Genomic DNA, 60,948 nt, shown 5'->3' with positions numbered 1-60,948 from the left:
GGAAGAAATACAACCTAAGTGATTATTGACAGTTTTATGAGGTGGTCACTCAATCGTATTTTGCTGTTGAATTTGTTAACAATAGTCCATGATTAAATAGAATTTACTCTGTAATAATTGTACACATTTAACATTTATCGATTATATGTTATAGAGGCGTGGTAATTTGGTTGATTATAGGGCATTTTAACTCAAAAGTCCAAGAACCTTTGATAAGTACACTTAACAAAGGTTTATAAAATAAGATGAGAATAAGGTTATCAAGAACAATACATGCCCGGATTGTAAATTAAAATAACTCATATTCGAAGATGTACAGTTATTATTCCGTCTACTGGGTCTTGATAGTCTTAGCGAAATTACAACAAATCTAAATTCAGCATTTTCTTACCCTAATTCACAGATAAATAAGATTTTCTTGCTAACACATTTGGTTGGAACAGTTATTGTTGCTCACATAAATCAACGTAAAATGCGATTATAAACACAAAATCGTTGGCTATAAGTAAGATAGGCAACAAAAGGCCTGATCACTATTATTCGGATGTCTTACAGATATTATAGGCTATTTAATAAGCTATATTACGCATGCAAAATAGACTCCAAACAAAAGCATCTTATATCCTGAAGTTCTTTTCTGAAAAATGTCACAGTACTGATCATATGTTTGATGCAACTTTGGTTGGACACGTATCGGTGTAAATCATCCTTGCAAACTTGTAGGCCCTGTCTCCATTACGTTTTGTAGACTATATTCAAAGAAAAGTCCTAAGCGCAGAAAAATATAATGCACTGGCAAGAAAAACTTTCTTGACCACTTTGGTAAAAGGTCACCAAATGTATTAATACGATTGACCTTAGACAAATCCTCCACATTTTTGAGATACTGAAAAAAACGTTTTATAGAATTTGACAGGTGCCGACGACATATGCAACTGAAATGAAACTCAAAAGACTTCAATGTGCATAACTGCCCCTTCGGTCTGGAAAGGTGGTAGCCTAACATATAGGTTACCACAATTCAAACACTCGTTTAGTAAATGAAAAGTGTTTTTTATTTATTTGTTTAATCATTTTAGTCTTTCCGTAAAAGCGGTAAGATAAAGTTTATCGCAGTGCTTTTTCTGTCGCGTCTGGTACGAACGAAGGCTGTGAGCGGCTCCGTCCACCGATGCACTGTGTGACTCGGTGGTGCGGTGCTGTCCATGCCTTGCTGGTGATCCGATAGTTGTGAAAAGCCACCACTAGTCGCCCCCAGTGCTCTTGCAGTCTCCAATTTTCCTTTCTCACTGTAGACTTAACGTCACGTCCGCACTTGAACTTGAATTTTATCCCATTGTACGGAGGCAGCCCTAGCCACAGAGAGACAGAGAGCTCGGGGGAAGCAGGACTCCGCCATCTTCACACAGAGCAAGAGTGAAAAGGGGAGAAAAAGCGTGTAGGGTCTTGATTTATTGGAAAAGGAGGTGGTAGTCTATGTGCCCGCTCTCCACAGAGCCGTACAAGGGGCGAGAGCACTCCGAGTTGAGGACACTGAGAAAGTAGCCTACCTGGCATCGCATGCCCGTGCACTCTTGAGAAGTGCCCATCACTTTTCTACCCAAGTACCGTGGACAGAATTGGATACATATTTTGTACAATTTTCCGACCAATTCTTGATTTTTTTGCCCCTTTTGAAGAAACGAAATAATTGTGGTCCAGAAGCTGAGCCGCTGACTGGACGCAGAGACAGCCTACCCACGCGCGCACTGACCACCGCATTCTGATTCTTCTTTCTTAGAAGGTGGAGGGGACACTCGCCTGGGTTTGATCCTACCTGTCACTCACAGCAAAGCGTGAAACATCAAGGATATTTTTTCCCACCTTCTGTTTTTCATTCCCTTTTGGGGGGACTCGGACAGATCTCTCTCTTCTTACACCTTTGCCAAATGGTGTGAGTTGTGTAGAGACGCAGTGCAAAGCGAAAGGTGTAGCCGGGTTATCCGTGGTCTCAACACACGGCAAAAGCGCTCTCACAGTGGACCGAAGAGGAGAAGCGCAAAAGACACTTAGACATCTCCGACCCACGGACCCCTAGCCATCCAGCACGACGCTTGTTCAACCCACCACGGCCGGCGGTGCGAGCGCAGGAGCAACGTCTCTTTTGTGGAGGTCCCGGGACAAGTTTAGGGACGCAATAGGAGGGAATCGAGCCGATTCTTTACAGTGCAGGTCTCCGGGCGATGCCACTGTAAATGCCAGGGCAATGTCCCGTCGTAAGCAGGGGAACCCGCAGCACGTGTCACAGAGAGAATTAATAGCACGTAAGTACCTGACTTTCAATCTCAATCAAACTGAAAAATATCTTATGTGCCATTTACATTAAGTTCCAAGCGATTTCTGGACCTTTTCTGTCTTAAACAGTAGATCAACATTAGTGTTTTATCAGTGCGTAAAATCAACTAAGAAGAAACAGTTTTGAACCAAGTTTCATTGGATGATAAAGAAAACCGGTGACTGTGTAATTTTTTGTAATTCAAGATGAGTTTAGACGTTTAACGTGAACTGTAGATTCTACAATTTAAATACAAATGCATATATATATATATATATATATATATATATATACATTTATACAATACATTTTTATTACTTTGAGATGCTTACCATTCATAAAAACTTGATAAAAAAGTAGCCAATTGGTTGAACATGAAATGTTCATTTTGACAAGGGTAGCAATATACATGCAGGGAAGCAACAAACAAAATGTAATTCAAGCATAGTTTGACATAATGTAATATCTAAACAAGTATCTGAAGTGTCGATTTGGAGGTGCTGTTTAGGCCACGCAGGTCGGCTACCTTTGTGAGTGCAGACAAACTCTGTATGTATGAGAGCAAGTGAATAATCCTTATATTTCATATTTACAGTTTGACTTTAATTTCTGATTCAGACAAGGAGGATGACTTGATACGGATGACTAATTGTATCCACTTAATCTTAAAGAACATGCACTCGAATATACTATCTTGAACGTGAAGACAAATTTCCATCAAAATGATTCTCAAAAATTTAATAAGATGATTACAACAATGAGACATATGATGGCAAGATTCTATTTCTTTTAGGGTGTTGTGTTTCAGAAGCTCAATAGCCTACTCTCAATGCATTTTGCCAAATCAATTAAAAACGATTTTCTCTCAAACTACTACATTTGCAACTAATGTGCTTTGAATGAACACTATACCGTAACCTACGTCTTGGAGCTGTGGTTTGAAAATACTCAAAGACTACAAACTTACATTACTCAGACAATTTAAATATATAAATATGATAGTTCCCCCTCCCCCTGCTTCTGCACTAGTCAGATATTCTCGCGCCATCTAGGTAAGTCAACGCATGCCACCAACCTTATTGTCTGAGATTGAACGTCTTTACATCCGAAGGGAATTTCCATTACGGCTATGTTTTCAGTTTAGCTAATTTAAACATTTCAACTTAATCAATAGATACAGCCACAGCCTATGGCGTTAAAATAAATGTATATTTGTAGAGAACAATATATAGGTTAAGATATAGGTAATATATATCTTAATCATGTACACAAAGACAATAACCATTTATTGTTTTTTGAAGTGAACTTTGCAATGTTGAGACATGTTTCGTTGTCACACCTTGCCTGCTCGAAGAGTCAGGCATAGCCTAAATACCGACATACAGACTACTTTGAATTGGAAGCGTTGAGTTCTGTAAACGTTTTGTAGTCTGTCTACGTGTCGTTTAATGTAACGACGGTGCTCTTTGACCTAAATTGGAACTGAAGTACTTGTATGTGTAAAAGGTGGACATTCAGCTGACAAGGGAAACATTGGGTTGCACGTGAAGTGCCTGATCCGTAATAGCTCTTATCCAGTCCCCCGACGAGCCGTACCGGGTAAATCAGAGAGTAGAGAGGTGGCATGAAAGGCGGACGTGAGAAAACAACGCAAACGGAGGCCTGCGTTTATCTTATGCATCAATGTCAATAATTAAACACATTCCTTTATTACATTTTTCTCCGTTTTTACTGCAACTCAAAATTGTACAGATAATTTTAAAGGGCATATTTCCCCCAAATATGTGACAAATAAAGCCTCCTCTTGCAAAGCTTGAATAGACCTAACCGAATTTAAAATACGTTTAAAGGATTTAAAAAATGTGAATGGAGCAATTCGCTGAAGTCATATTTTTCCTCCTGTGTGCCTTTAGTCCTGTTGCCTAAATCCAACTTAACTCATAACAGAGCCCGCTGATGTCATTTGTTTCAAATGTGTTTTGTGTTGTTCTGGGTTAAGATGTGTACTCTGCACATTCTCTCACACACCACTTTTACTTTTTATGGGCTTGTGTGTGCATGTGTGGAGGCGCTGTCAGTCTGTGTGCACGCTTAGCTGTGTGTGTATGTCTGCAGTGTGTGTGTGTGTGTGCTTGTCAACTAGCACAGTGTCTACTTCAAAGTCAGCATACCTACTACATCTTCTGGATAACATTTGTCTATTGAGCCAATCAGCCAGCTAGTCAGTCAGTCAGTCAGTCAGTCAGTCAGTCAGTCATTAAGTCAGTCAGTCAGTCAGTCAGTCAGTCAGTCAGTCAGCTACTATTAATCTAAGAACTGACATAATACCCTCAACCGTGCAGTCCCAAACAGTATCCTCTCTCCATTGTTGTCCTTGGCATTCAAATTAATTCAAATAACAGCTCTGTCATCGCCTATGGAAGGGGCGAATATGGCCAACTATTGCTGACTTGAACTCTGCAGGAGACTTTCCACTGAGATGGCTGTGGCAAATGTAAAGCAAGTGTAAGACGTCTCCAGTTTAAGGTAGATGTTCTACGCTGTGCAGTAATACACCTGTATCCACACATGTATGCATGTATGTGGAGTATGTACATACAGTATAAACAAGTATAGAGTGTCACACGCACGCACGCACACTCTCACACACACTGCAGGGCATGGAAATCTCCCGCCTCCCTGTCAAAGAGAAGGCAGTTTGTGGTAGGAACGAGAGGCTGTGAGTGCATTGCTAATGAATGAAAATGCAAGCTAAACACACACACGCGCACACATACTCGTGTCAAAACAACAAAGACGTTCATGTGTGTACACATTTGATACAGATGACTCTTTGCATGAGTGTGTATTTGCGCGCCTCAACATGCCTTCATGCAACACATCCAGATCTGGGTAAGGGAATGCAGGCAGTGAGCTGTCTGTGTACTATCAAGTATTAATATTCAGCAGGTCCAACCAGTCGAAAAGTGAAGACAGACAGACAATGAGAAGTACGACCCTTGAAAATTGCATCTTTTAAATGTGGAATATATACAATGGTTTTGGAATTCTAAGTGTATGTGCACGCACACATGTACACACACATACACATATCTGTATGAAAATGAACACATCCGTACACAGCATTACCATGATTTGTTTTGTTATATTGTGCCCTTAGAGTATATTAGAAGCAGTTTATTACGTGTCTAATACACTTTTAAGACTAATTTGAAGGTAAAATTGAGAACTTTATACTTTCAATTATATGGTAATAGTGAATGATTTAAAGTGTTTGTTGAGTTTTCCAAAATACGCTCTTGGGGCAGATTTGATTGGTTAGGTCTCTGGAAAAGTGAATTATAAATATAGCACCAGTGAAGAAATGTTTTATCTCCTCTGTCATTTCCACTATTTGTATCAGGGGGAGGTCTTGGGAATGTAGTAAATGTGTGGGCTTAAGCGTGTGTGTGTGTTAAGATGTGTGTGTGTGTGTTAAGACGTGTGTGTGTTAAGACGTGTGTGTGTGTGTGAGCGCAAGGCATAATCAACATGTCATCTGTGGTATGTAGTGTGAGCTAAGTATTGCTTTTCCTTTTGGATTCTCCTCTGTGTCAAAGCCAGTTTTAGGTTCAGTTCTATGTGTCCATTTGTGTGGAAGTGTGTGTTTTGGCACAAAGGAACTAAAGTTCTACACCACCAGTGCTACATTATCAAATATATATTTTCTTTCAGCCCAACAAATGTTGTTGTTACTTATCGTGGCACCTCCACTACTACTTGAAAATTTGAATCAGAATATCCAACTTTTTTGTGGATCATTTAAATATTTCTGATATCGCTCTATATTTCTTTACAAACCATTTTAAAGTTGTTGTTTTTTCAACAAAAAACAGGACAATTGCAGACCAGTGATTTATAGACAGAAGAGAAAAATATGTTGAGAGGCTCCGTTCAGCTGGTGACATTTTTCAAACACACGCACACACACACGCGCGCACACACACACACACACACACAGAAATGCACACACCCACGCTCACAAGTGCACATAAACACACAACCCCCTGTTGTCTTACAGCACCACACACACACACACACACAAACACACATACATACATGCATACACACACTTTAAACACATGTTACACCGAGCGAGTGAGAGAGACGTGTGTAAATTGCAGCAGGCCACTTGAGATGCACGTTTCCTCTTTGCCTTGTCAAATAGGGGGACACCCTGCTGTGCACCGTCTTTGTTAGGCAGAGAGAAAGAGAGAGAGAGAGAGAGAGAGAGGAGAGCGGGGGGAAAGTGCAGAAGAAAGAGACAGAAGGAGAAAGACAGAGTGGGGTGGAGGGGGGACCTTGAGATGCAAAGCAGAGGAATGGCGTACACTTGGACGTGCGATTGAAGTGTCACCGTCGGTGTGTGTATGTTGCCCTGCGTAAATGAAACACCTGCATGGGGTACAACACTGTGTCGTCCTCTTCAAAAATCATCCCCCCCTTGAAAAGAGAACTGAATACTTTATATTGCTCAATCGGACCTTTTTAAAGGCCCCTTCACAAACAGTACTATATGATCACACTGTATAAAAACTCAGTTATTTATTCAAGTACCTGGTAAGAATACCAGAAAAAAAGTTTTCAAATTCAACCAATTAAAGCAAAACTGGGACAAGGAATGTCTCTATGTTTCTATTTGAAAGAAATCATCTCCCTGGTATTGGGTAACATTAGGTGTGTTATTTACCTTATAGCCCGATATCGTTTCTGTGTGTGTGTGTGTGTGTGAGACAGAAACACAAAAAGTATCTTGCAAGTGGGTGAATAATTTAGTGTTAGACAAAGGCTTCAGAAAAGCATGCCTAAACTCATTCTTCTGATGAAGAGGACGTCTGCTTGTTTGACCGCTTTTCCTGCCCCTAATACCATCTAAGAGCAGCTCTCTCTCTCTCTCTCTCTCTCTCTCTCTCTCTCTCTCTCTCTCTCTCTCTCTCTCTCTCTCTCTCTCTCTCTCTCTCTCTCTCTCTCTCTCTCTTCCTCTTTCCCCCTTCCCTTCCTTCTTTCTCCACAGCTTGCATACCAGAGTGGAGGTTTGCTTAGTTTAGGGATGGTGAGCTGTCTGTCTGTCGTCATTGAACCTCTTAGCTCTGTCCTGATTCTGTGACTTCAGTTGTGACTGATCCTGCTCCCTTTCTCTCTTTCTCTCTCTCTCTCCCCTTCTCTCTTTTTCCCATTCTCTCTCCCCCCTCTCTCTGTCTCTCTCTTTCTGGACCTGCATCCTTCCACTGCTAGGGGGAGCTCTTAGTCTGTCAGTGCTGGTGGCTCATGCAGTTGTAGTGAGAGAGAGACTAGAAAGGCAGCACATTTGATACTGTAAACGTGTATATGTGTGTTTTCTGGTTGTGTGTGTGTGTGCAGCTGAAGCCATGTGTAGTAGTGTTGGTCTGAGAAAGAGAGATGTCCGTCTGTTTGTACGAGTACGTGCGTGTCTGAGAGAGCAGGGGAGGAGGTGTGCATCGGTGTACGTGTGTGTGTGCCTGTTTGTAAGACTGTGGGTGTGCGTGCAATGGATTGGGAAGTAGCTAGAAGTAGTGCAAGGCCTTCTCTGACGACCCTGCGTTGATGTCTTTGATGATATCGACATCAACACACCAACGCGTTTCGACTCCAACTGTCAACGGCTCGACGCTGGCAGCTGGCCTCACAACATCCGCAAACCATCTCTCTTCTGTGTCTCTCCCTCTCTTTCTCTCTCCTTCACGCCCTCGCTCTTTCTCTTAATTGAAAGATTTGGCCTCAACTGATGAAACTTCAAAATTGATTGGCAAATACTGGAAACAGCCCTACTGTAAATTGTGAATGAACAATCTTCGATGTGTTTCCCATTGTACATGTATCATTTTAGAAGTACGAACTTCAGCTCCTCTAATCTCAGCGCCGGGCTCTAGGTTTCCGCTCGATGTCGTCGTCGTGTATTTGCGGATAAAGCAGCGGTAGGTAGATCCTGTTTGACACGGAACACATGGTAATGCGGCGGCACATAAACAGATGCAGGGCTGAAACACAAGGTGAGCTCCCCTCGGTCCCATCGCCTTCCCCAGACGTGGTTCTCTCCCCTGAGCAATCTTACAAAATGTCTGCCCGGTTACTCTGATTAATACACGTGCATATTCTCCCCCCACTCTCCCCCCTAACCCTTCCCCCCCCCCCCCCTCTCTCACGTTCAGATATCCAGCGTCTTTGTTCTCATGGAGAAAAGGAAGAGAGGCACACTCCTCCTGATGTTGAGCGAGGAGCATGTGTGTCTGTGTGAGAGTGTGCGTCTTTGGTTGTGTCTTTAAGGGCATGTAGGAAAAGTGTATGAGGTCTTGTGTGTGTGGCTTATGTGTGTGTTTGTGTGTTTTTCAGCTTGAGATGTCAGGATGTCTGTAGAGGTTTTACAGTGTGGAATCCACAGCCGGACTGGAATGTGTGTGCGTGTACGTCAATGTGTGTGCGTGTGCAAATATATGTGTGTGCGAGGACATACTTAGCGCATACTAAAAGCCTTTATTTCGATGCATGTAAAATAGGTCAAATCTCCTTTTCTAATCTCTCATTTATACTGTGTGTGTTTATTTCTACCTCTTCTAATATCCATGCATTTCTGCCTCTGAATCTCACATTTCTAATCTGTAGCCTTGGGTCAGTGTAACCAACTCTTCTCTCTTTCCCACACACACACACACACACACACGCACACACGCACACACACACACACACACACACACACACACACACACACACACACACACACACACACACACACACACACACACACACACACCATCCACACATCCACTAATGTTCCCCTGGTGAGCCAGCTCTGATAGAGTGTTAGCCCTGCTTACACTGTCTCCCTGTAGACAACACTGTGTTAATCTCATTTTACCTTTCTCTCCTTCCCTCTCAGCTTCTTTCTTTCTCGTGTCTCTCCTTCCCCTTCTCTCTTCTTTCCCCTCTCTCTCCTTCCCCCTCTCTGTCCTTCTCTCTCTCTCCCTTCTCCTTCCCTCACTTTCACTTTCTCTGCCAACCTTTCCCGGTTATCTCTCGACCTCTCCATGTTTGCACCCTCCCTATATTAAATTACACCCTTACTAGACTTGGTCGGTTGAGAAGTTTGTCTTTCTAACTACAGAGCTAACTGCCTTGTTACAGTAACCCTACTATTTACGCTTTAGGCTTGGTGTTTCCAAATCTCTCTCCTCTCTCTCTCTCTCTCTCTCTCTCTCTCTCTCTCTCTCTCTCTCTCTCTCTCTCTCTCTCTCTCTCTCTCTCTCTCTCTCTCTCTCTCTCTCTCTCTATCTCTCTCTCTCTCTCTCTCTCTCTCTCTCTCTCTCTCTCTCTCTCTCTCTCTCTCTCTCTCTCTCTGGAGCCTGGCCACGGTGCCTCGTCCGGGCCGCGGTAACATCTCTCTGGGCCTGTTTGTTTGTTGTGTGCTGGATGAATTGGAGGGTTTGTCCAATGCCTTCTGTCTCTCCCGGGCTCGCGTATGGACCCTGTCACAGTCTCCTATCGCTGTCTCAGAATTGGCAGAGACGGAATGGGGCAGGGTGTGTGTGTCTGCTGGTTTGAATTAGTGTGTGCGTTTTAGTTGGGCTGTGCATGAAGATGTACTACGTATGTTTGTATGCCGACTAACAGGCTTGTTTGGCGAGACCAAGATTGACAGTGGGTGAATATTAGACTGGGGTTAGATACTTGGCTTTGGCCCTCTGAGTCATTTGAATTGTGCGCCAGACAGGTGTGTCTGTCATATGTCTTGTGTGTTTGTGCTGTATCTGTCTCCAATCTCACACGCCAACAGCCTAGCCGTTTGACGCCACCACGAGCAGTGAAACAATAAACCTACTTGTAAACTGTTGCCTTTATAGTTTGATTAGGACTTTTCTCTTGGTTTTATTCAATTCCAGACCGCCTTCCTCTTTACAAATGTACTACTATGAATGGCTTTAATTAGCAGAGACTACATTTTAGATCTGGCCAGAAGCTTTCATGATTTCAATGGCGAAATCTACAGTTTGAGTTATTAATAAATAAAGAAAACAATATGAAATCAGTATATAGAAAGCAAAATACGTGTCTTTTCAAATAAACGACCTTCACATCCTATCAAAAGCTTAACGGGAGAGAGAAAAGTCAAAAAGCAGTTGGAGTTTAACCGTTATCAGCTCTGTGTTGGTACACTGGCTTTCTTATCTGTGCATGTTGCCGCATGGCAAATTTGAGTGGTTTCGCTTAGTTAATGGTGTTTGTAGCAAAAGGGGGAAATCGTACTACATAAATGGCGTGACGTGTATTCTGAAACATCGCGTTGACATTCCGCTCCGCACCGAAAGATGACCGTGGCGAAAAGTTAGCTGAGAATATCGCTACTATTGCTGGAGGTGTTAGTTACATAACCAACTGGAACTAAACTCTGCAGGCATTTTTGGGCATCCTTGCCTGACTTCATTTACAATTGTCCAAATACCTGTCAGTAGCAATTGTGTTCCTCCTTTAGGATCTCAAAGTGTATCATGGGAGTTTCTCAGAGCCAAGAAAATGGCAGGTTAACAATGCAGCAACAGCATCTTTCCATGCCCTCGCCAAAATACCTTCTTTTGCCAATGTATCATTTTTAAACACATCCTATTATTACTGTACATATGTCGATTTTTTGTTCTTACGTTACCACCGGAAATCGCATGATCTTTCTGAGTCACTTCAACACCTTATTAGGTAAGTTAAATGAGGTCTTAGTTTCGGGCTTTCTTTATCCTTGCATCTGTTATTTGCATAGATGAAGACTTGCAAGGCCACCTTGTGCAACTGACAAATTATGCGTGACAGTGATACATACCAAAATTATAATTGGAAAATACCTTGTCACTTCGGTCTTAACATCCTACAAGACCCAGGAACTTCAATACTGTAGGTTACCATTACAGCCTACACCCTGGGTAGACCTTTACTCAATGTCTCCTGAGCTGAACTATCAAGACAGCTTTCTAATGTCTGCAGCTCCCTGTCCAGCCCCCCCCCCTCCCTTTTTGGGTGTGTGCTGGACAAAGAAGAATGCCATTTGACATTTTTTCCTGAAATTAGATGTAGTATTTGATGAATGATCAATGGGAATGAGTCGGATTGTTACCTAGGAGACAGTGTTGTTATCGAGGGTGGTACAGAAAGGGTCTTAGAAATGTTTGTTTGTGTATGTATGTATGTATGTGTGTGTGTGTTCACCCACCAATGGCTACCTGTACTGGCTTGTTGAACTTAACAATATTTTTGAAAAGACAAATGGGCAATTTGCCTTCTTCTTAGTTAAGGTGTACGTCCGTTCATGTTTTGAATACTACTGATTTTGTTGACTTACAGCCCCAGTCTAGTCTAGACTAGTCCCATCTCGTCTGATTTAGTTTGGCCTAGAAATGCGTTCTTGGATTGAGCTGTTCTGGCAGGCTTCAGAAGCTCTCTTAAAGAAAATGAGTTAGAGTGAACAACCTATCTCTCAGATTGTCAAACAGAGCCATACTATACTTACATTCAGTGATGTGATAAAATAAGACATCTTTGAGGAAATACATTTTGCATTCGTCAGTATTTCCTCTACTTTGGATTTCACATTAATCTCCCTTAATTAAGATAATAATTAACATATTTTCGGAGCTGTGGAGACATTCTAAGCTGCTTATATTCCATATGGTGAGCCGGCTTGGAATGGTCATCTTTCTAGGTCACACAAAGAGTCTTCTTCCAGTATTGTTTTGAGCGAGTTGTTGTATGCTGATCTCTGTGGCCTGTTCATTTACATACGTGAACCTCTGCAGCCTAATTTGATGCACAGATGGCCCAGTCCTGCCTGCAGGGCTCCTAGGCTCTCTGCCTATCTGTGTGTGGGGGTCGTTAGGATCAGGCCATGGCATACATGTGCACGCACACACACACACACACACACACACACACAGAAACATGAACACATGCAAACACTCACGCAGGCCTACACCCCCCCCCCCCACACACACACACACGTCATGGCATGCAAACACACACAGACTGGCCAGCTGATGTTACCCCCCCCCTTGTCTTATAACCCAACACAGTGGTTACATGTACAAAGCGATGTCCTGCACACGTAGAGCAGATGCCGGCATGATAGACCAACGATGACCGCCCCTCCTCAAACGCCACATGAGATCCTCTCACCTACGTCAAATCATCTGTCGTGGATGAAACACAAACTGCCTCCACACAACGCGACACGATTGTCAGCCGTCTTTTCATTTTCAGTTGCCATTTAAGAAAGCCCTTAAGAAGCAGATGAGAGGAAATGTACTTTCTCCCTTTAACAGCGTTAGCGTCGACAAGCAAATCGAACAGGCAATGCCGACGGTGAGAAAATGAACCTGTGCCAAAAATCAACATGGATGCCAAAGGTGGACTCCTGCATCTGGAGCCTGCCGCTGCAGCTTGACATTACAAATCTGTCTGCATTTATAATTTGGAGCGTGGACAAATGGCAGAAGGGTGGCCAGCTTGGTGGTGATCCATCATCTAAAATTAGTGGAGAGGAGAGCGAGTCCTGGGGGAGATGTAAACAGGGCTACCTGAGCACACTGCCAGGGGCTCCCAGGCTCTCTTGGAGCTCTGTTCTACTGACTCCGACGCTGCCTAGCTTTGCCTCTGATTCTTCTGCCTCCCTGTGTTTCCCCCTGGTCTGGTAATCCTACTTCCAGGACTCCACCCTTCTGTTTCTGACAAGGGGTTTCTCACTCTGTGTTTGTCAAGTATCATCGTCGTGGGGATGACTACAGTATGGCACCAAAACACCCTCTTTCTTCCCTTACTCTCTCTCTCTACCTTGGTGCTCACCCTGCCCCTCCCTCACTCCCTCCCTCTCTTCCTCTACCCGCCTTCTGCCGCTGGTGTGTGTGGATAACATCTTACCCATAGTTCCTGCGATAGCATCACAGTTTATGTTTGGCCTCACGCATCTACAAACAGAACTCTCTGCACGCTTAAACCTGAACCAGAGAGCGGTCGAATACAGTAGGACACATACGCACGCACACCCCCCCCCCCCCCCCACACACACACACACAGCCTGCCACAATCAAACGCATTGACATACACACAGGCTCACTCAGGCGAGCACACACACACACACTCTCATACTCGCTCAGGGCTGCTCAGAACGAGGCTCTAACAGCTGCGGCTGAGGTTAGTGCTCGGTGCAGGGTGGAGACATGCGCTACGGCGAGTCGAGGTCAGGAGGGTCGCAGTACAACACACGCAGGAAATGGCGCCCTGTGAGAAAACTGTCCGTCAGAAAAAAGTAGTTTATTTCATCTCTAACAGTTCAGCGGCGGGGAGGGGTGTGTGTGAGGAAGTAAGTGTGGAGAGAAGCGAGGGTGTGTGTATGTGTACGTGCGTGTGTGTGTGTAAACTGTCAGCTCAAGGGGTAATTGTATGATTTGTGAGAAGGTGTGATTGTGTGTCTGCTCTGGTTGAAGAGGTGGGTGTACTGTACACTGGCCTGTCCCAGGCGGGTTTTCCCTGCCTTTTTTAATGAGTGTGCTTCTCGTTAACCCTCACCTGGCATTTACGCAGTGTGGTGATGGCACCCGGACATTCGAAACGTTATGTTAGAGAAGTGTTCAAATGTGACTTAAAAATGAAGGGTATGGGGGGAGGGGGGGAATGGAGATGTTCAGTGTAATGAGACAAAGAGTGTCTAGAGACAGGAGAACGGAGAGGGGGTTAGAGTGTGTGTGACAAAGAACAACTCTTGAGGTTCTGTGTATGTGGGTGATGGAATCGACCTGCACTTCTGCATAGCTTCATGCTTTGGCGGCCGTGCAAACACCTCTCCTCTTGCAATCCCTCTCATTCATCCTCCCCTCCTCCGCCTCCTGACTGTTCTCTCTGTCTATTTCTCTATCCTCGACCCCTCCCTCCCTCCCTCCTCTTTTCTTTTATTCCTTTCTCTTTTTGTCTTTCTTTTTACTTTGTGTGACTAGATTTTTTCATCTCTTTTCGTTCATTTCTTTTTTTTGTTCCCTCCATCCCTCTGTCTCCAGCTCTAGGCTGCATATTTATAGCGCTGTGACTTTTCTGCTTGCTCCCAGCCCCACACATGCAGATTTATCAAAATGTCCGCCACTCGCCTGAGTGTGTGTGTGTGTGTGAGCAAGAGAGACACACACACACCGAGAAGGCTATGCCAGGTGTGTGGTCGTCGTGGCAATCAGGGGAAACTGAAAATAACTGTCTCCTCAGCAAAACAAGCGAGTCTTTACCCAGGAGTTCTCTGTTCCACTGTGAAGCAAGACCTACTGGATCTTTATACAAGTACAGAACCTGCCTGAAAGATGAGCTCCTTTAGCCCCCACCTTGTAATGTTGAGAGAATTAGTACACAAAGAGGTTATAAGCAGACTCCTATTTAGATATCACCACCTGAAATACACTTTCAGCATGCAACTTTAATAATACTTTCTCTTTTTCCCCTTCCCTCCTGCTCTCTCTCTCTCTCTCTCTCTCTCTCTCTCTCTCTCTCTCTCTCTCTCTCTCTCTCTCTCTCTCTCTCTCTCTCTCTCTCCTCCGTCTCGCAGCAGAGACTGACCATGTGGACGGTGGCGCCATCCTCTCCGAGGCCCTTCCTCTCTCCCACGCTCTCTCCCTTCCACAGGCCCAAGCCCTGGCGCTGGGCCTGCCCCACCCCCTCGACCCCAGCCTGGTGGACGGCCTGCCGGCCGAGCTACGCGGCGACCACGACCTCTTGACCTGCGGACAGTGCCAGACCAACTTCCCGCTGGGCGACATCCTGCTCTTCATTGAGCACAAGAAGAAGCAGTGCCACGGCCTGGCGCCCTCTGGCTGCTACGAGAAGATGACCGACCTCAGAGGGGGAGGGGGCGGTGGAGGGAACGGCAGCCTGGCCTCTGCGCCCAACCATCGCCAGACGCATCACCTGAGCCAGAATCACCATCATCATCCCCACCACCAACGCAACGGCATCGGCGAGCTTCGCAAAGTGGTCGAACCGGTGGAAATCGGAATCCAGGTGACACCGGAGGAGGACGAGGAGGGAAGAGAGAGAGTGGGGAGGAGGACGCCCAGCAAAGGAATTTGCCCGAAGCAAGAGAACCTTCCAGCAGGTAAGGGTCACACGGATACAAACGCTCCATAGAATCAGTATTGGGATTGTCGAATAGGGCGTAGCTTGACACAAACACGTGTCTTGGGGAGAGGGAGGTAGAAGGGTTTTGAAAGTAAATATGATCTGGGATGATTTGGCATTGGTTGTGTCATAGGCTGTCACTTCCTGGTTCTCTCTCTGTAAGTCTTCCGTTCTGTCTGGGCCATACACAGCACTGGGGAAAAATGCAAACGCGTTCTCAGTAACACACAAGGACACAAAATAGAGATGAATCCTTCCCCTCTCCTTGTCTACTCAGCCTATTACATGTGCGCACACACACACACAAACACACAACAACAGCACCTTGCTGACTCCCTCCCTCACACACATGCTCATTTACCTCTCTGGTAGACTGAGAGGGCTTCCTGGAGAGATTGTCATGGTGTACTTTACCCAGAGACGAACAGACAGAGAGGCGAGAGAGGGAGGTGGGAGAGGGTGTGAATACAGAGGGGCCGTTTTTCAGTGGTGTGTGTGTGTGTATGGGTGGGTATGGGGGAGACAGTGAGGGAAGGGAGGGGGGGGGGCATGGTGGCAGAAGGAACTACACATTACCCACTCAGGGCCTCTACCCCCCCCCCCCCCCCCCCCAGGACTGGCTGGTTGAAACAAACTGCTTCAAATGTGACAAAAAGAGAGAGGGAGAGACTCGCCCTGACTTTCAGTGAGAAATCCAGACTAAGCCCAGCTGCTTAAAAAGGTGAAAAGCTCATTAAAATTCAAATAGGCAAAGAAAAAAAGGAGGGGGGGGTGCAGAAAAGGGATTAAAAAGAGTCTAGTTTCCTATTCTGTGGGGTAAAGAGGTAGTTTAGTTTGAGACCAGCTGCAGGCAGGGAAGAAGAGCTTGAGTAGTTATCTTTCAAAACAGCGCCCATCAAGTCCTTCGCATAGAACCCGGAGGGAACTCAGTGAAATGGGGCTCATAAAATAATATTCCGGCATGGACGATCACCAGGGGAGGTGGGAGCAGGAAGAGGCTTACGACACAGTTTTTGTCCTTGTTTTTTGTTCCTAGTCGGGTCTGAAATAGTTATTTATGAAGCTAACTTGCGGCACCAGAGGTCAATTATCCAAAGCTGGCGTTACACTTCAAGAGTTTAAATGTTCCTGATAAAAGGAAGGGATACAATTACCCATCATCCAATCACATATTTGTTACTTTCTTGTTTAGACAGCCATTGGAAGTGACACGCACACTTTCATTGCAGATCAAGTCAGAGACACATTGACATTCACAATACAACATACTTGAATAGTACCAACACATTGCCCACACTACAGTATGTGTAGTGGGGCAGCACTAAGTGTATTACTATCTGTACCTGTTAATGTGTCTTTACATCTTCTGAGTGGACTAGTACATCTACTTCTGAGTGTATTAGCATGTAGCTACTGAGTAGCTAGCTCCTAAGTGTGCTGTTCTGTGGTTTTGCCCAAGCTGTAAACTACTGTTTGGGGGGAGGGGAATTCATCAATATTTTACAACCATGCTACTCTATCTTACACCTCTGAGGCCTGTCCTGACCCATTCTCTTCTGGCCAAGATAGAACTTTCTAACCGCTCTGTGGGAAATGTCATGACAAATATGTTTTTGACTCACAGCAAATACATATTCAGTGTTGTTATTGGAGGATTGTTACAATGTTTGCTCCAAAAAAAGCTTAAGCTTCATAGTGTTTTCATTTGACACTTATTTGACACATATATTCTCAAAGGGGGAAGAAATATAGAAAGGACACAAATAGGCCACTACTTAATGATATGACACAGCTGCTGCAGTATTCAGAAATATGCTCACGCATGTGCACTAATTGATTGGTATTGTTAATTTGAGGTCATATTAATGAGACACATTATGTATATGTGTATGCATTTTGTTTACAAAAAAGCTTTTTTATTAACATAATCTAGATCTTATTGTTTGCACTTTGTGAGAATAACTCGATGTCTGGTATTAGCTGTGGTTAAGTCTGAAAGTGAAATTGCACAATATTTCTTAATAACATACTAAGAAATAATTCTCACATTAAAAGCCAAAACATAATGGCGGTTCAATTGGATGTGTACTGCACCAACAATAAACTATATTACAGTAATAGCATTTTATGTTTTCAAATTAACCCTCAGTATTTTACAATTTTCCACTTAAATTATGTTCCAAAAAGCACAAAATTCTTCTAAAAAAAAAGAATCAAATGTTCTTATTTTTGGTTAAGCTCACATTTTATTTTGAGCATGTTCTCTTGCCACCTCTAGATAAATAATAAAAAAAAGTACATTGAAATATGACTTTGCCTTTGAAAACCATTTTTGGCTGTTTTCTCTGAGTTAAGTTTTCATTAGGTAAATTATTTCATTAGTCTTTAGTGAGATCAAGGAAGACTGAATGGGAAAAACAGAGAAAGAGCGGAAGGGAGAAGTAGAAATAATCTGGTGTCAAGGCAAGGAAATACTGAGAAGGAGGCGTCCTCAGAAAGTGATTAAGAAGCCTGAATGTCAGCTTGTGCACCGGGCTAAAACGCCAGCGCCCGCGTAGCCGACAACGCTCTGTAATTGCCTCCCAGCAGGTTAAAGTATTCTTTTATGCTAAACCTTTCCACTTCCATTTGTTCCCCACATGAAATGGAAAATGGAAAAAAATAAGGTACACACAGACGCACACACACACACAGACACACACAAACAGTACATCCACCAACACACATCAAACTCACACTCTCTCGCACCGAGCCAGTCTTAGAATGATCGGTGCTCTCCAAAGCACTGATCATTTTTCATGAATTTCTCTTTTTTTTTTTTTTCTCCTCAATATATCCATCTGTCAGCCTCTAGTGAGGGAAAAAAAAAATGTGAAAGACTGAGAGAGAGGGAAAGATGTTTTTCAGCGTTCACAAAATCACAAAAAAATCAGATTGGAGGAACAACATTATCACCTTACAGGGCTGAGGGGGCGGTGGCACCTACATTGTTTAGTGTCTCAAATCAAACACCAGTTTTGTCAGTTGCCTCTCTCCATCTGACCCCGGACACGCCGCCCGGGCTGGCAGTCAGAAGTCCACTGATGCTTTGTTCATACGCCAATTCCCACCACATCACTGACTCAGAACCTTCCAGCTGATTGACAAGGGAAGGGGCTGGCCTCAACACTTACTTCCTGTCACATGATAGGTGCCGTTTTTGGAAAAGTGATAAGAATTGTGTTACATATTCTGAAAACCTTTGTTTTACCCAAATGCATTTTGGGGGCTGGGGTGGGGGTGGCTATAAATCAGTAGAATAGACTGACAGGCAGACAGGCAACTTGTTTATCGGACTCAGCTCTCTGTTGTCAGCACATCCACCTTTAAGTCGGCCTTGCCTTCCCGTATCTCCTCTCCTCTTACCAGTGCTGGAGATAAACATCAGACATGGATTTACTGTAGACCACATGGCAGAGAAGGCCTTTCCAACACTCTTTCCTCCTTATACTCTTCTTTTTCTTTCTCCTTCTCTTATTTCTTCAATTTTTCTAGATCACTTGAGGTGGAAGCATACTGTAACTCTTCTCCTTGAAGCTTTTTATATGAAAAAATAATTATAGTTCTTTGATCTATAGGTGTATTGGATAGACTCAGAAAGAGAGTATGTACTGTGCAGAGAAAGTTCATGCCTTTATACCTTCTACCACATACTCTTTCATAGACAAAAACCTTCCCTCCTTCCCTCCCTCTCCCTAAGCATGGCAAGGGAAGTCAACGTTATCTACCCCCGCTATTGAAGAGGAACCACTTGAGATTGGAGTTCAAATGTTTTTCACGTCGCTATCTGGAGCCGTCTTAAGTTTCGGTGAAATGCAATTATGTTTAATAAGCCTTAATTAAATCAAATATTCACTGTATTGCACACACTGAAGTTGTGGGGGATCTAAAACATCTTCCCAGATTTTAGACCAATTAGATTGTCGAGAGATATTCAATCTTGAACCAATCAACATATAAGGAGGAGGAGAAAAGTAATTGTCTTTGGTCATACCTTCATGGACTGAATAACATCAAGAGCATCCTGAAAATGTTTCTGAGTACAGCTTACTAATTGCTAATTGATTGGAGGCCTGTGTGGTTGTCGTAGATAGGAGAGGAAGTGGTTTTCATATGCGTCCATGCTGAGAGAGAGGTTCAGGCTGGGCGGAAGAAATCAACAAGGAGATAGAAAGAGAGAGAGACATAGACAGACATGGAGAGAGAGAAAGAGGGACCCTGCACACAAAGAGCTTTAACAGTTACTGATATGGTGGTTTGCACCTCTTAAACACTTGTCAACCAGGGTTTTAATTTAGATATTTTACGCCAGTCCACTTGAACAGGCCTGGAGAGGATGAGAGAGAAAGAATGAAAAACATACACATATGATCAAAATGGAAACGCAGAAACCCTTTTCGAAGGTGATTGAAAGCACCTTTTTAACATGATGTGTATTGTGTGTCGCTGATGGCCACACGCGTGTGCTTGCGTGTTTTATACTCAGGGCACCGGTTCAGTTGAATAGTTGGAATAATAAAGACAACACAAGGTTGAGCCTCTTTTGATGCAAACAAGTAATTCAATTTTGGAATGTAAAGTAGCGAAGCTCAATGTTGTGGAGGTGAAGGGAGAGCTGAGGAGTCTTGATGCCGCTGAATGAGGAGAGGAAATACCGTCTTCAGGGATCGTGGCTTTGGAATTTGTAGCGTCTTTTGTATTATACAATTGAAATTGCAGAAATTACAATTGAAAGTCCTGTTTGTTTTGTCCTTGATTCTGTCCATTTGATTTCCTGGATGTGACTTGTACCCTTTAGCCTGCTCTTCCTCTCCTAACCCATCGACGCTCTCCTTCTGTTCGTCGCTCCTACTATCTTCCTGTCCCCCTCTTATATCCATCTTTAAGTCTGCCACGGTTTACACTGCTAACAGGTGTGCAACGTGAGAAGAGAAAGAGAGAGAGAGAGAGAGAGAGAGAAAGAGAGAGAGAGAGAGAGGTAGAGCGAGAGAGAGAGAGAGAGAGAGAGAGAGAGAGAGAGAGAGAGAGAGGGGAAGAGTCATATCTGACCTAGGTCTCACCAGAACCCCCTGAATATTTCATGAGACTCACTGCTATATTTATAAAGATATTTACTTCAAACACCACTGCTTCTCTCCCGACTGACTGCCACACTCTGTCTCTGAGGAGCACCTTACAAGGCGTGCAGCGACTACCAGGACACACACGCGCGCTCGCCTTTATACAGATACGCACACATACACATGTGTACCTACGCAGACAGATACACATAGAGACAGACACATACATTGTCACACATTTGTTGGATACACACACACACGCACACACAGGCATGCCAATTTGACTTCCTGTTCAACTCAGCTATCCGCCTCCCTATGTCTGACACTGTGCCCAGAGAATGGTGTTTCGTCAGAATGTCTTCCCCCGTGCCAGCTGTCTGACAGCATGCCAGCGTGCCAGGCTCATGCACTGCTGATGTGAGGGATGTTTTTACCTTATTATTCATGCTTCTTGTTCTTTCTTCCACACAACTCGGTCTCTCTCCCTATCTATCTCGTCCCCCCTATCTCTCTCTCTCTCTCTCTCTCTCTGTCTCGATAATATCAAATGTCCTTTTTGCCTTGAGGATATAGACACACGCACACTCACACTCACACACACCTCTCAGAAGTTAGAGGAAATTGTCATCAAGGAAGCATGTCTCAATCCAGACATTTTACACTTAAACAGGAGAACAGACTCACGCACATAAAAACTCACAGACACACACGCAGATGCACACTAACACATGCACACTCACAGAGACACCTGTACACTTCTTTAATAATCAATAGCACAGGACTGGCAGTAAGATCGTGAAAATAAGTTACAAAAACACTGACCATGTGTTTGTGCATCAAAGATCATCCAAATGCCAAACCTAAAATGCACAAAGGTGTAGCTATGACCAGGGTTATGATATAGCTCGAGTTGGACCATGCCAGCATCAGTTAATATCTGGAGATTGCTATGTGAGGTCTAGTCAATGTCAGTTTGATTGAACATGCTCTCCACCCTTGACTGGTGCTCTTGTTGTTCTGTTGTTCCAATAACACCAGGAGAGGCTGGAACCAAGCGGACGCTTTCTGAAGTGGTAATTGCTCACTTTTGTCTCCTTCCCTCTCCCCCCCCCCCCCCTCATCTCTGTTCATGCGCAAACAAGTATGTGTGCATACACAAACACACTGTTTCAGTTTGCTCTCTGTTCTTATCTCTCTCTCGGCCCTTTTCTCGCTCTCTCCTCCTCCTCTCTTCCTTCTGACTTTTCTAATGCTGTTGGGAATGTTCTGATGAGAGAGGTATTTTTTACTTCTAATGCACATGGATAGGCAAGTGTGTCTGCCTGTGTGTTAGTGTGTGTGTGCAAAGACATGATACATATTTAAGGTATTGAGGAGTTGAACTTCCTAGTTGGAATGCTTGTGGATACAAAAATGTGCAAACAAACATCAAACTAACACATTTTCACGTACAGAGACACACGTCCGGTATTTGCCATTTTTCTTATTGATCTCAATAATTAAGTTGACATTTACCAAGTGAACTGGTAGTTCACAGTAGTTACTTACTCCGTGGACCATGTGTGTGTGTTTGGTATGTGTGTGCATAGAGACTTGCTGCTCTAGCAATTAGATGGCCTTAAAGAGTTCACACCAACGCATGAGACTTATTTGATGACCCCCCCCCCCCCCCTTCTTCATCGACTGCTTCCTAATCTGGGAAAGTGTACCTTTACACCTAGTTTAAGATGGACCCCTCATTCTACCCCCTGGACTGAGTCCAGACACCGGGGAGAAGAAAGCTGAGGAAAAATAGCCTTGGAGGAAACACAGTGAGAAAGACTGGGGAGGGAGAGAGGGAGAGAGAGGAGAGGAAAAGAAAGAGAAACCGTTTTAGTCATTAATACAGCATGCAAAGGGAAAGCTGCATCTTATGTACTTCTTAGCATCTTCAAAATCCTTTTTGCGATTTTTGCCTCGTTGCCTCTTCCCCGAGTTAATCACTTTGCATGCACTCATTTAAATATTAAAATTTTCTTTAATCATCAAAGCCAGCAAGTCTCATGCATATTCATACATTCTCTCTCGCCCCCCTCCCTCCCTCCCTTCCATCTCTCCATCCTCTCGTCTTCCCCTCTGAATCACAGGTTCATTACCTCGCTCCAGAGCCAAACAGCCAAACAGCCATTAGCCTCAGCCAGCTCTCTAATCACACACACGTACACACACATACATACACACTCTTAGCCATCAGCGCTATCCAATGCTAATCCGCCAAACCCCGTAAAACACTGCCATCCCTCAAGTCTAAAATAACTTAACAGACTTGTCATACATTCTCTCCGCTATGCCATAAAAAATAAGGCAAAGAAAAAGAGAGGGGCCGAGAGAGAGAGAGAGAGAGAGAGAGAGGGGGGGGGGGGGGTGAGCCAAGGAGAGAAAAGAGGGAGACAGAGAGTGGGTGAGATGGGTAGGGAGGGAGGAAGAGCAAGAGAGAGAAAGAGGGAGGAAGGGAGGGAGAGGTAGGGCGGAAAGGAGAGGTAAAGAGGTAAAGAGAGAGAGAGAGAGAGTGAGAGAGAGAGAGAGAGGGAGAGAGAGGGAGAGAGAGAGTGAGAGAGAGAGAGAGAGAGAGAGAGAGGGAGAGCAAAACCTGCTCCCTGGCTGGAGCTCTGAATATTTGTCAAGAGGCTTGACGAAGGTTTCATTTGCATAATGACTTTGTAGTTCTGCATTAATAAAATTTGCATATGAAGCCGTGTTAATTACTCCTGATCAGGCTTTTTTGCATTCATGCATGGTAATTTTCGGCGACTTGCGAGAATTGATGTCCTGGCGTCAGTGATGTGATTGGTGGAGGAGGCGTGTGCTTGTGCATATTCGTGCGTTTGTGTGTGTGTGTGTTAGGAAGTAGGGGGGTCAGAAGGATAGCGGGGCTGAAATGAAGAGAGGATGTGGAAGAGAAGGGGGGGGGTGAGCATGGAAGGGTGTTACTGCGAGACAGAGACGCTAGCATATTTGTGTATCTTGCGGCAGGCTTATTTTCCTCCTCTTGTTGCTACTCTGCACATCATTCTCCCAAATCTCCTCTAATTGCTGCTAGAGAGAAAAGCAGAGCTTTTCCGAAGGAATCCCTTCGAACAGAACAATACACAGAAGCCAGACGAAAATACTCTTGCTCTCAGACAGCCGTTTCAAATCTATTGTTTACCTCTTGGTTCTTTGTTTCAAACAAAACCCACTTATTTTTCAGGCCAATATGGTGAGCAGGCCTGATTGTGTATTGTTGTGTATCATATATTGAATGACGCCAACTAAAATGTGTCCTCTTCAAGATATGATTTTATCCACCTATCACCCTGTTTCTAACAATTTGTTCTTAAATGTATATTTTAGCTCTATTGTTTTTTTTTGTTGGTCTCGGGTCAATAGTTACAGCTTAAAGGGATTTAATTTGTTTTGATCTGACCGTCACCAATGAGTGCATTCTGGATAATTTAACTCTCATTCCAGCATCACCGGTGACATCAACGTGTGCTAGATCCTTTGTTTTTTACACTCCTGTGGTAATAGCTCCATAAAAACCACCATCCTTTTATCCAGGCGGTGTTCAGCAAATGTTGATTTTTAAGCGCTTCTTGTTTTATTTTAAGCTTTTCCCTCAAGACGAAACCCATTTAAATGCTCCACAGGGGCTATAAGATTGGTTTGTAGAAGCAGTGCTACATGTCAGACCCCAAAGCTCAGCTGAAAGTTTTTGTTCATTGGCCTTCGGAGCTTGAGCATTTGCTCATGGAATTTTGGCCTTTCACTAGTGGTTTTGGCAGAAGCTTCACACAGCAGTAAGAGCGTGTGTGTGTGTGTGTGTGATCGGACATGTGTGATTCTCCGGGATGCACAAAAGCTAGCAAAACCAAGAGCCTGCTGAAAAAGAATGAAAGGAAACTAGTGTGGAAAAGAGAAGAGCGTGTGTGTGTGTTTTCTTTTTGGAGAGAAGAAACTGGTGGTCTCCTAGCTCATTTGAACGTAACGACAGAATGAAACCCAGAGAGTCTACCAGCGTGGAGAGTCTGGGGCTCGGGCCAAAACAAAGATATTCTAGAGGCAGACAGACGCGCAGCACGGGAGAGCTAGGCAGCGCATCGGCCTGTGCTTGACAGCTCTGGCAGGGCCTTACGAGATGGGCTCAGATTTTAAAAGGTCTTCGCTCAAGTTGCGTTGTCACAGGAGCACAGATAATTGTGCAGAGGGAAACTTAATTTTACAAATTATAGGCCTCGGTAGATAATTTGACACATTGCTTTTATGAAATGGCGATAGATTTTTTAGGCCTTAAAATACATTTTAAAGGTGAGATAAATTGATAAAGGGATGTTTGCTGTGCTCTTTCATTGATGAACAGGTGTTGGTAGAGTGAGACAGAGAAGTAAGAAAACACACAGAGAGCTTTTTGAAGATAACAATAGACACATGCAAACCAATAGAAGGATACATCCGTATACATTTTAAAACGCTAACTGATGTTATTATATCCCAATACCCTCGAGGAAAGGCTGTACCTCTTTGTGTTCCTTTTGTGAATGTCACTGTAGGGTGTGTGTGTGTGTGTGTATATGTATGTGTGCCACTGTGTTAAGATATACACAAGTATGTGTAAACTGAATGTGTGCAAGAAAGAGAAGAATAAGTGACAGGAGTAAATAAACTAGGCCCAGTTGAGGGTACATGACATTCTTGCTGACAGACCCTCTCTCTTTCTTTTTGTTCTCTGAGGTCAGAAGCTGATGACTTTCACAAAAGAAAACCAAGGTGGTTTTCCCTTGCCAATGTTTTGCTAAGAGCAAGACTCTTGCTGCTGAAATCCCCACTACCTCCACAGCCTCAGTGAGACGTAGAATCTCTGTGAAAGTGTTTGGTTGGCCCCCACAGGCGTGCGACCGTAAACACCTGAGTGTTAAAGCTTGGAATAAACCAAGTTTTTAATGTTTTTTTTTATGTTGAGTGCACATTGAGGAGCTGACACCGCGCAAGGTGCTTCGTGGTGCTGTCGATTTTTGGTATTTTCCTTCCACTGCGGGAATAAACTTGACACTAATTTGGATGCAACCGCCAGCGCAAAAATGGTTTGCACATGCTGCTGGCTAGCTCTTTCCCCCTGCACTTAAGAGTCCTCCCCCTTAATTGTTTGGATTGGTGTGCTGACAGAGAGCTTTCGAACTATGTAACTAAGTCCTCCGGAATTACTCTTTTTTTTTTATAGGCACCTTCACAATTCGAATGAAAATTGAAACCAGTCACAGATTCTTTCTCTTTGTTGTTGAAAATAGATTTTCCTCAGAACTAATTTTCTCTCCTCAGCCTGACAGAGCACTCTCTTACTCAGGAGCAGTGAGAGACAGAAGCCATGGCAATGTTCAAGAGTCAAGCCCCTTCCTGTCCTCCTATCTCTCTGCCACGGCTAAGGTGGGGGATTCACCTGACACTGTTTGATTTCACAAGTAGTGTCTCGTCGAAGATTTAAATTTGTAAAGTGGTGGTGGTGGTGATGGGTGGGTGTAAGGTGTACGGGTGGGAGGCACACATGCTCGGGCAGTGATGGGAGAACATACACGAGCACAAGCGCACATGCACGCAGACACACACACTTTCAGGTGGAGCTGTGAGTGGAGGTAATACAGGAGATAAACCCCTCAGGCTTCTGCCTAAGCAGGACTCGGCTGAGGCGAGGGGACACGTTTACGGCGCAAAGCTTCTTTGGACGAGAGAGAAAAAAGAGAGAGAGAGAAAAAAAAGGAAACGTTGTCGGCACGGCATGGCACAATGGACGCCGTTCCTTGCTGCACATCGCTTGGTGGACATGTGACAGGAAGGGATTAGCGTTGGTTCCAGGGCCCCACTCTGATCGGCTGGCTGCCCGCCGCCTCTCCTGGGTCGGAACCACGTTCCCAAACACGCAGCGTTCCCGGGGAATTAGCCCACCTCTCCCAGTTTAAACCCCAGTCCCGGAGTAATGAGGCCACTCCAACCTGGAGTATCTTCCACAATGGGCTGTTGGCGTTTAGTCGTGAAGAAATCACCACTTAACAAAAGCTAATTTCTCACTCTGTTAAACTAGGGGGGATTAGGGGCCCTGTGTCGCAGGAACGCATGTTTGCTGGTGCCTGGTGGATGGAGGGATGGAGGGATGTTAGAAAAGGATTTAAACCTCAATTACAAGGAACCGAGGGGGCTTTTTGTGTCCATGGAGAAGGTGGGGAGGCAAAGGGTTTTTTCTGCGTCTGGTGTACTGTCATTGCAAGGGCTCATTACCCACAGCTCTGTCACTTTTATGTGAGCATGTATGTGTGTACGTGCGTGTGTGCATGTTTGTGTATCTATGTGTGTCCGCATGGTTGTACTTGTGTGTGTCTGTTTGTGTGCCATGTTGATTCCCTTGTTTAAGGGGGCTTAAGTTTGCCCAATTTCACATGCTATCGGCTGTTTGTACACACACACACACACACACACACACACACACACGTGCACACACAGACACACACACACACACACACACACACACACACACACACACACACACACACACACACACACACACACACACACACACACACACACACGCCTGGCCAGTCTCTGTGGTCCCATGAGGCCTGTAGTATCGATATTTATACTCGGTCTCCTCTCTCTCTCTCCCCCCCCCCTCTTGCCTTCTCCCTTGTATGTATAGAGGAAATGCCTGTTTATGGGAGGCCTGTAATCAGACCTTTAGCAGGAATTGCACCCATCTGTTGAGTCGGGGGAATGTGTCCTATTACAGACCATACTGACCTTGTAGGGAGTGGGATTGGTGGCTGGGTCTGGTGGAGGTTAGAGCTAAGACTTTGTTAGGGTACTTTTAACCCTCTTCCTTCCCATGTGCACCATAGAGTCAGCAAGGAGCTGCACATGAAGGCTCACCTTAACCCTCTTTAAGAGACGAAGCTCACATCCATCCAAACCTCCTTCCCCTCGTGTGCCAGCCATGTTGGCTGTGGTCACGCACACAGGTCCCCATGTTTAATGCTCTCTCTTTCGTCCCCGCCACACAGAGCAACTGGACAATGCCACTGACTTCGACGCTTGCATGTCTCCACTTTGGGAGGCAGACAGTGCCATAAAACAAGAGTTGGGATTAGGCGGGGGGGGGGGGGGGGGGGGGTTGGCGAGGAGAGGGGATGGGATGGAGGGCCGGGGGGGGGTTGTCGAGGTTCACACGCAGAAGGCTTCCTCACACCAGAAGCCAGTCGTATCAAAGCTCGCTCTGCCCCAGCAAACAGCCGCAAATTATTCACTTAGAGGGAGAAAACAAACAAACGATGCTGGCTACAGAAGTTTTATTGATTTCTCTGCACAGCATCACAGATTACAAAAAGGGAGGCTGGAGGACAGAAGTTTTTTTTTTAAATCAATAAGAAATGTGTATTCTCCCACTGAGAAAGAATCTCAGTTCTTTTCCCAAGAACCAGAAAAAAATCTGTTTAGCAGGTAACATTTTGTTTGATATTTATGCCGTTGCAATCGTTGTATTTTAATGTGCTCTGTTCCTAGTCTTTGTATCTGTTGGTTGACTAAAATGGCCTGCTTGCAAGGCATACAGTATTTATGTATGCTAGCAGGAGGGTTTTTTACTGGTAAATAATACTGGCACAGAGCCACAAGCTGCCACTCAGTGCTGCCCTACACATCTTTCTGATTAGTAACGCGTACATGCCCACCCCACCCCTCCTCCCCTGCCCTCTTCCTGTCTCCCTCTCTTTCTCTGTCTCTCTCTCTCTTTCCCCTCCCTCTCTCTCCCCCTCTCTCTTTTCCTATCCCTCTATCTCATCCCAGTAGCTCAATCATACCTGAATCCATGGGCTTACCCAAGATGGCAAAATGCAGAGGAAGAGTGTGTGTGAGAGAGGATAAACAGAGAGAGAAAGAGAGAGAGAGAGAGACAGCGAGAGAGAGAGAGAGAGAGAGAGAGAGAGAGAGAGAGAGAGAGAGAGAGAGAGAGAGAGAGAGAGAGAGAGAGAGAGGGAGAGAGAAAGCATGTTACTACAAACTGGCAGTCCTGTTGTCTCAGTGGCAAGGAGTTTGAACACACCTTGCACTAGCTGAAGGTAGTGTGGAGATAAAAGGCATGCCTCCTAGTAAATTGAAGGTTGGGGAGTGTTTTGTATTGTTACATGCCCAACAGCCCCGCACCCCCCTAATTACCCGAGGACTTGTCATATTTTGTCCCAGCCAAATCGTAATATTATATGAGATAACCCCATACTTTTCAGCAGCTACAAACAGCAGCGTGCTTAGGCCACCCATATAGTCCCCACTTCTTGTTTTCGGAGCCAGCCTACAACGTGATTGGTCGAAGTCACCGCCCATCATCCCCCCCAGTGCTCGTCTCCCTGTCGAAGGTCCGCGGCCGCTGTTAGTTGGCAAAAGTGTGCCATGCGTCATGGCCGCCGGCACAGTGCTGGCCATCTGCCTAATTTGAAAGTGAGAGGTACCATGTGAAATCAAATCAGAGTGCGGCCAGTGCACAGGCCAACGGGCCGTCCTAATTGGAGAAAGTTGAATGATTGGGCATTCTGCTCTCTGTTGTGCAAGTCAGCCAGCCTGTCTGAGTACTAGTGCTGGTCTACTGGAGGACATACACACACATGCATATGCAGATATACAATATACATGCTCAAACACATACACACACACACACAAATGACTGCACACACACCTACCACCTGAAAGCCAAGATGAAACACACACATGCCTTCATGCATGATTGTTCATTGGCAAGTTGATGTAGAGACACACATACACACCGCCCAGCACATGCAGCTGTAAATCCCTGACCTAAATGGGCCTAGTTAAAGTTTATGAGGGATGCAGGACAAAAAGGACTGGCTGACCAGGTCAGGGGGTTCTACACACCAGACAGTAGCCCTGCGCTGAAAGCAGGTGTTGAGGCCATCATTACTGTCTATAGACAGTAGGGCTCGCTGCAGATGGAACTGGATACCACTCTGTGGAGAAAGAGAGTCAGAAAGAGAGATAGAGACAGAGAGTGGTCCAGTGCATATGACATATCTATCTTATAGACACACATTTAGTAAAAACACACACACACACACACACACAGACACATACATAATCCCAGGCCCCAACACAGACCACATCACAGAGCTGTTTTATAGTGCCCTGTGTTTTTAAATACCCAGTCTGTTTTATGGTCTCTTCCAGTGTTTCCTTGTTTTTGTAAGGGGGAGTAGGGTGCCAGCTGGGGATCATTAGGGTACTGTATAGACCACGCCCAAAATGGACCTATAATGAATCCAGTGACTCACAGACCTGCCTGCTGAGCTCCACCTCAGCTGCCCTTCTCTGGGGGCCTCACGGACAAGCTCCACCAGGAGGCCCTGGAGGCCTCATCCACGGACCCCCAAAGACAGATTATTCAGAAGCTGGTTAGGCTCATTTGTCAAGTCGATAGGATCGAAATAGACACGTGTCGTCCTGATTCTTGGCTCTACATTTGAGAGGCAGTGTACTCACACAGCCTATTCCGTATCCTATATTTTCTCTCGTTTTCTGTTTATTGGCATCTCTGTTGAGTTGTGTCGCCTTCTCTCTCCCTTTTTCTCTCTTGCCATTCTCGACCTCTCACTTTCGCTTGCTCTTTCTTTCCCTCCCTCCTTGGCCCTCACATGTTTGGCAGGATAACGTGCCGAGGGAACCACTTGCCACCCCTTTTTGTCATTTCACCTTTTCACTTGTTACTCTACACCTTGTGTTTCAAATACGAAGCTGGAGCTCCACACACCTGGGTTAATAGTAGTGGTGTGTAAGGCAAGAGACAAGAGGCGTGTCGCTGCATGTTTCCCGTGTGAGTGAGTGTGTCTGTGTGTCTCACTTTGTGTATATGTGCTGTACTCTACACGAGATTTGGTTTCTGCAGTCCACGTGAAGCACACTTCACCTGTGATAGGTACAGGGAAAGGGAGCAGAATAGCTGGAGGTGCATTGTACTAAATCAGTCCTTTCATTTACTCACTCGAGTGGAGAAGTTAAGTGTGTGTCTGTGCGTTTGTTTGTGTGAAGAGGTTGAAAGTGATACACTGTCCCTTTAAGAGACGAGACCGTATGTTACATATTTGAAGTCCCTCTTCTACTGAGTGTGGGGAAGGGGTGTGCATGTGTGTGTGTGTGTGTGTGTGTGTCTTTATGAATGTGTGTGTGTGTGTGAAAGTATGTGTCACGTGAGTACATCACAATAATAAGTGAGTCAGTAAGTGAGTGAGCGAGTGAATCCTTGTCTCTCACTGACAGTGTGCGTTTGCATGTGCTCATGCGTGCGTATGCATAGATGTGTACGTACAGTATGTCTGTCTGTGTGTGTGTGTGTGTGTACTGAGACTCTGTTCCCCAAGCGAATGAAAACAGATTGGACTGGTTATGGGAGCGAGCCTGGTTCTAGTTAAAGGAGAGACAGCCGTACTGTGTGACTGCCATACCCCCCACCACTGCCCCTCTCTGCTTGGTTTACAGTCTCTGACAGACTTTTTCCACCGCTACACTCCTCTGCTCTGCTTGTTTTTTCACTCTTTAATTTTCTGTTTCTTTTTTCTTTCTTTCTTGTCTTTTTTTGCACCTGGGAAAACGAAGAAGGAAGGTGTGGCAATTCTCGCGCCCTTAATTCTGATTATCATGTTGAACGGTTAGCTTGTAGCGTCTTGGGGATGTGTTTTTGTATGTAAATGCTAGCTTCAATTAGCAGCAGTGCCGCATAATATACTGCACAGGAAAACTCTGAGAAAGATTACGGTTGACCAACAAGAACAGTGCCTGTTAACAAACCTGCCCAAGCTCTGCTTACTCTTCAGACATGATCCATGGCGCAACTAGTATCAACCAGCCCAATATAAAATAAGGAATAAGATATTTCATTTCAAACTCTTGCCATCAATGACTTATTCATCAAATTGAGAGGATATTTGAAGGTTTTTATTTTGTTTAAGATTTGCTCAGAGTCATGTGAATGCAAGCAATGTTAGCCTTGACCAAAAGGAAGCGTTCTGACAGGGTGACAGGCTGGCTGGTTGACTGGTTGGTTTGCCTGGCTGGTCTGTTTGGGGGCTGTGTTTAAAGTAGTGGGAGCTGCTTATGTCTTAAGATGTCTGTGTAATCTTATCCAGACACGGTCTCTCTCTCACATACACATACCATAATAGCAGGCCTGGTAGTTTATTTGGAGGATAGATCTCTCTCTTTGTCTTTCTTTTCCCTCCCTCCCTCCCTCCCTCCCTCCCTCCCTCCCTCCCTCCCTCCCTCCCTCCCTCCCTCCCTCCCTCCCTCCCTCCCTCCCTCCCTCCCTCCCTCCCTCCCTCCCTCCCTCCCTCCCTCCCTCCCTCCCTCCCTCCCTCCCTCCCTGTTTTCTTCCATCCCTGCATTTCAATTGATTGGGCTTTTGATGGGGCTTTATTTTCTAGGTGCTAAAGGATGTTGGTTGATTTGTTCAGAGGAAGAAAGACACAGATAGGAACAGAGAGACAGAGGGGAAAAGAGAGACAAAGAGAGAGTGAGACAGAGAGAGAGATGGCAATTCTCCTTGATTCTGTTTTGTTTTTGATTATAATGTCTGGCGAACCCAGTAGAATCAGGCACAACAGTTTAAACAAGGGCCAATATGGGAGCTGGTGGTTGTGTAATTAGTCCAATCCCTCCCTCCTTTGGAGATTGAGGCATCACCCGAGACTCCGCACAATGACTGGCTCTACAAGAGACTGTCTGGTACGGCCCATTACCTTTTACAGGTGCTTGTTAAAGGGGCAAAGTGGGGTATTCACACTCCCTAGAATGGACAGGGATAGTGAATGGGCCTCTGGTGTTGTGTTGGCTTTTGGTTGTCCCTGATTCATTGGGAAATCTTTGGCCTTGAAGCTATGAAAGGGATTAAAGGGAGGATGGAGACGGGTTTAAAGTCTAGCTTTCAAAGTGTTCTTAGCAAGACTAAACGGGCGGTGAAAGTGACCTTTTCAGTTATGTTTAGTTACTGGGATTTGTAGTCTTTTAGTGTCTTCTGGGACCTCTAGAGCCAAACCTTATAAGGTCTTCTGGAACAGACATGTCCCCTCATCCCTCTAGCCCTCTGTCCTTCCCCCCTCTGCTCCGCTCTCCTCCCCTTCCCCTTCTCCATGCCCTGCTCCAACCCTCATCTGGTCTGGATCTGCTCTCCAGGACCAAAGCAGACCAAGCTTCTCTTCTTTTTCTCTCTCTCTCTCTTCTTTGTCTCTCTCTCTCTCTCTCTCTCTCTCTCTCTCTCTCTCTCTCTCTCTCTCTCTCTCTCTCTCTCTCTCTCTCTCTCTCTCTCTCTCACTCTTACCCACCAGCTCCCTCCCTTCCTCACTTTCTCTTTCTGCCATCTCTGTATAAACACCTGGAGCCTGACCATAACACAACCGACCCAGCTTGGCTCCTTCCTTCCCGATCCCCCTCCTCTCTCCTTCTCTCCGTTCTGCTACCCCTCTTGCCAGAGCACTACAACCAGCTACAGCACCTCAACCCTGATTTACCTTCATGTCCCTTCAACCTGAAAGGGCCCCGCTGCATGAAAGCAAGCTTGCTGCTTTAGGGCTGCCTAATATCTCTCTCTCTCTCTGTCTCTCTGTCTCTCTCTCTCTCTCTCTCTCTCTCTCTCTCTCTCTCTCTCTCTCTCTCTCTCTCTCTCTCTCTCTCTCTCTCTCTCTGTCTCTCTCTCGTTCCCTGTCTCTTTATTGTATTCTCTTCTTCACCCCCTCTTCCCATCCCTTTTCTCTCTCTCTTTGTGTTTTTCATTCTCTCTGTCTGTTATAATTACAAGGTAATAATAATGTCAACCTGTAGGTTGGAGGAGAACCATGATTATTTTTAGCATTGACATAAACCCGCTGTTCCCTCCTTCTTCCTCCCTGCTCTCTTCCTCCTCCTCCTCCTCCTCCTCCCAGTAACTACTGTCCAAATGAGCATGTAGTACACATAGTCTCCCTGTCCTTAAACCTATGTTATCTGTGTGGGTTTAAAGATGTCTAGCAAGATGCTCAGAGGCTAGAAAGTTAAACACACCAAAACAGTCTTCTTGGGTAATTTCAAGATGACTTGGTCGTTGTTTACACTAACATGTGTTGACATTTCTATTGAATCTTACAGATTGATAACTAAAACATGTTTATAAACGGACTGCTTGGCTGCTTACCACAAAAGAAAAGAGGAATGATGAACAAATGAAGGAAAAGAGACATATTTCTTCCTGTGATGTGAAGGATGGCTGTGAGTCAGTCTGCAGTGTAATACATCTTACTCAGTGGAGAGGTCCAGTCTTACATCATAGTCTGGGAAAGCACCTTGTGTGTGTGTGTGTGTGTGTGTGTGTGTGTGTGTGTGTGTGTGTGTGTGTGTGTGGGTACGTGTTGGTTAGAGAGTGCATGTGTGCGTGCTGCATGCTTTTGGTGTGTGTGTTCCAGGAGACTCCTACTAGGCTGACTTGGATTTGGACCGCCTTCCTAAAAGTCTTTGTGTGCATGTCTGTGTGTGTGTGTGTGTGTGGAAGGGGAGGGGGCTGGGGGGTGGTGGTGTGGGCAGCATCCAAATATCTGTTGGACCATGGCGTCCTGAGCAAATCTGGCTTATGGCACGATCTCTTCAGTGGCTTCTTGAGTTATGGCACATTGGTTCAGACACACACACACACGTACACATTCACACACATTCAAACTTACACAACCCTTTACTTACCACATGTATCATGTATCAAGTTCTAATCAAGTCTCACACAAATCAACACAACACAACAGTTAAACAACGCAATCGAAACATAGAAACAGAGACACTCCCTTCACTGTTCAACTCGCCTGGAAGACATTGTGTTTTTCTCTGATCCATGGGTAGCAGGTGTTGACAGGTCTGTGATCACTCTGTGTTTGAGTGTGTCTGTGTGTGTGGGTGTGTGTTGGTAGGGGTCAGGATTACTCCCCCACAGGGCCTCATCCTGTCCCCTCAAACACACACACACACACACACACACACACACACACACACACACACACACACACACACACACACACACACACACACACACACACACACACACACACACTCCCCAGGTGCAGTTGTCCATGGCCAGTGCATGGGATTAGCACACTCTGGCACTCTCCAGCGTAATCCCTCTAATTTGTTAACAGGGACCCAAAACACAGGCTTTCCCCACTCCAGGAAATACCAGTGCCTGTCGCTGAAAATTGGAAACATATTTACACGTTGTATTTGATGTTTGATATTTGTATATCAAATGTGGTGCCTTTTAATTATTATTCCTGCAATTAATGTATTCAATGTATTGTTAGTAAGAAACATAATTGACAGTGTATCAGCAATACTACAAACTGCTTCTATAACTGCAACTCTACCATTTGTGGTTGAATACATTTCCAAATGTGTTAATAATATTTATTTAAATGTTCAATTGAAGTTTCTGCAGTGTGTCCCAGTAAGCAGTTGGATTCCGAGCAGGGGTGACAGGAGGAGGAGAAGTCTTTTCTCTCTTCTCCCATCCTCTCCTCCTCCTCCTCCTCCTCCTCCTCCTCCCTTTCCCATCTGCAATGCCAGGCCTTCGGGGCACTAGGTGTCCAACCAGCACTCCAACAGACCTTCATAAACGTCATGACACCCCTCTTCCTCTCCTCCTCCTTCTCATCCTGTCCTCCTTCCACCTTTTTCTCCACCAGCTCTCTTCCCCTCTTTCCCCCCAGGCTAGGAGTGGAGTGACGGGTCTTTATAGGAGAGAATGGCTTAATTCCTGTGCCAGCTCTGCTGGGGTACTTACTGTCACCCGGACCCAGCTAATGAATTTAATTCATTCTGATTTGGCTAAGCTGCTTGCAGTGTTCCTTTTAAAATTCATAAGATAGAATGCCAGGACCCCAACCCCTCCGCCGCCCCCTCCACCCAGCCCCGCCTCGCCCTTCCACCTTGAGCTTGGTCTTGACATAAGTACATGCGTAGGCTGGAACACACACACACAACTACATCCGCACACACGCACACTCACACACGCACACAAACTGCACATGCACACTTGCCTTCCCTCACGACCCCGTTAATCCTGTCGTCTCCTAATCTCACGTGAGGAGATAAACGTCTCGCAGCGTAATGCAAAGCACCCTGGGATGCCAGGATGTCATTTGTCCATAGAAAGAAAAAAAAAGAATGCGTCTTTGAAAGAGTCTTTGTCACTCAGAGAGAAAGAGAGACTTGACATTGACGAGTACATAAACGCCATGTCAACACCAATGCCCCTGCCCCCTCATTCTCTTTAAAATGAAAAGAATAACATCCGACTTGATGACATGACGTGAGGCACAGTGTGGGCTTATGGAAAGTTTCTTTGATTGGCCGTTGTGCAAAATTAACTTTGGTTACGAGATGAGACCACAACCTTGTGTGGTTTTATTTGACACTAGGTGTTTACAAGCTCTTCCAATACTGGCAATACTGATTCCTACTATCCAGGAATGGACAGTTAAGTTTACAAACATTAAGTAATTCATAACTACATTTCAGAACATATTTTTTTGCCATGTTGGATTCATCTTCAAATTAAGCAGTTGCAGGTGCAATACAGCACAATTAAATCAGTGGATAGTGTTAGATTTTCATTTCCTTACATTTAACTTTTTAATTTAAGTTTCTGTGTGGTCTTTGTTTTTGTAGATACATTAAACGCCCTCATAAAAAAGCCCTTTGAGAATACGAGGCATTTTATACACTCCAGCCACTTAATTCAAAACAAACAAAAACAAAACAATTTAACACTGCCACACAAAATGAACTATAAATGGGATTTGATTAAGGCTAAATGAGAGGAGGGGGGAGAACTCTTTCATAAAGTGAAAGAGAGACTGAGAGAGAGAGATAGAAAGAGGGAAAGAGAGACACTGCCAAAACACAAGGACACATGGACAGACTGATAAATAGCGAGGGGGATGAAAGAGGAGTGGTGTCCAGACCGTGGAGGAGTGTGTGTTGATCCCCTCTGAAAGGAAATCTGTCCACGGTGAGATTTGGCCAGTGAGGGCAACAGAATAGAAACCAGATGTTGTCTCTCTGGCTAGATCAGTGTCCAGTCCGAGTCTGTGTGTGTGCATGTGTGTGTGTGTGTCTGCGTGCGTGTGTGTGTGTGCCAAAGAGGCAGGAACAACAGCTGCTCGGCTGGATTCCTCCGCTTCATTTACACTTAGTAAATCACCCATGATTCCCTGCACAGCCAACGAAAAGGAGATGCTGTCCACCATCGGATGCACCCTCTTACATCTCTCTCTCTCTCTGTATCTCTCTCTCTGCTCTCTCATTCTCTTTATCTCTTACTCTCCTTTCCCTCTCTCTTTCTCTCTATCGCTTTCACTCTTTTACTTTTCTCTCTTTTACTTTCTCTGTCGATCTCGCCCTCTCACCTTGTCCCTCTTACACACTAACATAAATAAATACAGACATGCATACAGACAAATTGTGTTTATTATTAGATCACACAATTATTTTCATACGGCATATGCTTACCAGTCTAGAACGAAAGTCTGTATACCCTGTGTAACCTCAGTTCTCAGCTGGCTTTGTTCAACCAAGAACACACACACACACACACGCACACACACTGATTTGCATGTAATTGTTGCCTCCTGATTTGCTATGATAGTCATAAACAAGGCATTAGCCATGCAAGGTGAGCCATCGGGGGGCTTGGGGAGACCACTGGATCATAGACATGCTAATGAAGCCCCTGGCTTAATAATGCAAGAAATGTCAGGAAACTTTTCACAAGCTGTAGCGGACAGCTCAAAGGCGGCGAACATGCACGCACACACTCACACACACGCCAAAACACGCACACACATCCATGTACACACACATACACACATACTTGTACACACACTTCCTCCTCTCTTCTTCAGCCCCCTGTGCCCTGGGCCCGTGTCATCTTTGTTCTCTATGTAAATGAGCCGTGTGGTGACATTGACTCCTTCCACAGTTGTGGAGGAGGTTGCTAAATCGGACGCCCAGAGAGCACCAGAGAGCACAGCGCTCACTCACGGGGTCTATGTCCCTGAGATACTAAGAACACTCTTGCACTTCCTGTATGTAAATAAAGGACGCTTAGAGTTGTTTTGATTGGCTGCGAGAGGACGTGCCCGGTAGACTCTTAATGATTTCTGCATCAATGTGTGATTACACAAATGGGAATTAAAGTAGGTAAGAGAGAGAGGGAGAGAGAGAGAGAGAGAGAGAGAGAGAGAGAGAGAGAGAGAGAGAGAGAGAGAGAGAGAGAGAGAGCACAAGCAGATAGAGAATGGAGCGAAGAGAGAGATATAGAAACATGGAAAGCAGAGAGAGAGGCGAATGAGTGAGAGTGCTTGGCTAGTGAGTCAGAGAGAGAGACAGAAGAGGAGAGGAGTGGAGGACACTTGAAAGGAATTGAGTTGGAAGGTAAGAGTGAAAATATAATGAACATAATCTTTAGTTCTTAATAATTTAAGCACCCTACTGTGAGAATTCCTGCAGGTTGAAAGAGGGCCAAGGCAAGCTTAGTGAAGCCAGGCTCTAACACAGAGTTAAGTACCAGGTTATATCAGTAAGCCCTGCTTAACAGGATGTCCAGTTTTGAAGTGGGATACAGCTTTCTCCGACCTTTCTTGCCTGCACACACACTTACACCCACTCAAACACGCGCATACATTTATAAATGTAGTTCCCCTACACACAGACACAAAGAAATGTAGGGATCCACAAATGTGTGCATACAAACACACACATTTACAGTGACGATACGATACCATGATGAGAAATGTACTGTTTGTTGCCTTTCTGTCTTTGCCTTGGACTTGATCTTACAATAGTCACACTATTATGACTCATCACCTCCAGCTAATTGTGTCTCCTTCCAACGCAAGTAGTCCCTCTCAAACCGGATCACGAAGCCTTTGCAACAACTAACAGTGAAAATCACTTAGCCTTAAAAAAGCTCAGTTGAATTATGGCTCATTATTTACATTATCATTAGCTGTGTACATTGTCCTTGGTCTCCCTCTCCCATGTACCTTATCAGCCCCATAAAGCGGAACAAATAAAGCCTTGTTGTCTGCCAGTAGCAAGGGTCCCCTCTCTCTGCGCTAGTCTTCTCTATTCCCGGCTATGGCGACGAGGGCCTGGGCGAGAGAAATGAATGTAATAATTTGATGGCCCGACACTCGTGACATTAATCGCCCACTGTCTACCGATTGGCACTTCCCCAGTAATTGTACATGAAGAGCTCCCTCTTTCTCTGTATCTCTCTCTCTTTTCTCTCTCTCCCCCCTCCCTCTCTTTCTGTGTCTGGTTTCTCTCCATCTCTCTCTCTCTCTTGCTCTCTCTTTCCCTCCCTCTCTTTCGAGCTGAAGCCAAGCGGGTGCAACACGGCCCAGCCATAATAGCCATGATTTAATTTAGCTATTTAACCTGTAATTCCAGCAATATTTATTGAGGAGCGAGGGGGAGGAAATTGGGCCATTAGGCGCAGAGGATGAATACATTGAGATGAAAATGAACACTCCTAACTGGTGGTTGACCTTCCGCTTTTTGTAGCCCGTTCTTTCTCTCTTTTTTCTCTCTCTCGTTGCAAATTTTTTTTTATTAGCGCCGGCCACAGTAATTACCGCAAATTGAATCATAGTGAAAACTGAAATCATTGGGTAATGAGCGTTTTTATTCGTCTAGCTGGCTGCAGTCACTGCTGCTCATAAGTGCCACTGGCCAGCGGAGTGTGGCATCCCTGTGTGAGTGCGCGTGTGTGGGTGTGTGTGTGTGTGTGTGTGAAGACAGAGCGTAGAGAGGAGATAGAGAAACGTGCAGCAGCGTTGACTCTAAATTAACAGCCTGTAGCATTTATTTTCCATTCAGTTTAGGAGCAAGGTCAACCTTCTTCTGTGTACATGCAGTCATACCCAACACAAACACCCTCTTGACCAACTAAAATATGGTATTAATTTCTCTTAAATGGCTGGCTGTTGATCTTTCTTTCTTCTCAATGGGGAAACATTTTTGTGTTGATTAACGTTGACTTTGATCACAGTACCCATCCTCCATTTATCTTTATCCTCTCACAATCCTCTTCCAATCTTTAGAATATATACTAAATACTCTTTGACAAGATGAGGGACAGATTTTAGGAGAGATGGAAGACGATGTCTTTTCCCTTGCTTTTTTCTGCTTGCTTGGTGACATATGGCTGGTCCTGTACCACGTGGAAAGATGCAAATTTGCGGGGCGTTTGTGTATGAGGCTGGGTGCTGTGACATGGGCCCTTCTAAAGAGACGCACATCACAGCACCCCAGGGGGCGAGGGAAGAGGAGAACCCAGAATGCCGAGCGACAGGCTGCTCTTCTCTTTTTTCCACCCACTTCTCTCTGTCTTTCTCTCCCTCTCTCTTTACTGTTCTTTAGACTATTGAGAAGCACAGCACAATGGCATTTGTGATGATGGAGACGCAGTGTGTGTTCTGGTGGTATGCATGCATATATTAGACCCTTGTATTATTATTTTTCACCCAAAGTGCAGGGGAGAGTATGTGTGTCCAAAGAGATGTGAGGTGCATGAACTATTGGTGAGGGTTCATTTAGTAGATATGTTGCTGCGTGACAGAAAATGTGAAGTATTATGTGTGTGTGTGTGTACTGTACTCTGTGTGAAATACTCCATAATTATTATAAATATTTCTTATTATTATCTGTGTTTGCAATTTTGAATTAATCAATAACATCCTTTCAATTGCGGCTCTTGAGTCATTCACTGTTTCTTTAATGTCTGTGTTTTATTATTCTGACACAATTTGAAGTATTATCTCAACCTCTGAATATTATCTCTCTCAATTCATTTGAGAAATCACACACACACACACTGACACACACACACATACACACTGACACACACACACACACTGGCACGCACACAGACCCCCTCCCTTAAATATCCAGCTCACCACACACAATCACCGCCACCCCTCCCTCTCTCCCTCACTGTTGTGATCCTCTCTTGTCCGCTCCTCTCCTCTCGCGCGCGCCTCTTTCCCCCTCTCTCTCTCTCTCTCTCTCTCTGCGCTCTGTGAAGCATCCAGCGAGGCTCCGCTGCCAAGGATGTGTGTGAACCGCCGCCAAACAAAACACAGGCGGCGGGCCAGACCAGTGCGGCACGCTTCCACTAATGGAGAGAGAAAGGGCTTCCAGACCCAAACACGGCGAGCGGGCGAGCGAGCGGGCGGGCGGGCGGGCGGCGCTCTCGTATGAAACGTAGGAATTCTTCACGGCGGATAATGGTTTTAATGACAGCCTAAATGAAGTCCCCACAGTAAAAACCAATGTCAGCAAATGAGCACCTCATTAGAAAGATGCTATAGCTTTGCTCCACACTCTTCTTTTTTTTCTTTCTTTTTTTTTTCTTCCTTCTTTTTCCTCTCGTCTGATCGTTTTCCCCCTTTCTTTGCTTCGTTTCCAGTTTAGCACCCAGGCTTTTGTGGCGGCGGTGGTGAAAAACATGACATTTGTTGTTTTTGTGTTTTGGATTTCTATGTTTTAAGAGCTGGTGATTACAATTTGGTTGTGGAATCTTCTCTTTCTTTTTTCTGGTCTTTCTGTCTCTTTTTCTTTCTCTCTGCATCTCCCACACAAACACCTCTAAACCAGTAGAGCTCACAACAACAAATAAATACTAAATTTGTCCAATGAATGAAAAGAATATAGTCTTATTCTTCCCCAGCCTCCTACGCCTAAAATGATATGGCGTAATGATTCCAGAGCTTTTATTTTAATCCCGTAAATGCAGCAGATGACAATGGGAGAGCGGACAGTGTTTCACAATCACAGCGGCAGTTATTTGAAGTGATTTACTCTCAAACACACAGACATCCAATTTGCTTCATTCCCCCTCAGTTTCCAGTGCTTAGGGAAAGGGAATGAGTGAAGCGTGATTGGTTCAATCTATCACAATAGAGGTAGTACTGTGATACCCCTCAGCGTGAGAAAAGATTGGTAAACCACCTGCTTTTTTGATTGGATAACTGTAGCGTTCTGCGGGTTACTTCCTGGAAAGCGAGGACAATGATTGGTCCTGTGCCTCATGTCTCCTTGGCAACGTTTCTAAGATGAGCGAGACTTCAGGGCTGTCGGTGTTTGTTCTATGGTTAAGTGTGTGTGTGTGTTTGTGTGTGTCTCTGTGCACACATAGTGAGCACATGTGGCAGTGCATAGATGTGCATGTGTGTGTGTGTGTGTGTTTGTGTGTGCGTGTCTGATCAAACATCCATGCGTGCACTTGTGTGGATATGTTTTTGTGTGTTCATGTGTGTGTGCTCCATAAAATCCCAGATTGGCATGCAGCGTTTGACATGGCCTGTTTGGAAACCTAAGACGGTTATTAGCCATCATTTCTGCTTAATTGAATGTGGGGCGTTGCGTGGTGGGAGGCGGCGTCCGTGGATGACACACACACAGTGGCGTTCCCCGCTCGCCCCTCAGCGGAGCAGCTGCTTTGCACAGCAAGGGTGTCTGGGAGAAAACAAGATCATTACTCACTCTCCTTCTTTTCTTAAAGAGCGTTGTTCATGGCCCCTCAGTCACTTTTGATTATGCTTAAGGAACTTTCTTTGTGGAGTGAGTTTTTGCCAATTGAATGACTTTGAGGTGGTGGAGTGTGAGTGGTGGAGTGTGAGTGGTGGAGTGTGAGTGGTGGAGTGTGAGTGGTGGCCGTGCTTGAGTGGAAGGGTGGCCTTGTGGGGAGTGCAGAAGCTTGATTTGTACTTATTCTGAGAGAATAGAATGGCAACGGGTCATCTCTGACTGAGGGATGAGGTGTGTGTGTGTGTGAGAGAGAGAGAGACGGAGAGAGAGAGAAAGAAAGCAAGAGTGTATTAATAGAAATGAATAGGGCTTCTTTCAACTTATGTATCGTTATAAAACACACATTCCACACACACACACGTAAGTTCACCCAGCACCTTACCACAGCAGCAGTGGCTGTCCAGGGTTACCCCTTTCTCCCTCTCTCTTTTCTCTCTCTTTCTCTTACTCCCCATCTTTCTCCCCCACACTCTCTCCCTCTCTCTCTTTCTCATTCGCCTCTCTTTTTTTCATATGGAAATGGGAAATAATGGGGTGATTAAATAGAGCTGTATATTAAAGTACAGCTGACATTAGAATTAGCATAATGTGCTGTGGCCTCGGGCTGCATACTTTATTTGCCATCTGCGTTGGTCTCGTCTCCCCCCGGGAGGGCACAGCACTGAACACTCCTCAATAAACTCACGCCCGACTCCCTTCATCACAGAAAGAAATACCATCTCAGGCGAGCAGTAGCCACTCTCTCCTTCCCTCCTCCTATTTCCTCCTCTCTTTCTCCATCTTTCTGTCATTTCGACCCCTATCCCTTCTACTGTGGGCAGAAATGAACATTTAGCACCCCCAATGACTTTTGTTGCCCTGCAAGACATTGGGTGTAGATGACAAGATCCTTTCTTTGCTCTGCCCAGGCATTGAGAGAAAGAGAGGGGGGGGGGGGGGGCAGGTGAAAAGGAGGGGCACAAGCAGCAAATTCTTTATGGAATGTCATGGCAAGAATGGATGAATGTCATGAATGGGCAAGGCTGTAAAACAATGAAGAGAATGGTGGGGTGTTAGAAAAGGAGGGGGAGGTACAAGATGGAGTGGTTGGCATAAGGACCCTGTTGTTATGTTTGTATGTAGTGGAGGTGTGGGGGGGGGGGGGTGGATAGGGAAAAATATCGAGAAATGGGGCAGGAGGCTGCATGTGTGTGGGGGGGTTATCCTTTTGACTGAGGTGTGGGGGGGGTCTATCCATGCATGCGAGATTGTGTGTGTGTTCGTGTGTAAGTTCAGGCATGTGCCTATGCGTGTGTATGTATGTCCACTATAATTAAGTCAGAGAGGTTTATAGGACCACGGTGGACTGCAGAGGTAAGCAGCTGTTCAGCCTCCTCTCCTCAACTCAGAAGTACATTAAACTACCAACCAGAGGAGAGGAAGAAAGAAAAGCTTTTACAAAGAGACCTTTCTGATGTTCACCGCTAAGTGCTAGGGGGAATAGACTGGGTGTAAAAGTTTACTGTCCAAACGGATGGATAAAGCTATTCTACTGTCAGCAACCAGTTGAAGATAATTGACAGGATGCAAATGTTAAGATGTTAAAGTAAAAATTACCATTCACTTTTCTTACTCACACTGCATTGCATGTTGATGTTGTGGATGTGTGTGGATGGTGAGAAGGTAATTCTGAGTGATTTTCTTGTGCAGGGAACTTGTGCAGGGTTTAGCTTCAAACCACTTTGTCTCGCCCACAACTTCTCTTCAAATCTCCCTCAGGAAAGACATCTTGTCAATACTTGCATAAGCTATTCGATATATTTCCATTTGATTATGCTATTTAACAATAAGTCATTCCTTTGTGCACGTGTGTTGGTCAGTTAGTACACACACACACACTGAATTAATTAGCCTGTCTTAAATGTGTCAAAAAATGATGCACTAGTTCAAACCAGTTAGATTATATTTCATTATTTTACGAAAGACAACATTTACATCAGAGATGTAATTTCGGTGTAATGTTTTCTCTCTACAAATCTCTAAATTATAATACCAGACATGTGTGTGTGAGTTTACATAAAACGGCTATACAAAGTCGCTGTGTGTGTGCGTGCGTGTTTCCAGCACCTCTGAGACGCATGACGCATGTTATGTGAAGTATCCTTTTCCATCCTCTGCCTACCTGTTTGTGTCATGACAGAAACAAGTCCATTTTGCATTCTGGGACTCTGAATAACACAGATGATGCGGCATCAATTAGTCATGTCTGCTTAAAGGTAGAGAACAACAACATACTCTCACTCTGTAGTCTCACTCTAACATAGCCAGAGAGTTCCATCGGAGGCAAGTCTTTGACACTCTCAAATCCCTATTGATCTCTGAAGCATCTCTTAACACAACAGCCCAGGATATTGCTTTTTTTTCCTCTTTGGTTTTCTTTCTATGAGTTACGCTCTAGGATGGAAAGCTGTTGAGTCGGTTTGTCACATTCCCGTCATGCCATGTTGGAGGGAAAGTGGTACAGGATGGAGTGCTGCCGAGTCCTCTCAGTCAATAATTGCTGAGTCAATATTTGAGTTCCTCCTCTGTATATATGGAAAGTAGTTGAACAACTGTCCCCTTTCACAGCTCAATGGTGGACATAAAGACTGCAGTTAAACAGGTGCAATGAGTCTGAAGTAAACATGTATTGAGAGACTCCTCCCAAAATGGTGGGGTATTGCTAACAGTGACTGATCGAGTTTGAATGGCTAAAGAGACATAAACAACCCTGGGGATCCATGTTAAATAGCAACAGCTTACAGTAAACTCCAAATCACACTTCAGAGACTAGCATGCGTTTACACTCTTTCCTCTCAGTCTCTTCTCTTTTTTGTTTTTATTAGGGGCCATTTATCTTGATGCACTCTCGATTAAGGTTTATTTTCTTTTCCTTCGCTTCCTTCCCTCTTTTATTTGTTTCCTAGAGGCCCTGCTTTTTATTTGCTTGAGAGTGATAAGAGTTCCTTAAATCACAGTTTAAGTTGTGCTTTCACAGTATGCAACCATACTATTTTGGCATTTTGGGCTAGCTAATGATGAAAGTCCCTCCGCTTGGAGGGGTTCCCGGTTTTAAAGAGGCAAACACACATGCTCAGACATACTGCACACACACATCCATGTGAACACACACATCCATGTGAACACACACACAGACACTCTCTTGCTTTCAAATACACACACACAAACACACACACTTTTCTGGTATAATAATTTAGAGATTTGTTGAGAGTAAAGATTAAAAGCACTTGAAGCGTAGATACAGTGTTTCTACAGTGTTGGCCAATCCTGTGTGATTGTGAAAATGCATGTCAAAAGTGTGATAAGTATATCCCATTTATGTGACAACATGATGATCCAAGACAGTCTGATCCACTGGAAGTATTATGCAAATATAAAATGCATAACCAAAATGTTTGTGCAAAATGCATAACCAGTGTTTTCGGCCTCTTTGTATAGTTTGTATTCAACCTCAGTGAGAACCAGCTCAGTGAGTGACTGTAAATCATATTGATACAGATGTTGCATGTCCACTAATATTTATTGATAATTGTTTGACTAAAATATGGAAGTGGTTATTGTTTTGGGGGATGACCTGTAACAAACACACACTCCCACACACGCACACACTCATACACACACAAACACACCAAAACTGAATTCAATTTTGTTTTCATCAAACTATATACTGTAGCTGTATTATATATTGATGTATTGTGTGAGGCACATTTTTATAACGAATGTTATATCTACCTTTGCTGTGTTATAGGAAGGGACGAGCCATCGAGCTACATCTGCACCACGTGTAAGCAGCCCTTCCCCAGCGCCTGGTTCCTCCTCCAGCATGCCCAGAACACCCACGGTATCCGCATCTACCTGGAGTCCAACCCCTCAAGCGCCTCCCTTACCCCACGCATTACCATCCCGCCCCCCATGGGTCCAGAATCCATCCCCCAGTCCCCCCTCACCAACTTTCTGGGTGACAACAACCCCTTCCACCTGCTGAGGATGGCTGGGCCCCTGCTCCGGGAACCCCCACCAGGCTTCGTGGAGAACCGCCTCCCCAACACCCCCCCCTTTGTCAGCCCGCCGCCCCGCCACCACCTGGACCCACACCGTTTGGAACGCCTTAGCGCAGAGGAAATGGGTCTCATCTCCCAGCACCCCAGTGCCTTTGAGCGGGTAATGCGCCTGACACCCATGGCCATAGAGTCCCAGTCCATGGACTTCTCCAGGCGGCTTCGCGAACTTGCGGGCAACAATGCCACTCCGCCCCTCTCACCCAGCAGGGCCAACCCTATGCACCGCCTGCTCAATCCCAACCCCTTCCAGCCCAGCCCCAAGTCGCCCTTTCTTAGCACCCCTCCCCTACCGCCCATGCCACCCAGCAGCACCACCCCACCCCAGACGAACAAATCCAAGTCCTGCGAGTTCTGCGGCAAGACCTTCAAGTTCCAGAGCAATCTCGTGGTGCACCGGCGCAGCCACACCGGCGAGAAACCCTACAAGTGTCAGCTGTGCGACCACGCTTGTTCCCAGGCCAGCAAGCTGAAGCGCCACATGAAGACCCACATGCACAAGTCAGGTTCCATGACCGGGCGCTCTGACGATGGCCTGTCTGCCACAAGTTCCCCAGAACCAGGAACCAGCGATGTAACGGGTGAAGGCATGAAGAACCGCGATGGGGACTTCCGGGGCGAGGGCAACGAGGAAGAGGAAGAAGAGGAGGAGGAAGAGGAGCAGGAGAACGAAAGCCGACCGGAGTCTAACTTCAGCATGGAGTCGGAGTTCTACCGGAACCGTGAGAACGGCTCCAAGCCTTCCTCGGACGAGAAATCTTCACTCTCCTTGGGAAAGATGGTGGAAAGCGTGGGCCTTAGCACTATACAGCAGTACAATAACATGATAGTCGACAATCGTAAAAGAATGCCCTTCACCAAGAGGGGCTTAGACGGTCAGCGGGACACCGGAGACGAGGACTCAGTGGTAGGGGAGATGGACCACCACCACAGGGTGGAGAGGACCACTGTCAATGGCAGAAACTGTGGGTCCAGTGACTCTTTCTCAGGGCTGTTCCCTCGCAAGCCCACCCCCATCACCAGCCCCAGCCTGTCCAACTCCTCCAACAAGAGGATCAAGATCGAGAAGGACTTGGACATGCCCGCGGCACCCCTCATCCCATCCGAGAACGTTTACTCCCAGTGGCTGGTGGGATACGCCGCGTCCCGGCACTTCATCAAAGACCCCTTCCTGGGCTTCACCGATTCCAGACAATCGCCCTTCGCCACCTCGTCCGAGCACTCCTCCGAGAACGGCAGCCTGCGCTTCTCCACACCCCCCGGAGACCTTCTGGACGGAGGGCTGTCGGGGCGCAGCGGCACTGCCAGCGGGGGCAGCACCCCTCACCTGGGCGGCGCAGGCCTTGGTCGGCCCGGCTCCAAGGAGAGCCGGCGGAGCGACACGTGCGAGTACTGCGGCAAGGTGTTCAAGAACTGCAGCAACCTGACGGTGCACCGGCGCAGCCACACGGGGGAGCGACCCTACAAGTGCGAGCTGTGCAACTACGCCTGCGCCCAGAGCTCCAAGCTCACGCGCCACATGAAGACACACGGCCAGCTGGGTAAGGAAGTATACCGCTGTGACATTTGCCAAATGCCCTTCAGCGTGTACAGCACTCTCGAGAAACACATGAAAAAGTGGCACGGGGAACATTTGATGACCAACGAGGTCAAAATTGAACAAGCAGAGAGAAGCTAAGCCAGAATTCCTTATTTTGAAGCTCTTCGCCACAACTTGAATAAAAAAAACAAAAAAAAAGTACAAAGGGGGTAGCTGGATACTCTTTCATAAATATTGATTTTGGGTTAATCTTATGTTTTTGCCTAAGAAACTGCCAACTGAGAAAACAGACAGACAAACACACAGCACCATTTGAAGCCGGTCTAAGCTGCCTCATTTGGCGTTCCTTTTTAAACAACAGATCAGACAACAAATTAAGTCATAACATGTGGAGCCTTTAACTGTGCAATAATTTCTGTATTTATTGGATTTTGTATTGTGGCATGTGCAGGTACATTTTTATTTTGTCATTTTAAAATTTGTTTTACTTTTTGATTTAAATTGCTGGGAGTTTTGTTTAACTTTTAAAAATACCCAGATAATATCCTGAGATTTTTTAGCAGACAGAAATCCATTGAATAATCTATAGGTTGCTGCTTATAGGACATGTACATTAAAGCTACACATGTAATTTCTTGAAGAGAAGCCGAATTTAATCTTCAAATCTTAAAACAAGCATAACTGAGAAAACTATTTTTTGTTTCTTTTACATCATAGGATATGCGCGGACAACAATCCTTTGGCATTGTAGAATGAACTGATTTCTAAACATGTCAATCTAATTGGATATGTAGCACTGAGTGTCATTTATGACAGTAAATCTAAATCAAAAGTTATTTGTGAGGTTCATAAACCATGCCTCCTGTAGAGGACATCCCTTCCAATAAGAAGAAACTGATTATGGTGAAGGCAGCTGCTTACTGGTCCCTAGTACTTACCCCCAGACAACTCTAGAGAACCAAGACGTTACTCATATATTCTTGTAGAAGTCCCACATTGTACTTTCAAACTGTTTACATCAAAACACCTCACCTAAACCCACCTATCCCCAATTGAACCAGACCATTGGCACTTAGTGCAAAAGTAGTGGTCATGGTCTGTATATATATATTGATTTTATAGTTATAGGACAGATTTAATTGTTTGTAAGGATGGTCTGTTTTCGCCTCCCCTACTATAGCGCCAGGCTGTGTAGCATCTAGCTGGATCACAGGGATATTTCAGGGTGAGCTGTAGGACCTGCTTTTTTTGTTTTCTCTTTCATCCCTTCATTATCATTCCTTGGATGAGCTTAAAACTTTTGTTTTTGCCCACGCCCAAACTAACCCTCCCCTGCCCTGCTTAATTCTCTGCCAGTCAATATGTAGATCCAAAAATAGTTTGTTACATTCTATTACCAGTAGTACAATTAATATCGCATTCAAAACAACCTAGACACATTTAAAATTATGTAACGCACATGTTAGTTACGACAAAGGGCAATATTGTAGAATTTCAAAACAATACTGAATCTAAGATTAATCAATTGCAGTCTTTAACTCATATTTAAATGGTACTGCTTGTAATTGATATTGTTTATTAAATGCATTGTTTATCCAAGAAAGGGGACTTAATCAGTCGTACATGCAGCCAAGGCGGATGTCACCTCTTTAACCAGATTTGATTCTAAATCAGATTCTATTTCAAAATAAACTACGATATGCGACAATGTTTATGATATCACTTGAAAACAGCCCTATGCATTCTTTTCTAGAAATATCTATTTGTCATTTTTAAAAACATGAATGGATTTATACTGTGTAGGTAGTTTGATTGTATAGTGTGCCATAGTCGAAAATGTTTATATACAATAATGTTTTCTGGTTAATGTGATCACATCCCCTGTGAGACCCAAATCAGTGGCAGTTATGCAGACCAGTAAAATTGCACAGTTAGATACAATTTGTGTGTAGATATCTGTTGAGCGTGTGCCGAAACAGTAAGACTATTTTTTTCTTTCTTTCCTCTCATTCAGGGCTCCCTGTGATGTGTAGTTGAACGCATTCTGAGAAGTAGCAACTCTGACACACACAGAATGCACAGCTGAGCTTTTTAGGAAAACCTTTTCTCAATCTTCAGCAAGCACCATCTTTTGCCCAAAATCACGACCTCCCTCCTTGTAACTTTGAATAAATGCAAACCCGACAGCTCCCCTTTTCCTCCCCAGACATCCAAGATGAAGCAGTTTTTTTAGGATTGAGGCAAAGTCTGTCAAAAAAAAGGAAGAAACAAACAGCTCCTCGCAATTGACCCGCACTTTATGATTTTTTTTATTTTGTTTTTTTTACACACACAAAAAGACAGGAAAATGGAAGGTACGGCTTCTGAGCAAGAAATTACTGGATATACTGATACTGGTCCTTGCTTAAAGGGTTCTTGAGTTTGGAATCACCTGAGATTGAAGTGCCAGTGTTGTTAGGCTTGGCTTTTCCAATGCTGGCACTATAAAAAAAATGAAAGTAATTTATTTGGGACAGTTTTTGTACTGCCGTTCAATTTGACATGAGTGTGCCTTGAATACTGATCTTCCTATTTATTGTCTGAGATCGAAAAAAAGCTAATTCTTTGTGAAGCAAAGAATTGATAGAACAAAAAGAAAATTTATCAAATTATGTGTAAACTTTGCTCTAATTTGCATAATAAATTTCCACTGAACATCACTTAAATTAATAAACTGAATTTAAGTTAGGAGTACCCAGCACAATATTGATGTGTCTGTGTGTGTATATATGTATGCATATGTACATATAAAGGCACAAACCTATATATAGATATATATCAAATTCTTCACTTCAGGACAAGACTGCGTCCCTCGATTGAAAAATCACCGGAGTGGATTGTTACGCCACACAATAGTCAAGGAAGAGACTGGACAAAAATCAGGAACTGCAGATACTAAAAAATAATTTAGTGCACTCTGTCTTAAAATACGTTTACAGTATTGAAACAAGTACAAGGGTAAAATAATATTTGTGTGTATGTGTGTTTTAAACAAACAAGTATTTTTTTTTTTCAAGTTTGCTTATAAAGTTTCTCTGAATGCCATAGTGGCAATGTGTATATTGGTTTTTTGGTGACGGGGTTTTAGTATATATATAAATATATATGAATATATATTACATTTTTCTTGTTTACTGTAAAAGTATACCAGTATTTGTAATATTGGACAATGCCTGGGCATTTTACAAAAATAGAAAAAAGGTTGTTTTTTATTTTTATTTTACAGTCCAATTTAAATTGTGGGTCTCTTAAAATGTTTTTTGTCACTGTAACTGTAAAGTCTTAAGTTTTAGTAACTTTTATTCTGCCTTGGGTGTAATAAAATAAAAATAAAAATAAAGGAATAAAAAAATTTACCTGTAACAAACTTGGATGGAGGGAATGTGACAAGCTGAATAACGTAAAGGACGTTTCTCGTGTAGAAGCAATCGAACATTGTTATTGCTTTGCAGGAAAATACTGACATTCCTGATCTGTATCTATTTTTCTTCTTCTGGAATGGATATTCTTCATGGCTGGTTTGAAATACATGTGTAGGCACTTGCTGTCTTTATACAGGAGCTTGTATTTTTTAACTTGTTTGTGCATCCTTTGTGAAAAGGGTACTTAAAATACCCATGCTCTCATTATTTTACTTTGAGGCATCGGAACATCATTCCGACTTCAAGATACAACTCACAGGCTGCCACAATATATTTTTCTTTAATTTGGCAGAATAAAATATAGTGCAAATACCTGATGAATTTGTATTGTTAAAATGAATTGTACAGAAGGGATTAAAGGTTGTTTGACAACCTTTTAGTGAGATGAAACATACACAAGTAGATGTTTTGTTTACTGTTCTATTGGTTGTACATAGTTTTTTTCTATGATTACCCTGACATTATCTTCTTTTCATTTGTGTTATGTTATGTTTATGCTTTAAACTCGCACTGACAGTGATTGCCCCTCTTTGGGTCTTTTCTTTGACCTTTGACCTTTGGTGACCTCCCAGTCAGTTTTCAGGTACCTGCCTCCCACAACTCAATTTCTGTGCGTGAGAAAACGAGAGCACAAATACAAGCCGTCACTGTTCCCCATTGTCTTATTTAACTCCAATCACCAACAGTGTTAATTCAGTCCTGTCTGATTATGGCCCTGATGAAGAACACCTCACCCCTTTTTGTAATGTACTGGTTCAATAACGGAAATCTAGAAGTATGACAATAGGTTGCATTAACAATAAATTGAGTGTAGAAAGACGGGTGGGGGTGTGTGGGTCTTTTATGAAGTACAGGAAAATTATACATCTAGATACCCTGTTTGGAATTCCACACAATACGGCTGGCAGAACTATTTATGCAGCACAGTGGAGGCAGGATACGATCAAAGCATTCACTCGCCTCAAACCATAGGCCACAATTAGAGGCACTTAGTGCTACTGAAACTGACCACAATCATATGAATGCATATCAATCAAAGCATTCCCGGGGGATGTAGTTAAAAACTGCTTTCTTAGAATCTATGAAACTGACCTCTTTGCTCAGCAGCACAAACTCCCTTATCTGTCATTTCTTCCTAATTTTCTCTAAGAAATTGGTGCTTTGATATGTGCTAAGAGCTATTTCCTGTTGGCTGCATTGTTTGTCTGCCCCAGGCTACCGTAGCCATGCCCTGGGCAGAGTAAGGTTAGGCTGACCACGGTGTTCACTTGTGTATTGCCATTCTTCATGGGACATGCTCTGTCTGGGGGGAACCGTCCTTTTGTTACAATTTTGTTTTCTGACGTTTTTGTGGCGCAAGCTAATGTCCCCTCTTACCGGACTTGACTTCAACGAGCAGGTTCAAAATGGAGAGAAAAAAGCGCTTTGCTGCTGTTCACTCTTAGTTTTTACATTCCATAATGACTATTTCCTTTCTTTTTCATGTTTGTATTTAAGAATAATACAGGGTTGGGATGATAATGAAAAATATGTAATTTTGATAATGTCATAATGTTCAAATCCAGAGGGATGGGATGAAGCTGGGGAGGGCTGGGGGCTTTTTGAGTCGGGATGTTATGCTGTGTGTGATGTCACTTTATTTAAATACATGAACTGATTCTGATAGGCTGCGGTTTGTGTTGTCTATGATGTCACTGAGGTGCGGACAGCGTTCTCAGGCCTGAGTCCAATGCCATTGGTTCGTTACAGTAAACATGACATTCAGACATCCGACTGTCTACTTCTCTTTATTTTAAAAGCATCAGGAATTATGCTGGGCTTGTTTGCATACACTCACACATGTGCATGTGGACATTCATAATCAGACTGCGATGCATATACACGTGTATAATCAAACACTCAATCATGTAAACGAATCAAACATGTAAACGTGAGTTCTAAAACACCAACAAAAGCACACAAACATGCCTAGATTTAGAATCATAGAGGGGGGTACAATTCCTGAACTACTTTTCCAAGCAGTGAAAACCCATCGGGGGTTAGGGAGTGGTGGTGGATGGATATGGATCCAGCTTCCTGCTCAATGTCCCTGCAGAGGCTGGTTAAGCTGACTGACAGGCCAGCACTGCAGGTGCCGGATCAGAGTTCAGTTCATGCTACAAAGTCTGGTTCCCAACTTTAAGCCAGCGCTTAATCAGTCTATTAGACATAAGCATTCCCAGTTATTCCTCAATATTACACACATACCAGCACACCCTTCCTGGAACAATATAGTTTAATTTTAGTTAAATATTAAACATGAAGCTGGAAAGCAGTTAGTATGCAGTTTGCAGAATAACTACTTTGTTTCAATGAATCTGTTCCATTGCTTCAAGCATTGACGGACACACAATAAATACAAAATAAATTCTCAGGAATGAGACCTTTATAGAGGTAAGTTAGAAAACACTGATTAAGAAAAAAGAGCTGTACATGTTTAATGCAACGGTAGTCTCCCATTTAATATTGTTTATGTCATGTACATGACAATTTTTCTCCTATGGAGGCAATAGACACAAAAACCAAATCCAAGCAATAAAAGTAATAGCAGCACACATCACCTTCAATAAGCTAAGATACTCTTAATAGGGCCATATCACATAGCACTCCAACCACAAGACCACATTTCACACTTCCTCCATACAGAAAGAACGAGACCCAGGGAGGCAAATCAATACACACGAAGGGGGTCATTAACTATGTAGTCACCCTCTTGAGAATTTCTCATTTTTCCCTCTTATTTTGATTTAATTTGCCTCTTTCTATTTCCTCTGCCGAGTAAATCTAGACTCACAATTAGTCATGAGGAGACAGGAGTGAGCCGGTCCGGGGCGAGCTGCGATCTGGCTTCAGTTTCAAGGCAAACGGGTAATTAAGCCGAACCCTGACTAGCCCGCGCTTTGAAGAGCCCTACAGGGGGGATTATCCCTGGTGAAGAAAAAGAACGGAATGAGAGAGAATGAGAGAAAGAGGGAAATGAGGGAGGAATAAAATGAGGAAGCGATAGGAGGATTGGGGGAAAGTGTAAGTCAGTCTGAATTAAAAGAAAGGCCGACATGTGAACTGAAAGGACATTGAGAAGGTGCTGCTGCTTGGGCTGAATGAACCAACTTGAGCACAAACAAATGAATACAATTTCAAATAATCGTGAATATGCAAAGCACACAAAGGAAGAGATTTGTCTAGACTTGTCTTCTGCCATGTGGTCAAATTTCAAACTGAGGTATTTGAGTGGACTCATAAGTCGTATGGGATGGTTTTAACCCTTTGCAATACCTGATAATGTCCTACCAATTTAATTAAAGTGGCCCATCAATGATTGACAGTGCCATGTAATTTGCAGGCCTTTGCTGTAGAATTGACCAGCTCAGTTGATGACAGAGCTGGCCAACAGAACTCACGAGGCCCGCCTCTGTCATGCATTAAATAATTGTACATCAATTCTGCATCATCATCATCATCAATCTACAATTAGCAGGAAACCTCATTACGATGGCAAATTGAAACCAGCCTCACAAGGAATCACCGAGAAGTCACAGCACTAAAACAGACTTTATCATTAAAGTGTGTTTACCTTTTAAATGTCTGTGTAGATGTCTCGAAGCACACTTAAGTGCTACCTCCCCCTTCATTAACCTCAGAGCGCATTTATCCCCATTACCTTAAAACTGGCTGGGGAGGGGATTAAGTCAACAGACAACCCCTGGGTAGTTCAGGAGGTATGGAATTATATCCAGCTCTGAAGGCCTGTCAACAGTGAGCCCTGCCTCCTCCTCCACTCATTAAAAGGCAACTTCAAATGACTTAAGCCCCGGTCGTCAGCACCAAAGCCACTGTGTTGACAGGTACAGTAGGTCTTAAGGCGTCAAGATCAACGTTGGCTATTCTCCCTGACAAAATCCACCCCACGGGGGCCTGGGGGAGTGATGGCAGAGGAATGCAGGCCTGGGAAGAAGGGGGGAGGAAAGGGGGGAATGAGGAACTGCGACATGGGAGAGAAAGAGGGGGCATCCAGGGGAGGGGGTTGATGTCAGGGTGTCAGACAGTAGGGTTGGTGAGTTGCGTGTGTGTGTGTGTGTGTGTGTGGGGGGGGGGGGTACACTTAATTATGGTTAAAGAACAGACGTCTCAGAGGAAGGCATTTGAATGAGGGTGTCATGGCGAATCAGAAGAGTCCCTCGACTTCACTGGTAATTATTAACATTATTATTCACTAGCCTTGTCCCTGTCCAATTGATTGGCATGCCTGTTTCATGGGTGTTTCCAAAAGAAGTAGTGGTATCACTCTTGGCTTTCATGTGTGTCTTTCACTCTCTCCATCGGTCTGTCTCTCTCCCTCTCTCCCTTCCTCCCTCTCCCTGACAGTTTCAGAAGCATGCAAAATGAGGACAAGCCTAATCAAAGTTTTATTGGGAGAATTTGATCCCTGGAATGGGGAGCCATGCATATGAAGCCCTGCACTCCAGGGCCATAGTCTGATCATTTGAGGTTATTGCCTGTTAGGCTTTTTCTAATTTCACACAACCCACCTCTCCAAATGAACAATGTACAGGGAATAGGTATGCATGGAATACGAGCCAGTATGTAGCTTCATTTAAAGGCTTGATACATAAGACGGAATTTTGTGTTTCTGTTGTATTTGTCGCATTGTTTTATTACAAAACCCTATTCATCCGTAAAGAAATAAATATGCCATAGAGACAAAGAAACTGATCAATTTATTTTATCTTGTGATTACACCCACTGAGGCAATTATCTCAACGCTTTCCCTCATTATCTCTTTAAATCAGAACCTCTTCTGTTGCTGGCAAAAAAAAAAAATCTTAACAAAAGAACAATATAAAGGAGAAGACTGTGTTTTCCATTATTTCTGCATGACTACAAACACAAACGCAGTCAGTCAAACTTCCAATTTCTGAATCCTGTGCTTTTCTACTTCCCTCTTTTTCTCGCTCCCACCGTCCCTCCTCTCTCTCTCTCTCTCTCTCTCTCTCTCTCTCTCTCTCTCTCTCTCTCTCTCTCTCTCTCTCTCTCTCTCTCTCTCTCTCACACACACACACACACACACACACACACAAACTCTCTCTCTCACACACACTCTCTCTCTTTCTCTCTCTGACAAATGGGGTGGGTTGTTTAAAAAAATAAAATGAAAGAAAAAAGTCTTGTGCTGTGAGGAACTGAAGCCTCAGTAGAGGTGCAAGGCGCCTTTTTGATATTCAGATTCGCCTGCCTACACACAGCATTATGACACATTTGGATGATCGCATTGTGGGATTAACGGGCTGCCTTGTCATTTTCAACAACAATACGGCGATTTAGGGATGCTATTTCTCACACGGCGCCTCGCATTAACGACGGGCCCACAGATTTACATAAATCTTTGTCTTAAGATGAAAGAAAAGGGGGTCTGAGACAATGAAGTTAAGCTTTGGAAATCGGGGGAAGAGGAGAGAAGGAGGAAAGAAAGTTGCGGGGCGGCGGTGGCTACGTTGGAGGGGATGGAGGGGCGATGTCGTGGAGGAGGAGACGCTACTAAAGGAGGGAGAGATGGAGGGATGGAATGAAGGAATTAAATAAATGTGTGCACCAGTGTGCTGTTGATAGAAAGATACATGATGTCCCCACTCCTCCCCTTCCTCTCTTTTTGGTGTCCAAGTGTACACAAAAAGAAAGAGAGAGAGAGAGAAGAAAAGGAGGATTCACATTAGCATGGGCTGTATCACTGGGGGGGAGAGCGAGGGGGTGGAGGGAGAGGGCCGAAAGTGGCGTATTCAGCGCTGATTTAGCGGTGCGTCCTCATCTCCAGCTTGTGAAAGCCTTTCTTGGTTGTCATCTCTCTCTCTCTCTCTCTCTCTCTCTCTCTCTCTCTCTCTCTCTCTCTCTCCCTCTCTCTCTCTGTCTTTCTCTCTTACTCTCCCTCGCTCTCTCTAATCTTATAGCCTGTAGCAGTCATTCTGAAAAGTGACCTAGATTGTTGCGCCTCCCCGCCCCTCTTGATTGGATTCATCTGACGTGATTGTGGATCTGCTTACATTAAAGCCCCGAGATTGGATCAGAAATCTGACCACTGAAGGCAATTCTCGTTTTAAATAGAGAGGAGGTTACTGTAAAATGGAGATTATAGGCCTAGAGACAGCGAGAAGGAGAAAGGGAGAGAGCAATAGATGGTGAGAGTGAAGGAGAGAGGGAGGGGAGGGATGGCGGGGAGTGAGGGAAGGAAAGCGACAGAAAGAGAAAGGAGGCAAAGTAAGAAGTAGAGACGGCTTTATCAGCATCATTATCAGAGAGCTTCCGAACCTTCCTCTCCCACTACAGGTTTATTGCCTTCATTTTACAGCACATTTATGTCTATTCAATTACTGGGTATTGGTCTTGTCCAGTTTGTTATTTCGGAGTGTCAACGCTTGGTCTTCAAATTGAACAGGCAAATAGACTTAAGACCAATTAGCTCAAATTGACAGTAATGTGAACTGGTAAATCGCTGCAGAACAGTAGGACAATTACAACCAATCGTAATTATGAGACTCAGAGACCTTTCCAGTAAAAAACAAAACTTCAAGCAAGCCGGAATCAGTATTAGGTAAGCTAGCAAATATGTACATTTTCTTTTCTCTCCAAAAAACTGTTTATATTTTATCTTTCTTTTTTACAAGTGCCCATGCAATCTTACCCAGATAACTTGTGTGGTTCCCTATTGATCCAGTGAGTTTCCTCATGTATTGCAGTTAGGGCCTTCCCAGAGCATATGTGACACCAGGCCGGGGCAGGGTCCATATGTCCCACATACGCCTGCTGGAACTCCTGCTGGGAGGAGGGGAGGAGGGGACAGGGCCCCCACAGCCCTCCTGGCATCCCTATAGCCAAGTTGTCTCCTATAGAAAAGTGATTATTTATCACCCCCTAGCCCAAATGTATACATACACACACACAAACATACGCTTTTCAAACACTTTTCTTTCTTTGTCATCTGCCATGGCCTGTCTTTTATTCCCATCTCTTTCTGTGTCTGTGCATCATTTTACAACCTCGCAATATGCTACGCGGCCCTCTCAATGTGCCACCTGCAAGCCTCACATCCAGCCCCCTGCCCCCTGCCCTCCCACTTGCTTTATCCCACCCTTCCTGCCTCTCCCCTCCCTTTCATTCTCTGTCTACCTCTCCCTCTCTGCCCTTGCTTTATGCCACCCTGCCACTGTCCTTCTTCTCTCTACGCTTCTCTAAATCTCTTTCTTCTCCCACTCGAACCCTATACTTTGTCTTCCAATGCTACCTTACCTCACCTCTCTCCCTCACCTTTTTTCTATGTCTTTCTCTGTCTCTCTCCCTCTCTATCTCTGTATGCCACTCCTTGCACCCTCTCTCAACGCCACCTTCCCCCATCTACGCCCTTGTTCCCCCCCCCCCCCCCCTTCCCACCATCCACACACATGTCCCCGGGCTACACAGGGCTGCTCCCCCTCCCTCGGTGGTACTAAAATAAACAAATGATGGCGGACTGACGTCCCACCTTGAACCGGGGGAGGAGGTTATTTACATTGTGGTTTTGTGAGGGTGGGGGGCGGGAGGGTGGGGGGGCGACGACGACGACTCCGTTGGCCCCTCAGCACTAGATCACTCAGCTGTGACAGGCCCTACCAGCCGACATCAGATAACGACGGAGGGAAAAGGGGGTGGGGGTGGGGAGAAGAGGTGTGATGGTAAGGGGAGAGAGGAGAGAGAGGGACAAAGACTACGCAGGGGGAAACACAGGGAGAGGTGTGCATCCTGTCATGGGCTCCTCTTTATCGTAGCTGTCACCCCGTTCTCCTCGTCTCGCCTCCTCTAACGCGCCCCTCTCCTTTCTCCTCCTCTCTTCACTCCCTTCATCTCCTCTCCTCTCTCCTCCTCGTCTCCGCCACCTCTCTCCACCTCTCTCCACCTCTCCTTGTTTCTGTTGTGATCAGTGGCCGGGGTGTGGGAGTCCGTATACAGGAACATGACATTGTAATCCCGGCCATGTTTTATTTATGGGCCTTACTGAGGCAGATAACGGCTGTTTTAACAAACAAAGATGATTGCTTCGGGGGCTGCTCGCTCCTCCTGCGGTAATTAAGACAAAGTAGCTCCCAGGGCCGTGAGGTGGGATCTACACAAGCAGGCCCGCTATTATTTCTCTTCAGAAAAAAAGAGAGAGGTAGGGAGGGAAGGGAGAGGGCGAGTGAGAATGAAAGGGAGAGATTGTGTAGAGGATGGATAGAGAACGAGAGACAGAGAGCCAGTGGTGGGAAAGAAGACAAAAAGACGAAGGAGAGAGAGGACACAGGCCGAGGGAAAAGGAAAAGGAGATAGAGAGGCAGAGGTGCCGAGAAAGGGACAGCAGAGCAAAAGCAGAAAAAACGCTCTTAAAACGAGCACATCCTTTTCAAAAGGTCCTTTGTCATGTTCATCATTGAGTAACCATGCGGCCATTCCTGCACTATCAATGAGCAGTGGATCTGAGAGAACCTTGAAAGAAATACCTGTGGAAACAGACCTGTTTTAGCAGTGTGTACCTAAGGCTGATTTGCAGAACATTTTCAGTATTGTACAACACAACACAGTACGATACAGTACAGGACAATTACACTACAGCACAGTACAATACCATTCATCGGACATAGGTGACAGTATGTATTAGAGGTCATGGCTTAGACAAGCAAAAGAGTTGGAGATGTGGAAAATGTAATGAATACACACACATAGTCATTGTAAATGGAGTACAAGGGGGAGTAAGTTAAGGAACTCCAGCTTGGATGGGGGCCAGAAAATTCTGGTCTGACACGACAACCTCTGATCAATATGTATTTTAAGGGGACCCGGTGGAATGTATTTTTCTGGGGCCCAATTTTTCTGGCCACACGTCTACAAACACACACGCACATACCATGGCAGTGCCATGAAACACCGACTGGGGCCATCCCTTGATTGTTAGGCTTGTATCGTTGGCCATGTTTATTTGTAAACTGAGTAGACAATATGAGAGGCTGGGCTGTACAAAGGCCTGAGACTGCCAGCTGGCCCTCTCCCCTCCTCCCCATTCCCTTTTTCTCAACCCCCTTCTATAATGCCGGCCAGCCAGCCAACCAACCCCCCCAGCACACACGCAGACACACGCAAACACACACACGCAAGTACACACCCAAACAGATACCCTCATACACAAGCATACAAACATGCACTTTGTCCCAAAAATGATTTGCATACAATTGTGTGCAAGAAGGCATGTGCAGACACACACATATACACACACATGGTAACCTACTGAATGAGAGCAGGGTCATTAGGTGCTTGAAGGAAATCTTGACCAGATCTGTCCGGCCTCTGGCCACCGCCATGGTCATTGTGCAGACACACAAACAGGACATAGGGTGCCTAGGGCTGAACTGTCAAGACACTGTTGCCTGACTGGAAATAACAAGAGAGTGTTCACAATTACACACTCTGTGTGTGTGTGTGTGTGTGTGTGTGTCTCTCTGTGTGGGTTAAGAGGACTGGCATGGTGGTTTTGTGTGTATGGGCCCAGCCTCATTTT

General features: G+C 44.7%; 1 protein-coding gene across 3 annotated transcripts; it reads left to right on the top strand.

The window, feature by feature from the left end:
* The first annotated feature begins 1,230 nt into the window (after positions 1-1,230).
* On the top strand, positions 1,231-51,330 carry bcl11ba (BAF chromatin remodeling complex subunit BCL11B a). Of its 3 annotated transcripts, XM_047018473.1 has the most exons (4): positions 1,234-2,303; positions 14,931-15,476; positions 46,046-47,896; positions 49,910-51,330. In XM_047018473.1, the coding sequence occupies exons 1-4, from the start codon at positions 2,246-2,248 to the stop codon at positions 49,930-49,932; spliced, it is 2,478 nt and encodes an 825-aa protein (XP_046874429.1). In that variant the 5' UTR covers positions 1,234-2,245; the 3' UTR covers positions 49,933-51,330. The 3 variants fall into 3 exon arrangements, with proteins under 3 accessions (XP_046874428.1, XP_046874427.1, XP_046874429.1); XM_047018472.1 differs by having other exon boundaries at positions 1,231-2,303; positions 14,934-15,476; positions 46,046-51,330; XM_047018471.1 differs by having other exon boundaries at positions 1,233-2,303; positions 46,046-51,330.
* The last annotated feature ends 9,618 nt before the right edge of the window (positions 51,331-60,948 follow it).

This window comes from Hypomesus transpacificus, chromosome 3, assembly GCF_021917145.1.
Source record: "Hypomesus transpacificus isolate Combined female chromosome 3, fHypTra1, whole genome shotgun sequence".
Taxonomy (NCBI): Eukaryota; Metazoa; Chordata; class Actinopteri; order Osmeriformes; family Osmeridae; genus Hypomesus; species Hypomesus transpacificus.
This window is presented reverse-complemented; position numbering and strand designations above follow the sequence as displayed.

What these genes read in the sequence shown, in the direction of transcription:
- bcl11ba (XM_047018471.1), top strand. Translation starts at nt 2,246, where the DNA reads ATGTCCCGTCGTAAGCAGGGGAACCCGCAGCACGTGTCACAGAGAGAA. An exon ending in ACAGAGAGAATTAATAGCAC is followed by an intron (nt 2,304 to 14,930) that starts GTAAGTACCTGA and finishes TCCGTCTCGCAG; the next exon opens with CAGAGACTGACCATGTGGAC. An exon ending in GCAAGAGAACCTTCCAGCAG is followed by an intron (nt 15,477 to 46,045) that starts GTAAGGGTCACA and finishes GCTGTGTTATAG; the next exon opens with GAAGGGACGAGCCATCGAGC.